Raw genomic sequence first — 72,089 nt, 5'->3', positions numbered from 1 at the left:
CTGCCTATATTTTGGCAATAAGGATAGTGAGAAATAGGAGTAAAAGGCTAATAAAACTTAGTCAGAATACTTAGTTGGACAAGGTGGTTAAGCGTTTTAGAATAGAGAATTCCATGAAAGGGGAGTTACTGTCACAACCCCAAACCAGAACGGCGGAAACGTTCGGGGGATGAGGACGTCATATTCAGTATCATAACAGTTTATAGAAAGGAAAGTACACACCACCATATATAAAGGTTTTAAAAATGTTTACATCGTTGTATTCATTACATGTTCAAAAGATAAATGCATAAACATCTTTCAAAAGAAGTAAATAATGCCAGCGCGTTATTCTTCAAAAGTTGATTTCCAAACCTGCTTAACGATTCCCTGAGAATACAAGTTATTTCAAATAAAAAGTGTCAACAATTAAGTTGGTGAGTTCATAAGAGATTTAGAAACATTGAATGCCATTCCAAAAACGAGTGTATATTTTCCAAGAAAATCCCATATTTCCTTATAAAAGTGTGAAATGCATGAGAATATTGGTATTGAAAAACGTAGATAATTGAAACAAGAAAATCCCTTATTTTCCTAATAGTTGTTTGTTTAATGTTCAAGGCTAACATTTTGAAGCAATCCACATGCTTTAGAGAAGTTTTAAACATAGATTTATATAATAAACCTATTAGAAGTTTTCAGTTTGATAGATAATGAATAACCGTAGTAACTACTTATTCATTATTCAAAAGTACTATAGTAGTTGTATATCCGATGAGTTTTATAACCATACTGAACATAATATGCCTGTAGCGACGTTCTTCAGGCGTCGTAGCGTTATGACAAACTGTCACCCCAAAAGACGGACTGTAGCTAATAGCCAGGGTGCGGGATCATGACTTCCCGTATAGATCTATACACATTTGACACGTTCTCCGAACGGGAGACTCTGGTTATAGACAGGACTTGTAGCGATACCTTTTATCTAAAAGGCAGTGTTTGAAGATATACACGTCTCATGGATTCTCAACTAAGTCTGTATTAAAGCGATAGTTTTGTATGCAAAGTTTATCCTTTTTCACAATGTTTGACCAACATAAATCACAAGTTTGTAGAATATATGAAACGGTTTAACAACGAAAGATACTTTGGTGTTACTAAATACTTTGTATAAATCTATTGCATGCAAAGTATAACAAGAGTTTTCGCATAATAGAACTAAATCACAAGTGATTCATTTGATAGAAACGAGTAAATGAGATTTTTACGAAATACACGATAATAACGGTATGTTTACTTGTATTCCTCCCCTAAAAGAGTATAAAAGCATTTAAAATGTATTTAAAGAGTGTTCGAAGGGGATATGAACTCACTTGATAGTTTGAAGATAGCGAGATTGAAAACCGGACAAAGTTTCGCCTCGGGAAACGGACTTTTCTCGGGATTCTCGAGAATCTCGGGAGTAAAATCGACCCTCGGGACTTGAGCAAAAAGACCAGAGCTTCGGGTTTGAACGGGCATGGAAAACGAGGCAAGATTGTGAGAGAAAGGAGAGAAATGAGCATTTTTCTCGGAAGCCCTCGCATTCTATTTATAGGAAGGCTGAACCGCCTCGCTACGTGGGGCGTACGCTCGTATGCAGCGCGTACATGTACATCATGCATGACCGAAGCCTCGTCTGCCTCGGCTTCGGATGGGACGGATCGGATGGGGCAGTGGGTCGGATGGGACGGCGGGTCGGATGGGACTGCGGGTCGGACGGGTCGGTTGGACGGGCGTGTCGGACGGGTCGGAAGCCTCGGATAGGGTGACATGGACGATCAGAGGCCAAGTCTCTCGGGTACGCAGGGCGTACAGGGGTACGCAGCGCGTACCTCGGATGAGGACGCTGACTCCTCTTCGGACAAGGTCCGAATTTTGAATTAAATAAATATATAATTTATTTAATAAACTTCAAAAATTCATATCTTCTTCATACGAACTCCGTTTTCGATGGTCTTTATATCCACGCATAGGTGAGACTACGCTCTACAACTTTCATTTAGACTCCGTCGGCAAATTCCGAAATTATTTTTATTATTTATTTTATAACTCATCGTGATTAAGGAATTTCTTTAAAAATTCATAACTTCTTTATCTGGTGTCGGTTTTTGCCAGACTTTTCATCGCTGAAATACCATTGTAGAGACCTTCGATTCTCGTTTAGGTCATTCTGGCCAAAAGTCACTTGATCTCCGATTCGAGTTTTTAGCTGACTATTGCTAAGCTGAACTTGGAAAAATCATAACTTCAATATACGAAGTCGGATTTGAGCATTCTCTTTAAGTATGATCCCGGTTTAATGATATTACACATAATAGGAATTTAAATAGATACTTTTTGGGGCATTTTATTCCCAAAGTAAATTTTATTACCCCAAGATGGTTACAATACTTGACTTTTTAGGTCAATGCAAAGAGTTGAAATATCGGGTTGTTACAGTTACCGATACAAAGTAATGCCAAGTTGAGTAAGACTCAAAGTCCGAGTACCTAAGTCGAGATAGCAGAGATGAGTCGAGTACCATACAGTTTCGCAGTTTACTCGATCATGTATGCTATGACTTATACTTGCCCTGATGTGGCTTTCGCTTTTAGCATGGTCAGCAGATATCAAGGGAACCCTTGCAAAACACATTGGATAGCAGTCAAGAATATTCTTAAGTACCTTCGGAGGACCAATGAATGGTTTCTAGTCCTTGGTGGGAGTGATAACTTAAGGGTGCAAGGGAATAGTGACGCAAGTTTCCAGACCGACCGAGACAACTACCGTTCCCAGTCAGGCTGGGTCTTTACCCAAAATGGAGGAGTAGTGGCTTGGAAAAGTTCCAAGCAGGAAACCGCAGCTGATTCAACATGAGAATCAGAGTATATAGCGGCAAGCGAAGCGTCAAAGGAGGCGATATGGTTGAAGAACTTCATCGGAAACTTTGGAGTTGTGCCAGCCATAAAGGAGCCCATGAAAATTTTTTGTGATAATGAAGGAGCGGTTGCCTTGTCCAAGGAACCGAGGGATCATGGTAGATCTCAACATATCGACAAGAAATACCATTTTATTCAACATCGGGTGGAAAAGGGAATCCTCGCAGTGAAGAGGGTAATGTCGGAGGATAATCCAACAGATCCCCTTACGAAGGGACTGAGTGGGGTTAAGCACTTGCAGCATGTTAGGAGCATTGGGCTGAAGGACGATATTACTTTAGATTAGATAGCTTCGAAATGTGTAATAGATAAATGTAATTGAAATTTGATGATTAAATAAATGAGTATTATTTATAAGTAAAGTTACTGTCTGATGTTGATTATTTACCTACTATTTCGCTTTACATGTTTTGACTTCCTGAATAATAAGATTATTCGAACGTTCCACAGTCCCTCATACTTTTGGAGTAGGTATGAAAGAAGATTATCATGAATTGGTTTGTAGATTGTCGAAAGTGTATTAGACATAGCAAAGGTTTTAAACAATGTTCATGAGTGGTTATGAATATGATTTGGGCATTGGATTAAACCCGCGTTTGCTGGTATCACTTCATGGAATTTATCTCGAGTTATCGCAAGACGATAATATCATATGGTCTTAAAACCTAGATATAAGATTTATTATTTGCAAGTTGGTTGTGCATTGATAATGCGTAAACGCATCAGTAACTTGATGTTATAAAACACATTATTTTGTATGATTTGATGAGTGAATGGTAAATACATATAAGTAGAAGTTTATATGTTCCTTTTATCCTAAGAGGGTGAAAGCGATATTTGGGCCCCTGGATGATTTGGTTTGACTTATATGTCGGGCCTGTTCAGGACTGAATTGATGTGTTCAATTAAGTTCTATGTCAGACGAATCAGAGATCGAGAAAAAAACAGCTGCATAATAAGTGTGACTATGTTCCATGTAGTTGTCTGCATGATATCTAGAATAGAGGACTATATGACCTCTTATCTAAAGGACAGGTTATTGATAACATCAAGAGTTTTCTAAACTACGATTGCTAATCGGATCCTAAAGTCACATTTACATTTGTAGTTATTAGACTTATCCAAGTGGGAGATTGTTGGATTACTGTCTAAGTCCATAACAATATTTGATATATACTTGACCCAGTTGCGCATGGTCCTTTTGGGTTGCCTTCACCAAAGCAACTTAACTAGATGAATAATGGAGCAAGAGGTTATTTTGGTTTATTAATATATTATAATAATAATAATATATTAAAAGAGAAATCATATTTGTTTAATTAACATTGGTCAAGAATTAATTAAAAAATAATTTTATGGTTAAAAGATGTTAATTGAACTGAGGGCACTGAATTGTGATTATGTTATAGTTACAAAGTTGGGCAAGGAAACCCTAAAGGATAGGGTGGATAAATTCTAAGGATAAGGCCTTATGAATTCATCTGAATGAGGGATTCTAGAGTTATCTTATTGGCTGCTTGGTTGCTAATTAACCAGATAAGGATAATGACTGAAACTCTAAATTCCCACACCTTTATAAAGACCCCTTGGGGATGAGAATTCGGCAACACCTAACCCTATAAGTCTTGAAGCTGAATTTTCCCTCTCTCTTCTCTCTCTCTCTCTCACTCACTCTCTCTCTCTCTCTCTCTCTCTCTTGTTTCATCTAATCGCTTTTGGTGTTTCTGGTTCATTAGAGGCACAAAATTTGAGGTGCTAAGGTTCTCAAAAGCTTCAAGATATACAATCAACAATCAACATATTCATCTAACTTTTTTATTTGATATTCAAGTAGTTTTGTTGTATGCTAGATTAGGGTTTTGTAAGTCTTTGACAATATGCAAGTATCATTAGAAAAACTAGATCCGAGCATTAGGGTTTGCATGATCACCATAGGAATATTGTTATGTTCATGACCTATCATATCTATCTCTTGGACTTCATACTGTATACGGTGCTCGATCTTGCAACCGCTCTTCATAATATGTTGTAACCTTCGAGTTACAAAGTCAATACTTATTAGAGACTCCTGCTCCTTTTTAAACAAATTTTACTTAAGAGAAGTTCTTTATTTTGATTATCATGACTGACCGGTGGGTCATGTTCTAATGACCTATCATCTTATGATGCAACACTTAGACTCATATATGTTAGAGTCAAATTCTAGAATGGAATATACCTTCCCTCATGTTCTAATGTGATATAATCACCTTTTAGCATGTAGCATTTCTAGCTACATGTTTCTTACTTTAACAACGATGACAATCATTTGATTATCTTTCTCTTCAATCTTCTAGCTTAAGTCGGATGCTACATAAAACTTGGTTCTCTGAACCACGTAAAATACTCATCTTTGTCGGACTCGATATGATATGACCACTAGGGTAGAAATAAAAACAATCTAATTAGTCATTTCCGAAACTATGGTAATGACAAAAATGAAAAAAATAGAATCAATTACAACCTTCTTGGTAACCTTCTTAGTCATTACCGAAGCGAGTCATGTGCTTCCGATAGTATAGGCCTCTACTACCATTCACACCTACTTATACTCATCTCAAGTACTGTCCAAACAATCACTAAATTTTCCCTAGACTCTACTAGGACTTATTCCATCTGTATCTTCAATCATCAATTATGCTACATCACAGCTGGTGGTGGAAACGTCATACGATGGGACAACTTCAGGAATTACACCAATCCTTCCATCATCCTGAGAATCGAAGGTGTACTTCAGACGTATTACTCCACTAAAGGCACAATTATTTTAGCTGACATGTTCTAAAGGAAAGATACCACTCTTACGGCATCTTCCAATAGTTTTTATTCACTATCATAAGCCTTTTCACTTCCTCCATTTACTCAATTCTAAACAAGTCTTTACCATGGTTTTATGTTCACGGAAACATGCGTTCTCTACAATTATTTCCTAAAATTCCTAGTTTGCTTAAGCTAATGCTCTGATACCAACTGTGACATCCCCGTTTTCGCGGCCAAAACAGACCAATTTGATTATGCTTTATTTTGAAAATCAGAGTATCTTTTAAAGAAATATGTTGTGGAATTTGTTCCCAGAAAAACATGATAAATATATTATCAAAGCATTTCCAAAGAAATGTATTTTATTCCTTTTTAAAACATTGGTATGTCGTCTTTAATACATACACATAAGCATAAACAGACATTACATTCATATACACTAGTGATCTACATCTCCTGTGTCTCTAAGTGTAATGTAACTTCGTATCGACACCTGTGATATAAATAAACTGAGTGGTTCAGGTTGGTAAACCTGGTGAATACATAGAGTTTATAACCCACAATAATATAGTTATTATGTTTAAACTGTTGGATTAATGTCTAAGTCCATAACTATATTTGGATGTACTTGACCCGACCCGTCATGGTCCATTTGGGTTGCACTTCACCAGCTCAATTTATATGGACAGTCTTTTGAGAATAGTATATTTATGATTAATACTAATATATTATAAATTATAATATATTAATATGTAATTATCTTATTTAATTAGTATTGATCAAGAATTAATTTAGAATTAATTAAGTGATCAAAAGTAACTAATTAAATATGGACTCTTATATATATGGAATGGGCCATGTTCATTTAGGTTGGGCTAAGCTTTTACGGATAGTCCATGGACCTTTTAACCCATGGATACTATGTAAATGAAAGGTCATGGGTATTATGATTTACATGGATATAACCTTAATCCTCCCTAATATATAAAGGGGTCTTTGGCACACCAAATTGGCACAAGTGTGTGAAGATAAGAATGGGCAGATTTTAGTGTGCATACATATTCTCTCAAGTTCTCCCAAGGTGTTTTGGTGATTTGTGATTCTATTTGAGGCTTCCACACTATTGGGGCTAAGCTCTTAAAGCTTGAAGACATCAAGCTACATCAAAAGGTATGTCATCTAACTAGAACTTTGAAGTATAGGTGCTTCATAATATGCTAGTTAGGATGACACCTTGGAGTAGTTAATATTTGCATGTATAATAGCGAAAACATTGATCTAAGGTTTATAGGGTTGCATGTACACCATAGGAGTGTTAGAATGCTCAAAACCCAACAGTAGTATCAGAGCCATTGGTTGTTTTCTGTTATATTGATGCAAATGTTTTATTTTCAAAGTTGAAAAAAAGGAAAAAAAAAACATGACGTTTGTCAAATTTTAATCTAATTACTTGTTTTTGCGAAAAACTAATTATTAGTAAAATTTGAATCATTTACTATATGAGTTGAATTAGGCCAAATTTAGTAAAAGATAAAATGATATTATTATTTTATTAGTTTTAAAAGTTTGATCCAAAGAGTTCTTTGAAACCTCCATAAGTTATGGATATTAAAAGGTTTTTAAAAAAATTGATTTAAAGTTTTTTTATGGAGTTACAAAACTTGGTCTTAATGTTTTAAATAATTCCATAACTTGTTCTTATGTTATGGAACATGAAAATTTTCATCATAAAACAAACATTAAAATCCATAAGTTATGGAATCCAAAAGTTTTCAAGAGTTACCAAAGTTACCCTCAAGTTTTGGAATTTGGAAAAAGTGTTTATGAAAAAAAAATAATTGAATTCTAAAACTCTAGGGTTCATAACTTAACCAATCAATTGAATACATTTAATTTTGAATTTAATAATTGGAATTATGATATTTTTATTGAATATTTCAATTAACTCTTATAGACTTTATTAATAGATAATTAATGTGTTTAATTCGAAGAGAATTAATAATTCCATAATGACATGGTTTAAGTTTAATTAAATTAAGTGTATAGTTTAATTAATAGATTAAACCATCAAGTATTTTAAATGTCTAAAATACACCCTTATGCTATTATAATATTAAAAGTTTAATATATTATATGTATAAGAGCAAGTCATCTTACAATTAGTAGGTCACATTCACGAAGCCGCTCTATAAGGGGGGTATAAGGTTACTGCCTATAAAATGGCAGTTTAATGGGCGTCCACTCTCACCCACCGCTTCCTTGACTGGTGGAGGGTCGTTAGCCGAACAGGTAGAACAAGGACTATAAATCTCCCTTCATGATAAGTATAATGATAAATACTAATGTGACAACTGCCAATTCAGGTCATTCTTGGACTCATGCATCTTTATAATAACCATTCATGCACAACATGTCATGACCTAGTAGTATAAATTAGGTCAAAAATCTTGCATAAACTAGGATCCAACTAAGGTCTAGGACTAATATACTTGATACTTACAATTCTAGTAAGTTGCTTAGCTACAATAGGAAATGCCAATACTATAATTAGAATAAAGCTTCAAGCTTTGTTATAATTGAAATAGGGTATAAAACTCTAAAAATAAATTAAAACATTCTAATTATACTTCAACATGTTGTTGAATATCAATCAATGTTCCAAAAACTCTAAACAGCCAAAAATCCAAATTTATAAATCTTAAAGCTTAAAAACTTTATAAAATTTGGCTATAAACTTTCTAATATCAAATTTTATTAATCAAATTATGGATTATACCAATGAAATAGAAATATAAATTACAAGTATTAATCATAATTTATTAGTTAAAAACAAGATTTTTAAATAAATCAAAAATTGCTTAAAGAATCACTTTTATAAAAATTAGATTTTTATAAAAATTAAGGAGGGATTTTTTTATAAAAATTTGAATTTAGGAGAGAGGAGGCTTTAATGCCTCAAAAATCTGGCCATCTCCCCTCTCCCCATGCACTCTCTTCCCAAAACTCATGATTAAACTCAAACCCACACTCCACCTCTTCTCTCTTCACTCTTCTCACTTCACTCTCTTCACACACTTCACCCTCTTCCTCTCTCTCTCTAAACTCACGAAATTTCTCTCATTTCTCTGCCAAATTTCAAGACTTTGAAGACCTTGAAGTGTTCTTACTTCTCTCAAGATCATAACCAAGGTAAACAACATCATCTTCTTCCATAGTTTGATGATTCTACTTCTTTTCCTTCTTAGTTTTCTCTTCTTTTAGGATTCTATGCCTTTCCATGGCTAGAAATCTTTATTCTCCCCTTGTGGTTTGTAGATTCTCACCATAACACAATGCATGTGTTTGAAATGGTGAAAATCCGGGATCAAACCCATGCAAGGAGTGAAAAAGATGCACATATGATCATGTGACATCAAAATCTAATATTTCATGTTCTTCTCCATCTCTTTTATGTTCATGCATGACCAAAAGCATTTAAACCATTTCTAGTACATATTGAATCCTCATTCATTCCATGCATGTGTTAGAAATCGGATCTTACCAAAGACATGCATGATGTTCTTGTTGAAATACCCTAATAATGCACACAAGCAAACATGCAATCTGCCAGATTACTTTGTTCGACTTTGAACAGTCATAACTCAGTCATTTCTTAACCAAATCATGATATTCTTTTTGTATTGGTTAGTTCCACGAGTTAACTTTCTAACCCAACTGGTCTTACTGTAAAATATTAAATATCCGATTTTTGGCAGATTTTACAAAAAGGTTGCGCATACAGCTCTTTTTCTGTGATCACTATTTTTATCTTGCTTAAACAATGGTCTTAAACCCAACCATAAATCTTAGGAAAAATACCTTAGAAACTTAACATATCTAGTGAGTTATGGTTGAAATTTCGTGGCTTAAAACCTCACTGAATGGGCTACAAAAATTCATGAACCTCAGCCACATCTACACTTCATGCATTATTGCATGCAACTTTTCTTAAATTGTTTGGAATCATTACCCTCATTTCTCTTCTGAATACATTCTTAACATTTTTACTTTTGAAAGCCCTTGCATGCATGAGATAATCTGGAAAATTTCAAGAGCTTTTGTTATTTATTTGATTTATTAGAATTATTGCTAAAACCAAGGGCATAAATCATATAAAATACTTCCAGAGGTCAATAAATCCTAAATAAATTCATGGATGATACTTATGGGGAATAATGACCCCTCACCAAATTTCAGCAATTTTTGTTACTGTTTCATATGATTTCTAATTTTCTTTTATTTAGGACATGATAAATTACAAAACCACTTTTTAGGATGTGAAAATTGTATCTAACAATTTTCGCATACCTTACTTGTGATGGGTGACTCAAGAAAATAATTTCAAGATTTTTCATCATGTCTAGCTTTTTTTCCCAATTTTTGGTAATTATAATGGCTTAAAAATGGGAAAAATAGTTCTGATTATCCAAAATTCATGAAAATTTGCCAGGATATCATATTATATAGTAGGAGGTTACATAAAAATTTTGAATATTTTTCTCCACTGTAAACTATTTTTCCCTTATTTTCTAAAGTTAATTGCACTAAAATTCACTTAAATATACATAAATACCCAAAACCAGTTTATACATTATGAAAACCACTTTTGATATTTTTCCCAAGATATTTATACTGTAAATGATGTTACAAAAATTTATGGTAATTTATTTTAACTGTTTAATAATATTTCTTTAATTAATGACTATTTAAAGGAATAAAACAAGGAAAAATACAAATAACCACTGAAAAATATATTTTATATTTTTCCCAGCCTATTTATGTATAATAACAATTAAATAAAAAGTTTGGGTAATTTTGGAAACTGTTTACTATTTATTTCAATTTTTATTGAAATAAATGCTCAAAAATTATAAAATATAATTAAACAGCTTGGAAATCCATTTTTATAATTTTCCCAGCTTAGTATTGTGTATTAACAGTTAAATAAAAAGTTTGAGAATTTTTATCCCTCGAATGCTATTTTTCGTGAATTTATGTTGTTATTGAGACTTAAAATTTGGAAAATTAACCTTCCAAGGTTGTAATTAATCGCACGACTTGTAAAATTTCAATACATCAGAAAAAGTGTAACAAAATGATATAAATCCAATACTAAAACGTAAATTGGCATTTCCCTATATGTAGAGTTTAGTATATTAGCATTAGATATCGACATGGAAACTCACTAGTGCGTGTGTTTGGTGTCGTAGGATCCCGGTAGTAAGACGTTGGTGCATCCCGAAGTACCGCTTGTGTCTACACAAAACATCGTGAGTATTCACGTACTCCCCTATTTTCAGTTTTTATGTTTTGGGTTGGAAAAGCATGTCCTAAACTATTTATATCCGTTGTATTTATTTAACTCGTATAAGCTTGGTTGCTATATTTAGCATATTGTGAGTATTCACGTACTCCCCTATTTTCAGTTTTTATGTTTTGGGTTGGAAAAGCATGTCCTAAACTATTTATATCCGTTGTATTTATTTAACTCGTATAAGCTTGGTTGCTATATTTAGCATATTGTGAGTATTCACGCACTCCCCTATTTTCAGTTTTATGTTTTGGGGTGGAAAAGCATGTCCAGAAAAACTATTGTTTGCATGTTGTACTTAAATTGAATTGTATCAAACATGATTGCTATTGTATTGCTATGTTTCTTTATGTATGTCTATGCAACACGGAACATGAGAACTTATCGTACAAAGGCCCTTCCCTTATCTCTAACCATTAACTCTTTGAGCCAATGGTCGTTATGGATAGCGCTATTAGGAATTGACAACTCCTCACTCGCCCGAATCGCTGGAGTGCATGATACCATATTCATCTATGGAACGATAAGCATAGATCTCGATAGGGCTTCAGTCATAGGTTTGGTTGAGACTCATTGTTTGCTCATACACATACAAACGCGTTTCTCGTTATAGCAATAAACTTGTATTCATTAATAGCAATCAACTTGTTTATCATTGAAGCAATGTACTTGTATTTACGAAAAGCCTTATTGTACGCTCGATTTTATAAACTTGTGATACTCACCAACTATTTTCATAGTTGACGCTCGTTTTACATGCTTTTTCAGGAAATAATTAGTAAGTGGATGTAAAGATTCATCATCATAGAGCATGCTGCATCGTGTTGAAGCTATTATGAAGCTATATTTTGAACAATGTTATTTTGAAAAACTTGTATTTTGTTCTTTTGAAGCTATGGGTTGTAAACTTTTAAATACTGCTATGGTGATGTATCTTTATCTTTTGCAATGAAACCGTTATCGCTGTCATACCTTGCGTTTCCGCTTTAGCGGGGTGTGACAGAAGTGGTATCAGAGCTAAAGTTATAGAGAACATCGGTTTTTCTTTAAGAAAACACAACCTATAACTAAAACTTACAAAGAAATTCCTTTTACATCAAACATATTACAAGTATAATTAGGTTGGGAGTTGTATTATTGGACCTTGATTAAACATAGCCTGATCACCTATGTTTAATTAAGAAAAGATTTATACAAAGCTTGAGCTAATTATAATGGGAATATGTTCAACAAAAATATTTGAGAAAACTTTATTTCAAAATTTCAAAAGGTTAATTTTGGTGTGTGTAAGCATTGCATATTATAGGCATGCATTGTCATTTATTTCATATCTCATTGAAACTATGTCACAGTCCACTATGTCAACATCGTCATCTTCCCGCGCTACCGCCTCAGCCGATGAATCCGGCTACGTCATTGTTATCCCTCGACGTAATCCCCCCGCCTCGGTAGAAGAAGACCCATCAGAGGATACGGAAGATACTGGGAACTCGGTGGAGATCAGCAATGACAACGCCCCGAGTCAACGACGCGAGGCATCACCGACATCGGTGTTGCCACAGCCACCGCTCTATGGACTTCGCATTCGGAGGACAGCGAGGAAGAGTGTCCCCATTCCAGGAAGGATACCCGCCAGCACAGCAGGACATGGCACGGCAGGACCTAGCGGGGTAGGACCCAGCGATGCAGGACCAAGAGCATCCTCACCTCAGCAAGTCATAGGGATACCTGTCCGACAGCCAGGTATGACCCCGGAGGAGTCCCGGAGATTGCAGTCGATAGCAGCAGGCCTACGTCACAGTCTCGCTGTGATAGCTGGGCATCGAGAAGTTTTGGATGAAGTCTTGGCAGGAATGGAAATCCTGTATCAGCATTCGATGGAGACTGCTGACACTGCTAGTGCTGCTAGACGAGAGGCAGGTCATGCGATGACAGCATATTATATGTTTGGTTGGCTATTATTGATTGTGATGTGATAAGGATGGGAGCATCGACAATGGAAAGCTCTAGTAGCAAGAGGAAGCCAGCAGATCAGGGAGAGAAGAAGTATGGAGGCAAGTCAGGGAGGAAGCAGAAAGTCTCAAGAAACTTTATGGTAAGAGCCCAGGAGCAAGAACCAGTGAAAACTCAAGGACAAGAAGTGCAGGAGCGAAAGCAGTACTCAGGGTCGCTTCCGAAGTGCAATAAGTGTAACTTCCATCACAAGGGAGCTTGCCCGGTGTGCCAAAACTGTAAGCAAACAGGCCATTACTCGAAGTATTGTAAGGTGAATAAGGAGGGAAAAAGGACATGTTACGAGTGCGGGAGTATTGATCATCTCCGTAGAGCATGTCCTAAACTGAACAATGGACCTGGTAACCATGGACAAGGCCAAGCCAGGCAAAACTTTCAAGGAAATCAAGTTAGACAACCAAGAGGTGTAGCCTTTGTGATTGGTGCAGAAGAAGCTCGTCAGAACCCTGAAGTGATAACAGGTACGTTCCTCCTGAACAACCATTTTGCATCAGTAATATTCGATGCGGGAGCAGATAGGAGTTTTGTTTCTTTAGCATTTAGACCGTTAATTGGCTTGAAATCGGTAAAGATGAGGATTGCATATGCTATTGAACTTGCTGATGGGTATGAAATTAGGGCTAGTGATATAATTCCTGGTTGTACTCTGAATTTAGCTGATAAACTCTTTAGCATTGACCTAATTCCTATAGAGCTAGGTAGTTTTGATGTGATAGTAGGGATGGATTGGTTATCCAAAAATAGAGCAGACATTGGTTGTTATGAGAAAGTCATCAGAGTGCCTCTCCCTAATGGAGAAACCCTTATCATACACGGTGAGAAGCCAGGAAGAAGTTTAAACATAGTATCAAGCGTGAAGGTTCACAAGTACCTGAAGAAGAATTGTATTGCATTCATGGCCCACGTGCTAGAAAGAGAACTAGAAGCTAAGCAACTCAAGGAGATTCCAGTGGTTCAAAACTATCCCGAAGTATTTCCGGAGGAATTGCCCGGTCTACCCCCTTATAGACAGGTCGAATTTCGGATAGACTTAGTTCCCGGAGCGGCACCGGTAGCAAAAGCACCATATCGCCTTGCACCATCCGAGATGCAAGAACTATCCGGACAACTTCAAGAACTTCTAGACAAAGGGTTTATTCGACCAAGTTCTTCACCTTGGGGAGCCCCAGTGTTATTCGTCAAAAAGAAAGATGGTTCGTTCCGAATGTGCATTGATTACAGAGAATTGAACAAGTTGACAATCAAGAATCGATATCCCCTCCCTAGAATAGATGACTTGTTCGATCAGTTGCAGGGCGCTTCCTACTTCTCAAAAATCGACCTTCGGTCAGGGTATCATCAGCTAAGAATTCACGAAGAGGACATTCACAAGACAGCGTTTAGAACCCGTTATGGACATTATGAATTCTTAGTCATGCCTTTTGGACTAACGAACGCACCCGCTGTATTCATGGATTTGATGAATAGGGTCTGTAGACCATACCTAGACAGGTTTATAATTGTCTTTATCGATGACATACTTGTTTACTCGCGGACCAAAGAAGATCACAATAGACATCTAAAGCTAGTGTTGGAGCTGTTGAAGGAACAAAAATTGTATGCCAAGTTCAATAAGTGTGAATTTTGGATTCGGGAAGTACATTTTCTTGGTCATGTGATCGGTGAAAGAGGAATCCATGTAGATCCAGCTAAGATAGAGGCAATCAAGAAATGGGAGGCCCCCAAAACCCCGACAGAAATACGACAATTCCTAGGATTAGCTGGGTACTACAGACGCTTCATTGAGAATTTCTCTAGGATTGCTCAACCATTAACATCTTTGACCCAAAAGGATAGAAAATTTCTCTGGGAAGAGAAACACGAAGAGGCGTTTCAAATCCTGAAAAACAAGCTGTGCAATGCACCAATTCTTGCTTTACCAGAAGGATCAGAGAACTTTGTGGTGTATTGTGATGCGTCTCATCAAGGATTAGGATGTGTGCTAATGCAAAAAGATAGGGTCATTGCATATGCTTCCAGACAACTCAAACCGCACGAGAAGAATTATACCACCCATGATCTAGAACTAGGAGCAATAGTTTTCGCCCTTAAGATATGGAGGCATTATTTGTACGGAACCAAATGCACCATTTATACCGATCACAAAAGCCTTCAGCATATCCTGGATCAGAAAATGTTAAACATGCGGCAGAGAAGATGGGTAGAGTTGTTTAGTGATTATGATTGTGAGATACGATACCACCCAGGAAAGGCTAACGTAGTAGCCGACGCTCTTAGTAGGAAAGTAAGAGTGAAACCTTCCCGTGTGAGAGCTTTGGGAATGGTAATTCAGACAAGCTTGAAATCTCAAATCATTAATGCCCAGGAGAAAGCGTTATGCAAGGAAAATCTTCCAGGCGAAACTTTACATGGTTTGGAAGAAAGATTTGAAACCAAACCTGATGGAGTTCGTTATTTTAAAGACAGGGTCTGGATTCCAAGGGTTAACAACCTGAGAGACATGGTATTAGAAGAGTCTCATCGATCTAAATACTCCATCCACCCTGGAGCAGATAAGATGTACAAGGATCTTAAAGAGTACTATTGGTGGCCTGGAATGAAAAAAAGGATATTGCCTTGTACGTCGGGAAGTGTTTGACATGCTCAATAGTCAAAGCTGAACATCAGAAACCTTCCGGGTTGTTGCAACAACCTGAAATTCCCCAATGGAAATGGGAGCAAATATCTATGGATTTCGTTACCAAACTCCCTAGAACTGCTAGAGGTCACGACTCAATTTGGGTCATAGTGGATCGACTGACGAAATCCGCTCACTTTCTCCCTATTCGAGAAGATTTCAAGATGGAAAAATTGGCCCAAATCTACATCGACAAAATTGTTTCTCTGCATGGTGTACCCCTATCTATCATTTCTGATAGAGATAGTCGTTTTACATCTCGATTTTGGTGGATGTTACAGAGGGCACTAGGAACCAAGATAGATTTGAGCACAGCTTACCACCCTCAGACAGATGGGCAAACAGAGAGAACAATACAAACATTGGAAGACATGCTACGAGCGTGTGTCATTGAGTTCAAAGGAAATTGGGATACTCATTTGCCCCTAATTGAGTTTTCCTACAATAACAGTTACCACACGAGTATCCAATGTGCTCCATATGAAGCATTGTATGGACGCAAGTGTCGTTCGCCCTTATGCTGGACAGAAATCAGAGACAGACAGTTGACTAGAGTCGAACTTATCCAGGAAACATCTGACAAGATTACTATCATCAAAGATAAGCTTAAAGCTGCTAGAGATCGTCAGAAAAGTTATGCGGATAATCGTCGAAAACCATTAGAATTCCAAGTAGGAGACAAGGTACTTTTAAAAGTGTCGCCTTGGAAAGGGCTTGTGCGTTTTGGTAAGAAAGGAAAACTAAGCCCGAGATATGTTGGACCCTTTGAAATCCTTGAAAGGATTGGTCCAGTAGCGTATAAACTCCAATTGCCCCAAGAGTTAAGCGCCATTCACGACACATTCCACGTCTCCAACCTTAAGAAATGTCTAGCCGACGAAACATTGATAGTACCCCTGGAGGAAATTAAGATCAATGATAAGCTGAGCTTCGTTGAGGAGCCGATAGAAATCCTTGACAGGGAGGTAAAACAACTTAAGCGGAGTAAGATCCCGATTGTGAAAGTTCGATGGAACTCAAAACGCGGGCCGGAGTACACCTGGGAGCGCGAGGACTTCATAAAGGAAAAGTATCCGCAACTTTTCCCTTGCGATGACAAGCGATGACATAGAATGAATTTCGGGACGAAATTCTTTTTAAGTGGGGGATACTGTGACAACTGCCAATTCAGGTCATTCTTGGACTCATGCATCTTTATAATAACCATTCATGCACAACATGTCATGACCTAGTAGTATAAATTAGGTCAAAAATCTTGCATAAACTAGGATCCAACTAAGGTCTAGGACTAATATACTTGATACTTACAATTCTAGTAAGTTGCTTAGCTACAATAGGAAATGCCAATACTATAATTAGAATAAAGCTTCAAGCTTTGTTATAATTGAAATAGGGTATAAAACTCTAAAAATAAATTAAAACATTCTAATTATACTTCAACATGTTGTTGAATATCAATCAATGTTCCAAAAACTCTAAACAGCCAAAAATCCAAATTTATAAATCTTAAAGCTTAAAAACTTTATAAAATTTGGCTATAAACTTTCTAATATCAAATTTTATTAATCAAATTATGGATTATACCAATGAAATAGAAATATAAATTACAAGTATTAATCATAATTTATTAGTTAAAAACAAGATTTTTAAATAAATCAAAAATTGCTTAAAGAATCACTTTTATAAAAATTAGATTTTTATAAAAATTAAGGAGGGATTTTTTTATAAAAATTTGAATTTAGGAGAGAGGAGGCTTTAATGCCTCAAAAATCTGGCCATCTCCCCTCTCCCCATGCACTCTCTTCCCAAAACTCATGATTAAACTCAAACCCACACTCCACCTCTTCTCTCTTCACTCTTCTCACTTCACTCTCTTCACACACTTCACCCTCTTCCTCTCTCTCTCTAAACTCACGAAATTTCTCTCATTTCTCTGCCAAATTTCAAGACTTTGAAGACCTTGAAGTGTTCTTACTTCTCTCAAGATCATAACCAAGGTAAACAACATCATCTTCTTCCATAGTTTGATGATTCTACTTCTTTTCCTTCTTAGTTTTCTCTTCTTTTAGGATTCTATGCCTTTCCATGGCTAGAAATCTTTATTCTCCCCTTGTGGTTTGTAGATTCTCACCATAACACAATGCATGTGTTTGAAATGGTGAAAATCCGGGATCAAACCCATGCAAGGAGTGAAAAAGATGCACATATGATCATGTGACATCAAAATCTAATATTTCATGTTCTTCTCCATCTCTTTTATGTTCATGCATGACCAAAAGCATTTAAACCATTTCTAGTACATATTGAATCCTCATTCATTCCATGCATGTGTTAGAAATCGGATCTTACCAAAGACATGCATGATGTTCTTGTTGAAATACCCTAATAATGCACACAAGCAAACATGCAATCTGCCAGATTACTTTGTTCGACTTTGAACAGTCATAACTCAGTCATTTCTTAACCAAATCATGATATTCTTTTTGTATTGGTTAGTTCCACGAGTTAACTTTCTAACCCAACTGGTCTTACTGTAAAATATTAAATATCCGATTTTTGGCAGATTTTACAAAAAGGTTGCGCATACAGCTCTTTTTCTGTGATCACTATTTTTATCTTGCTTAAACAATGGTCTTAAACCCAACCATAAATCTTAGGAAAAATACCTTAGAAACTTAACATATCTAGTGAGTTATGGTTGAAATTTCGTGGCTTAAAACCTCACTGAATGGGCTACAAAAATTCATGAACCTCAGCCACATCTACACTTCATGCATTATTGCATGCAACTTTTCTTAAATTGTTTGGAATCATTACCCTCATTTCTCTTCTGAATACATTCTTAACATTTTTACTTTTGAAAGCCCTTGCATGCATGAGATAATTTGGAAAATTTCAAGAGCTTTTGTTATTTATTTGATTTATTAGAATTATTGCTAAAACCAAGGGCATAAATCATATAAAATACTTCCAGAGGTCAATAAATCCTAAATAAATTCATGGATGATACTTATGGGGAATAATGACCCCTCACCAAATTTCAGCAATTTTTGTTACTGTTTCATATGATTTCTAATTTTCTTTTATTTAGGACATGATAAATTACAAAACCACTTTTTAGGATGTGAAAATTGTATCTAACAATTTTCGCATACCTTACTTGTGATGGGTGACTCAAGAAAATAATTTCAAGATTTTTCATCATGTCTAGCTTTTTTTCCCAATTTTTGGTAATTATAATGGCTTAAAAATGGGAAAAATAGTTCTGATTATCCAAAATTCATGAAAATTTGCCAGGATATCATATTATATAGTAGGAGGTTACATAAAAATTTTGAATATTTTTCTCCACTGTAAACTATTTTTCCCTTATTTTCTAAAGTTAATTGCACTAAAATTCACTTAAATATACATAAATACCCAAAACCAGTTTATACATTATGAAAACCACTTTTGATATTTTTCCCAAGATATTTATACTGTAAATGATGTTACAAAAATTTATGGTAATTTATTTTAACTGTTTAATAATATTTCTTTAATTAATGACTATTTAAAGGAATAAAACAAGGAAAAATACAAATAACCACTGAAAAATATATTTTATATTTTTCCCAGCCTATTTATGTATAATAACAATTAAATAAAAAGTTTGGGTAATTTTGGAAACTGTTTACTATTTATTTCAATTTTTATTGAAATAAATGCTCAAAAATTATAAAATATAATTAAACAGCTTGGAAATCCATTTTTATAATTTTCCCAGCTTAGTATTGTGTATTAACAGTTAAATAAAAAGTTTGAGAATTTTTATCCCTCGAATGCTATTTTTCGTGAATTTATGTTGTTATTGAGACTTAAAATTTGGAAAATTAACCTTCCAAGGTTGTAATTAATCGCACGACTTGTAAAATTTCAATACATCAGAAAAAGTGTAACAAAATGATATAAATCCAATACTAAAACGTAAATTGGCATTTCCCTATATGTAGAGTTTAGTATATTAGCATTAGATATCGACATGGAAACTCACTAGTGCGTGTGTTTGGTGTCGTAGGATCCCGGTAGTAAGACGTTGGTGCATCCCGAAGTACCGCTTGTGTCTACACAAAACATCGTGAGTATTCACGTACTCCCCTATTTTCAGTTTTTATGTTTTGGGTTGGAAAAGCATGTCCTAAACTATTTATATCCGTTGTATTTATTTAACTCGTATAAGCTTGGTTGCTATATTTAGCATATTGTGAGTATTCACGTACTCCCCTATTTTCAGTTTTTATGTTTTGGGTTGGAAAAGCATGTCCTAAACTATTTATATCCGTTGTATTTATTTAACTCGTATAAGCTTGGTTGCTATATTTAGCATATTGTGAGTATTCACGCACTCCCCTATTTTCAGTTTTATGTTTTGGGGTGGAAAAGCATGTCCAGAAAAACTATTGTTTGCATGTTGTACTTAAATTGAATTGTATCAAACATGATTGCTATTGTATTGCTATGTTTCTTTATGTATGTCTATGCAACACGGAACATGAGAACTTATCGTACAAAGGCCCTTCCCTTATCTCTAACCATTAACTCTTTGAGCCAATGGTCGTTATGGATAGCGCTATTAGGAATTGACAACTCCTCACTCGCCCGAATCGCTGGAGTGCATGATACCATATTCATCTATGGAACGATAAGCATAGATCTCGATAGGGCTTCAGTCATAGGTTTGGTTGAGACTCATTGTTTGCTCATACACATACAAACGCGTTTCTCGTTATAGCAATAAACTTGTATTCATTAATAGCAATCAACTTGTTTATCATTGAAGCAATGTACTTGTATTTACGAAAAGCCTTATTGTACGCTCGATTTTATAAACTTGTGATACTCACCAACTATTTTCATAGTTGACGCTCGTTTTACATGCTTTTTCAGGAAATAACTAGTAAGTGGATGTAAAGATTCATCATCATAGAGCATGCTGCATCGTGTTGAAGCTATTATGAAGCTATATTTTGAACAATGTTATTTTGAAAAACTTGTATTTTGTTCTTTTGAAGCTATGGGTTGTAAACTTTTAAATACTGCTATGGTGATGTATCTTTATCTTTTGCAATGAAACCGTTATCGCTGTCATACCTTGCGTTTCCGCTTTAGCGGGGTGTGACAACTAAGTACCTAAACACTTATAAATTCCCAATCTTAGTTACTCAGGAAAATGTGAATAAGGTGCTAATCCATGAAATTACACTTTGGACTTTCTTTAAGCGGTTAGTGGAGCGTGTGTGGTTAACCGACACACTAATCTGGACTTAATAGGGTAGGCAAAGGTAACTTAATGTTTATCATAGTATCGTTGGAGCGTATGTGGTTAACCAACACATCGATTGAGGGTAAATATTAAGGGTACCAAGTATATTTGCAGAGTAACCACACCTTGTTTTGTGATCCTCGACATCCCAGTCACAAAACCTGAAGGGCATACTAGAGATTGAAACAAGCCATTGAAAGGTTTAATGAATCTCAAAAGAATCTAAGAGATTCAAAACCAATTAAAACATAATAATACATTTCGTTTATCTTGGTGGAAATTGGTGAATCGTTATTCACCTACCTTCAAATATTTTATAGCTTGGATTACGGCATCCCTCTTCCATGTTATAAAGAAGTTTGTTGAATCCTAGCCTTAATATTTCATATTGGGTGTTATATTAAGGACTTAAATCAACATTACTTGAATTTCTCCCATTGTTGCTGTCTGGTTTAGACAACAATGATCTTCCCAAACCAAGCATTCCTAATGAATATGACTTCCTGAGTTTGGATCATGGAAATCATACTTCTCTTCCTCCACCTCCTCTAATTATTCTCCCTGGTCTACAAGCTCAAATACTTGAATATATCAAGATCACTCAATCGCTATCCACAATGAAAGATAAAGGTGGAAGTCCTATGTGCACTCATGTCTTAGGACTTAAGTCACACATTGATAGGTTGAGAATGTTGGATGTCGTTGTCCTAAGGAAGTTGGCTATTGACTAGGTCTTTTAGTCACTTCCTGAGTCATATAGAAAGACTACTATGTGACAGGTCACAACATGACCCTAATGGATCTTTCTTATTTGCTTATTGCTGCTGACTCAGAAATGATTTGGTGCAATAGTCAAGCAAATATGGATGGAAGGTCTATTTCTCAAACTTCCATGGACATGGACAATGGTAACATTGGAAGTCTAAAAAACCTTTCTCTTCCCAATGGAAAGGGATCGGCCTTGGTTAACATGGTTGACTGGAAGGTAAAGAGAAAGTCTAAGTCTGGAATAGCTTTTTGTACCATTCCCGAAGAGTCTATATGTTTTCATTGTGAAGAAAAGGGGAATTGGAAGCGAAGCTGCCCAAGCTACCTGAAAGAAAGAAGAATCAAAAAGTTTGACTGTGCTTTAGGTAAGTCTACTATCTAACTCTGTTAAGTTCCCAGTTGATGATTCTTAATACAAAATGTGACTCGGTTGCATTTTTATATTTAGCAGGATCAAGCAAAGAGAAGGAAACTTAAAGAAAAGAGTACAAGATACGAATGGCTTCTAGGCGAGCGACCGGAGCATAAACTTCCGTATAATAAAGACCCTCAAGTTGTCGAAACCCTCGAACCACCAATCTCTCCTTGTTGCGCACAATTACACCTGAGTCACCTTGTTTATTCCGAAGGACCCATTGGGTGTCAAGAGACTTATTTCCTTTTGGCAGCTCCACCAACTTCCAAACCTCAAGCTTCTCGAATTGATTAAGTTCATCATGCATGACGTCAACCTAGCTGGGCACATTCAGAGCCATTTCGACATTTTTGGGATCAATCTAAGAAATAAAGCAAGAATAGAGACACGTATTGACATCTCCACTCTGACTTCTAGTTTGAACATCATCGCCCAGCTGGCCAATAATGTTCTCTATTGGATGGTCGTGTTGAATGCGTGCAGGGATCTCGTAGCTGATATCATTGACAAAGAATGGAAGAGTATGATTGTTGAGCGCTCCATCATTTGTTGTATGATCCACAGTAGATGAACAAGGTTCGTTTGGAGAATCTGCTACAATCTCGTCAGCAATACTTTCTGGAAAGAGAAGTTCCAGCAGATATGAAGTTACAGCGGAAGTCTCGTGATTCTTGAACTGCCTTTCCAACAGAGTTAAAGGAGTAGCAATAGCATCAACAGTAGTTTGTTGATGAGAAGACTCAGAAGATTCAGTGTGAACAGAGGGAACCATTGGAGGTGATGGGTTTTAGTCATAAGACATCCTATGTGCTCATACAAACCCTAATGCTTGGATCTAGGTTTCTCTATTGTACATGGAAGTTATCCAAGACTATAAACCCTAATTCTAGCATTCAAGTAATCATATTAACATGAGAATAGGTTTAAGATGTTACCTTGATTGTTATGTAGCAATAACAATCTCAAATCTCCTTGTATTGACTTTAGATAGCTTAAAGTCATAATTGTCACTCCTCTAATGGTTCACAAACACCATAAGCAAGAGGATGAAGAGGAGAGAGGATTGAGCTACCCAAAAACGTCTACAAACCCTAGAGAAGTCTTAGCCACGTTTTTGGGTCATAAGGGTCTTATATATAGTCAGGCAATTAGGGTTATCTAACAAGGAAACCCTAATTTGGATGCTTAAGCCCTAAGCAACCCATGGACTCCTTTAATTAGGGCCTTGGACGATTTCCTTATGGGTTTCCCCATAGAATTCGTCCACTCCATAATTTAAGACATTCTGTGGCCCAAATTGCAACTGTCTTATAATTACAATTCCAGTCCCTTAAGTTTAATTAATCTCTTTTAGTCACAAAACTAACTACCAATTAATTATTGACTAATATTAATTAAACAATATGATTTCACATTAAATATATTATTGTCATAATATATTAATAAATCATATTTAATCCTTTCTCTCCATAATTCATCATATCAAGTTGCTTTGGTGAAGGCAACTCAAAAGGACCATGCACCATCGGGTCAAGTACATATCAAAATAGTTATGGACTTAGACACTAATCCAACAGTCCCCCACTTGAATAAGTCTAATAAGTATTATGCGTATGACTTCAGATCCTGATCTGCAATCGTAGCTTTCCAAAGCCGCTATCAGTTGTGTTCCTATCAGATACGCGTGTCCTTAAGATAAGGGATCATATATTCCTCCATTCTAGATATCATATGAGACATGATTTCAAATCATTCTCTATGTACTATTTCTCGAATTCCGATTTATGACGACTGACTAATTGAACAAATCAAATTAGCCCTAGCCCGGCCAAGCATTTACGTTTGTCATCACTAAATCATCGAGGGGCCCAAAGATATCGCTTTTATCCTACCTTGGATAAAAGGAACGGATAAACTTTGATACAATGCTTGCTTGCACTTACTCACCGAATCAGACACAACAATATGTTTTATAACACGAAGTTACTAGTGCGTTTAGATATTATCAATGTGCAACCGATTTGCAAGATACAACTCACACATCTCGGTTTCAAGAATATAAGATGTTATCGTCTCACCAATCACTCATGATACAATTCATGGAGTGATCCAAGTGAGCGTGGGTTTAACCCAATGCTCAAATCATATTCATAAGCACTCATGAACGTTGCAGCAAACATTTGCTTATGTCTAATACTCTTTTAGACACACCAATTCATGATAGTCTTTATTCATATCTACTTCCAACATATGAACGACTGTGGCCTGTTCGAATAATTTGATTATTCCTAATAAATTCAATTATTCTGGAAGTTAAAACATGAAAATGTGAAACACAAGAATAATACTAATCCCATATGGCCTCAAACCTTTGAGTATAAATAAAACTTCGTTTATTTATCACCATATCGATTACCCATTATTTTTCGTTTCGGGTAATCAACTTCTTACTTGAATTATTACACTTGTCCCATGCTCTTAGCATGCACACAATGTTTACCTATGGTTCTTACTTTTGTGAAATAGATCAAATTGAACACATTTCCAATCATTCTCATTTCACAACTCCAAATCCTTTTTCATAAGTGTGAGAATATCAAATTCTTGTTACTTATAAAATATGCTAGATTCTATCATTCTATGCAATGATCCTTTTGTAATGTCACTGCACCAAAGTCACAAAGACTATTGCCAATGATATTACAAAGTCCTCTATCGGACATTGTTACAAGACAATTCCTTAAAGTACATTCCTTTGAACATCCTTTTGCATAAAAGTTTCTAATCTAGACATAGATTTTCAATATCCAATTCTCAATATGGACACGTTTCCATATTTTCCATATGACAACTCATTCTTAATAGAATCTTATCTATTCGTAATAAAGTTGATATGGTTCATCCAATATGGAAACATTTCCATAATTTCCATATGACAACTCATTCTTAATAGAATCTTTTCTATTCATAATAATATCTATATGGTCCATCCAATACCATGCTTCCAACTACTCACAAGCGATAAATCCTTGTCAAACTTTGGATTGTCCTTTGATAGTTGTTTAATTATTTTAGTCAAAATCAATTCTAGTCCCTTTTCCCTCTAAATGCGCTCAACATTTGGAAAATATTAGAATGGTCAAACATTAAAGCATTTGCAATTGATCCTATACCCGAAGCGTATGGGACACGACGCATAATGTTTTATTTGCTATGTTCTCAAAATTTGAATTGTGAAGAGGAATGCCGTAATCATAATCGAAATCTTAAGAACACACTATGTACCCTTGACTAAATTTATTAACATTTCTCAACCTAATCCTTTAGATTTGAAATGAAGTATAATATTCTCTCTCTTAATTATAGCAAAACAACTTTACAACCCTTACGACTTTGCAAGGTATAACTCTTGTTTTCTATAATTAATATTGCCAACTTGCAATACATGCCTTAATAATCATACAATCATAACATTTATGTTCCCACTATCATGATTATTATAAAACATAAAACTTATGCTCCCACTAGCTTTGACATGTATTGAAAAGCAGCTTGACTTTCAGAAAAACAATGCTTATTGAATTTCTTAAGTTCATGTTTCTAATACTTAGTGCTTTGATAATCTTTTATCAAGGCTTCTTGAACTTATACACCTTTGCCTTAGATAGTTCATATGTGTGTGTAATCAATTGTCAAACCTCACAATTCAAATTATGGAAAGGGATACCGTAACCATAATCGAATTTGAGAATGCAATTTTACAATCACTATCTTCTTAAAATCTTTCTTAGTGAAAGCACTTCCTCACAATCATTTTCATGAAGGAGGAAATCTTATGACACTTAGATTTAAACGGTGTATTTGTTCCTATCCATGTGAATATGTCAAAACCAAAGTTTACGACAAATTGAAACTCATATGGATCGAACTTTCTTGATCTCGATTTCTTGCCTTTATGATAGCACTGCTGCCCACCATGTCTTCCAAGTAGTTAAGCAGCTCTCCCTTTCCTATCAATGTACCTTTCATTGATTAAGGTGCCTTGCCTTTTATGCGTTCAAAATGAGAACTCATAGAACTCACATGCATAATTAACTCAATTGGAACAACACAGAAACAAAATAATGTCAACACGATAGATTGTAAACCACAACTTGTGTGCTAGTGATTATCGAAAAGGTTTATTTGATTTGTTCTTGAAACCTTTTAAGACCATTAAGGCTCCCACTGACTCCTTGACATATAAGATTTTTTTTTGTCAACAACCATTTCTTGACAAACAAATATTCAAGAGTTAGTGTAGCTTTTATCAAAACACTTCATAAATTGGTCCTAGTTGGTCTTTGTCTTATTCAAGACATCACAACTTTTCACATTTGATTAATGTTATAAACCTTCTTAATACTTATCACTCAATTTCACAATCTTAACTCTAAGACTTGTTTTTGGAACGAAGTATGATTGACTTCTTGATTTAACCATTTCTTCAATTCTTGATTCCTCTTCTTAGACATACAATTGTACTAAGACTCACTTAGACGATCAATTGAGACATGGTCTTTGTCTTATTCAAGACATCACAACTTTCCACATTTGATCAATTAAAAAACTTTTATCTTTCTGCCTACTTGATTCTTCTTATTCGTTTGCTATTGATTTAAACCTTTTTAATCAATTCCGAATTACACTTAATCTTATAAGTATAATCATATTTACTAAACTTTTAGTAAAACATGATGAATATCTTTGTTACTATTATGGTGGACTTGATCAACACGCAACTTTGTGTGCTAGATCTCCTAGTCCTTCATTTGACACTTTGTCAATGAATTAGTCTAATTTCTAAAATATGAAATTTCTCATTCATCGTGCAACCAAGTTGCATGATTCCAAGTTTCTGTCCAATTGAAACTTGGGCGATGAGAAACTCTCCCTATTTGGTAAATTGTTGACTTTCCATAAATAACATAATAAGAACCCAATCCGTTATTGCTAATAATAGAAACATTCAAACATCAACTTTTCATATACGCCATTGCAAAGATAAATAATATAAAATCAAAATTTATTTTATTGCGGAAAAAATGTGTCCTTACAATGCAATTCATTGAAAAACTATGCTAATACATCTTTCTTAGCAATGTAATTCTAACTCTAAGTAGTAGCTCAACAATCTAATCTTCGAGAAATGCGATCGAAATCCATTCCTTCACGGTTGGATTCTGCTCACTTCTTCCCTTAAGCTTCCTTTCTTTTCTTCGATCCTACAAAACATCAATTGTAATCTTATCAATTTATGTATTAAGAATCTAGAATAGAAGCTTAAAAGAGTTAGTCAATGGATTTTACCTAAAGTAGAGCCATACGTTTTGACTCTCCCATCTCTTAGATCTCTTAGGTAAATAGGGCAGCTTCGTCTCCAATGCCTTTTTCTCTTGGCAATAAAATCAAATTGACTCTTTTGGAACATGACATGGAACTACATCATACATTGCTTTTCTCTTATGATCAAACTTTTCGATCATAGCATGTCTTTCGTTGCCATTGTCTAAATCCATAGAGGTCTTGAAGGCAGATTCACCAATCAAGTTTGCTTTTCTATTGCGCCAAACCATTGCTGATTCAGCAGCAATAAGCATATAGATGAGATCTATAAGGGTCACGTCGCGGTTCATCATACAGTACTCTCTTACGAACTCACTATATGAGTTATGAAGTGACTGAAGAACCCAATCAACAGCCATTTCCTCACAGACAACGGATCCCAACATTTTTAACCTATCAATGTGTGACTTTATCCCCAGGACGTGTGCACACACCGACTTTCCTTCTTTATGTTTACTTGCCAAAAGGGCAGAGTGATCTTGGACTTTTCAAGCCTTTGAACTTATGGGTTAGGGAGAATAATTGGAGGAGGTGGAGGAAGTGAAGCATGAGTTCTTGTTCCTCGATCGAATCGTGGAATATCATCTTCATGTGGAAAGCTTGTTCCAAGGGATTTGGTAAGACCATAGTTGTCAAACTTTTACATCTACAAAACGGGAGAAAACGAATTCAAGTTAGTTGATTGATTGAGTCCTTAGTAAATCACCCAAATGAGATACTAAGGCTAGGACCCAATAGAACATTCTACAACTCGGGAGAGGGATGCCATAACCCAAATTGTAGAACATTTGAAGGTAAGTGAATGACGATTCACTAATTTCCACCATGAAAAACGAAAAAGAAATGTAGGTTTTAAATCTATGAAAACTCCCAGATCCTATGAGATTCATTGAACATTTCAATGGCATGTTTAAATCTCGATATGCCCCTCTTGTTTGTGACAGGGATGTCGAGGATCACAATGCGGATGTGAATAACCATGCAAACTTTGTAACGACCAAAATTTCAAAACAATTAAAACTTTTCAAAACCACCCATTTTAATAACGTTGTTACAAAAAGGTTTTCAAAACATAATTTAACAGAGTATTTTTCCCAGGTTCAAATCATAAAACAACGCGGGGAACGGTACGATCACGCCTTTTCCTTGCCACAGACTCCTGAGAACCTGAAAACATAAAACCACAACTGTAAGCCCGAAAGCTTAGTGAGATACCCCCAAAATACCAACCACATATACGCCCTTCCAGGCCACGACCTTCCGGCCCATAACACATCGCCTTCCAGCCCATAACATAAAATGCCCACATAACATAACAGATCATAGAACAGCCATACATATCGGGTCAAACCCCAGACCAAGCAACTGTGCACAAAACATATAATCATCAACAGATCACATAACATACCATTACCCTAACCAAGATACCGGCCTACCGGTCACTAGCATAACATCGCCCTACGAATCAGTCAACATACCAATTACACACATACGCCTTTCCAGGCCATGACCTTCCGGTCCACATCACAATGCCTTCCGGCCCACAACATGCAATGCCTTCCGGCCCACAACATATAATGCCTTCTGGCCCATAACGTAATGCCTTCCGGCCCATATTCTGGAATATCATAACAACAAACACTACCCGGATTTCCATCCGATAAAGGGTCGGCCTTGGTGCCGTAGACCCTGTCGATATAGTGAGGATAACTCACCTCGAAACTGCCGACTGAATAGATAACTCAAGCTGCTCCGATCACTGATACGATCTCCACCTCTGGACAGCCACCAATGCACTTAACTCAAACAATAATCAACAATTACCAAAATACCCCTGGAAACCACTGGTCAACCCTTGGTCAAAGACAAGGTCAAAGTCAACCCCTGACTGACCCTACTCGCCGAGTCAACCCGATGACTCACCGAGTTCCTATACTCAGAACTTCACTCAATTCGCGACCTAACTCGCCGAGTCACCCCGAGACTCGCCGAGTCCCACAACTTCTGAGTCCTCTCGCACACAACTCACCGAGTCATCCCTTGATTCACCGATTCTTGACTCAACCAGAGAATATCGGAACTCTTCGACAAGACTCGCCGAGTCCAAGAACAGACTCGCCGAGTCTATGGCTATCTCCAACCTACTTGCCGAGTTGTTCATACAACTCGCCGAGTTCCATGCCATCTTCATCCAACTCGCCGAGTTGTTCTTCCAACTCGCCGAGTCCCAGCTCATCTTCAAACAGCTCGTCGAGTACACCCATGTGACTCGCTGAGTACTACCGGTCTGAATCCATACAGAAGCAATCCAAGCCATGCAATTGATCCAAAACATAGATCTAGCCTCCTATAGCCCATTCATCACGTAAAGTGGCAAACTTTACGTGAATCCATAGAGATCTAGGCCATTTGCACTTTGGTTTAGGGTTTGGGACATGAAAGCTTCACTAAACACTCCAGCACAGGGACTTTTATGCTCTCTGATTCTTCTCCATTCCAGATCTGAGGTAGCAACCTCAGATCTAACCTCTAGACTTCCAATTACATCCATAGGCAAGTTCCCACAAACCCCAAAATGAAGAAATGACATAACAATAGACCAAGAACGAGATATTACCTCCAATGGACGCCCCAACTGCAATGTAATTCGAGTCCAAGCAAAGACCCTTGCTCCAAGCCTTCAATCTCTCAAAACTAATTTAATAATCATCTCCTTCAAGCTCCTAATTGAGATATGATCACTCACACACGAAGGCTAAGGGTTTCTGGACTTGGAGATGAATAAAGAGGCTGAGAGTGGGCTGTTATGTTCTTTATATAGGGCTCAACCCCGGGAATTAGGGTTTTCTCCACTCAGCGCCTACTCGCTGAGTCCTCCTTACCGACTCGCCGAGTCGGCTACTTAACACGCGACCCAGTCGTGACTCTACTCGCCAAGTCCATCCATGGACTTGCCGAGTCACTCTTCCACAACTTACTCTTTTAGCCCTTCAACTATACTCTTGATATTTTGGGATGTTACAATTCTCGCCCACTTATATTAGGCTTCGCCCTCGAAGCCTACAACAACTCAATTCCAAAGATACTCCCACAACGCTCCACCTGGCCTTAACCGGACCAGGTCCCTCAAGGCATACTTATCGAAACTCGAACCCTCTTTCCCCTCCTTCATGGTGTCCTGACCACGGTCTCGAACCGGGCAACGACTGTACCCCTGATTATCATTCTCAATAACCGAGAATTACCCAAGATGCAACTCTGCTCTAAATCTCAACAATCGCTCGACCCATAAGGGTTAGAAAACCATGAACCATCGGATCTCCGATCCGAATCCCACTCTATCCATTCCGGGACAACTGAGAGACCCATTCTCAATCTCAGAGCTACTCTCACGAGTTCTCCCCTTGCAACCGCATACACATGCTGAACTAGCTCTAACACCCTCAGGTTGGGAAAACCTGATACACTGATAATACCCTCAAACATCCCCCAGGATGAACCACTAATATACACCCCATACCCTGATCAGAATCACACTAAGAGTTCAAGACTCTCTCTCTCCCTGCATCCTTTCCGAGCCTCTTGGCTCTACACTTGCGGATTTCCCTCTGCGACCTCGGCAGACATTCCAAACCGGATGAGCTTCTAATCCACTGCCGCAAACACGCTGCTCAATAACGATACTCGAATTGCTCTAATCATAACTCTGCTCTGCCGCTTTCACTTTCGTGAACTTGCACTCCCTCTCGGAGTTACACACCTCTTACCTCTCTCTCTTCCTTTACCAAGGAATCCACCCGGCCCCAATGTCACTCCGACAAATGCCACGGTGCTCGCCCGACGCTACACCACCCTTAGCGTGTCCGCTAACCATCCAACACACTTACTCTGACTCTCCTCGCAGGGACTCTCAAGCCCATGCACTACCTCAACTTAACAAGATCACTACCCGGGGCCAGACCTTCCAATGCAATCACACTGCAACATACACAATCTGTAATCTCAAACTGATCCAACAATACCAGCAGAGTCTCTAGCATGACTGGACCGACTCACATAACACATATTAGCCACTCGAGGCTAGATCTCTATGGGTCCGTACACCCAAACTCTGTGAACCCTCAGGTTCTAACTCTGGGAACCTTCCGGTTCCAACTCTATAAACATGCACAACATAAATCCCATAGAATTAATGCAGTACAACACATCACGTACATAAAGCATACAAATACTCTGATCACATAACCCCGGTTACCTACTCAAACTTGATCCCGGCCCGCTTCCAGGCCTCCACAATCAAATGCCCTAGGTCTGTATCCCGCCCCGTATGCCCGACACTTGCTCCTATCAGCCTATACTTTGGGCTGACAGAACACTGCGGAATCCCAACAGCTAAGCACCCTCAAATACTCCTCGATCTCCCGGATAATTCTCCAGTTCTCCCCCACTTAAAGCACTGACTAACAACCACTGGTCGCCATTAACGACCTTCCAGAACAACCCCGCACAAAGAGAAAACTTACACACCAACTGCTTCCCACAAGCATTAGCAACTCTCAGCAAAACACATCTCCTCACTGATCAATCCGCTCAAAAGGAATCCGATCTCCAAATTTCCCTTCCACGAATGTGGATGCTACCCGACATTCAACCCAATGTCGCATCTCCACTAATAACCCTCACGAACGATAACCAACGATAGCACTAAACACCAAACTATAATCATACCAAACCCTCAGGGAACAACGGATACCAAGACGAAAACCCGAAACACGAATCCATAACCATGCCATACCCGCAAAACGACGAATACCGCATCGAATCCACACAAAGATACCAGCACAAACAATACAACACAATAATCACAAGATAAAAAAACATCAAGAAAGAAACATATCCGCAGCTGCATCCGGCACTACTCTGACCTCCTCTGCCGCAAGCTGATAAGCACGACCCTGAGCCCCTAGGGGCTCCGCTCCACCCTGACCTCCACCTGAGATCCTCAAGGTGGCCGGTGCTGGAGCCTGCACCGGTCCTGTACAAAGCTGTGGACAGTTGACCCTCAAATGTCCAACTTGACGACAATGATAACAAATCCTCAAATCCCGAATCGGCACTGACTGCCGACAATCCCGCGCATAGTGCCCCTCCTTTCCGCACTTGCGGCATGCACCACCGGACCAACAAACTCCAGTGTGACCCCTCCCACACTTCCCACAAGTGTGGCCACTCTGATCCCCCACACTAACATCAACGATCCTGGACCGTTTCGGCGCCGCCTGCGACTGCATCAGAGCCTGCCTCAACTCACGCAACTGCAACTCATCCTCAAACTCACGCCGCCTGGCGGCCTCCAGCAACTCCAACAAGGTCTCGCACCTCTGCGCAGACACGAACTGTCTGATATCCCCCTTGAGCACACTCAGATATCGGGACATCTGAGCCTGCTCCGAAGCGAACTCAGGGCAAAACATCGCCCTCTCAGTGAGCATCCTGGTGATCTCAGTCACCGACTCCGAATCTTGCTTCAGCTCAAGGAAATCCTGAGCCAATCTCTCCGTCTCATCCTGCGGAACATAGCGAGTGCTGAACATCTCTCTGAACTGATCCCATGAAATCGCAGGCTTCTACGCATCCGAGTATGACCCCGTGGTTAATCTCCACCAATCCTTCGCCCAGAGCCTCAACAGGTTCAGAGCACACCTAACCCTCAGATCAGCAGGGCATGAACACGTGAAGAAACTGTTGGATAAGGTGTCTAAGTCCATAACTATTTCGGGCTTGTACTTGACCCGACCTGGCATGGTCCATTTGGGTTGCATGGCACCATGCAATTGGATAGACTAAATGAGAGAAATAACACTTGGAGATTATTAATATATTATAAGTTCTAATATATTAATAATATTATATGATTAGTTGATCAAAGAATTAATTTGGAATTAATTAAGTGATCAAAGGATAACTAATTAAATATATGAGTTGATTATGTAAATCATCCATATCTTGTATAGTGGGCTAAGAGGCTCCATGGATTATCAAGTTGGGTTCTACCCATAGGATGCTCCATGGATGCTCCATAGGAGTTACAAACCCATGGTTCATGGAAATGAAGAGTCATGACACATTAGGGTTTACATGGTGTAACCCTAGATGTGTCAACACTATATAAGAAGCATATTCTCCACCAAAATCGGCTACACTAAGAAACTAGAGGGCTTGGCCGATTTTGAGAAGTGTGTTATCTCAAGAGTCTTTCCAAGAGCATTTGGTGTTGTGTGAAGCATTTGAGGCATCACACTTGGGGTGCTAGGCTCACAAGGTTTCAAGGAACATAAGCAACAACAAGGTAAGTTATTCTATCTTTCATTCAAGTTAAAATTGTTCCCATGTATGCTAGATAGGAATATAACCTTGGAAATTCAACTTTGCATGATAATTAGACAAACATAGATCCAAGGTTATTAGGGTTGCATGTACACTTAGGAAGTGTTAGAATGCTCAAAACCCATCAGTGGTATCAGAGCCTGGTTTTGTTTGTTTGTTATTTGTGCTTAAAAGTTGAAGAAAGTCGAAAAGTCTGCTGTCTGACTGATGGACTCGGCGAGTCCATGGGGAGGACTCATCGAGTTCATGTGTATCTTCAACCTACTCGGCGAGTAGGTTTATACACTCGGCGAGTAGGGTCAACAGAGTGCAGAATTTCGACTTGAGTTGCTGGAAATGGATTAGAATCATTACCCTAAAATGTTTTGGTACTTGAAAACTTATTTTAGAAGGTGTAATGTCTTTTCTAACTCATTTACAACAACTAGTTATCAAAATTACAAAGATTAAATGTGATTTTGATGCTTGAAAGTGTTCATATTCATATTCTTGTTCTTATGATGTTTAGATGATCATAGGAATTATTTGTAACCTATGTGGTAGATTAATTCATGATCATAATGTGTTTTAATGGAGTCCATAACTTGTCCTCAAGTTATGGAAAACCAAAAGTCTCTTGGATTAAAAACCATTAAAAGAACACAAGAGTTAGAAAAATGAAAAGTCCTCATTTTATTACTCTATTAAACTCATAAGTTACAAGAAATGAAAAGTTTTGAAAGTTTACAAAACTTGCCCTCAAGTTTTGGAACAAGTAAAATTAAGTTAAAACTTTAGTTCGAACCCCTAGAATTTTAAAAGTTAAAAATTCAACCCTTATACTTATATTATTATGATTTAATAATTATATATATATGTATAAGAACAAAGTCGTCTTACCGCTAGTACGCCTCATTCACGAAGCCGGTCTATAAGGTGGGTATAAGGTTGTTGCCTATAAAATGGTGACTTAATGGGTGTCCACTCTCACCCACCGCTTGCTTGATCGGTGGAGGGTCGTTAGCCGAACGGGTAAGACAAGGACTTATTAATTCTCATTCAAAGTATGATGAATATTATAAAGTAACTAAATGTTTTATTAAATTCCCAATCTTAGTTACTTTAGGAAAAATGTGAATAAGGTGCTATTCCATGAAATTACACTTTACAGTTTGATTAAGTCGTTGGTGGAGCGTGTGTGGTTAACCGACACACTAACTTGGACTTAACAAGGTAGGTAAAGGGTGACTTAGGGTTTATTATAGTATCGATGGAGCGTGTGTGGTTAACCGGCACATCGATTGAGTGATAAACTTTAAGGGTACCAAGTGATTTGCATGGTTACTTCACACCTCGTTTTGTGATCCTCGGTATCCCAGTCACAAAACTTGGAGGGCACACTCGAGATTGAAACATGCCTTTGAAAAGTTCATTGAATCTCAAAGAATCTAGGAATTTCTAAGAACCATTCAAAAACCTAATACTAAAATATTGCGGTTTTCGTGGTGGAAATTGGTGAATCGTAATTAACCTACCTTTCAAATATGATATAGCTTAGATTACGGCATACCTCTTCTAAGTTATATTATATTGTGATTGGATCCTAGCCTTAATATTACATTTGGGTGTTTTATTAAGGACTCTCTTATATCTAAACTAATCTTGTTCTCTTTCCTTCAGATGTCTTTCAACAATGCTTCTGGCTCTAATCCTAATGGCTCCTTTACCCTTATGAACTTGTGTGGGAAAGTCACCTTTGATGGATCCAACTTCAATGAGTGGATCAGAAACATTAGGATGATTACCCGCTACGAGGACAAAGAATATGTCCTTGACAAGGAGTTTAAGGAGATTGATGAGTCCACTGCAACTCCTCAGGAGATCGCTGAATTTCGGGCACATGAAAGGGATGCTACGAAAGTGGCTTGCATCATGATGGCCACGATGACAGCGGAACTCCAAAAGTCTTATGAGGATTTCTACCCTTATGAAATGCACCAAGATTTGATGGAAAGATACCATCAAAGTGCAAGACAAGAAAGGTATGAAATCATCTGCTCCATGATAACAACCATGATGAAGGACGGAGAATCCGTCACAAGCCACATGCAGAAAATGCAAAGGTATGTGGATCGTTTGCTGAAGCTTAATGTGAACTTCCCGGAGGATCTTGCAATAGATATTATTTTCCATTCCTTACCATCGTGCTATGATCAATTCCGCATGACATATCACATGAACAAGGAAGAAGTCACCCTCAACAAACTTCAGGGACTTCTCAAGACCGCAGAATCAGGTCTTAAGGGGAAGTCGGTTGCTATCACTCCTACTCAAAACTCTACTCCGATTTTGGCAATCGGGAAAAGTCCAGGGAGGAAGAGAAAGAGCTCTTCTAAGGGTACCAAGGTTCGGACCCTTGATGGCTTTTCTTCAAGTGGAACCAAGAAAGGTTTCATTACTCCTTCTTCTGACCCAAAAGAGGTTGAATGCTTCTATTGCCATGAAAAAGCTCATTGGAAGCGGAACTGCCCAAAATACCAGCAAGATGTGAAGGATGGGAAAGTTAAACCCAACCATACAGGTATTTACACTATCATTTCTAATAACTCACCCCATTCTAATTCTTGGGTCCTTGATACCGGGTGTGGTATTCATATTTGTTGTGACTTGCAGGGACTAAGAAGAAGTGAGGATGTGGAGCAAGGAAGGATAAACTTGATCATGGGGAATAGGAAAGCTATACCTGTTACCAAGATTGGAGTTTATACTTTATCGCTAAGTAGTGGGTTTAGTTTAGATTTGAATAAATGTTGTTACTCGCTAGGAATGGCAAGAAATATTATTTCCTTTCATGCTTTGTACAAACAAGGGTTTACCTTTTCATTTAATAATGAAGTTGGTTCTATTGATGCTTTCTTTAATAATGTTCTTTATTTTAAAGCATTACCTTGTGATGGTGTGTATGAAGCTGTATCTGTTGTAGGTAACTTAGGAAATAATGTTTTGTGTATTGATTCTACCAATAATAACTTGGATAAATCATCTTTATGGCATTGTCGTCTTGGACATATAAGCAAGAAACGCATAGGCCAACTCCAAAAGGATGGAGTCTTGGAGTCATTTGACCTAAAGTCAGATGATAGTTGCGAATCATGCTTACTTGGAAAAATGACAAAGTCACCCTTCACAGGTTCGTGTGAGAGGGGTGAAAGTTTGTTGGACCTTATACACACGGATGTGTGTGGACCATTCAAACATGCCACAAGGGATGCTAATCGTTATTATTTGACTTTTACTGATGATTATAATAGATATGGATATGTCTACTTGATCAAGCATAAGTCAGAGACTTTCGAGAGGTTTAAGGAATTTAAACAGGAAGTCGAGAATCAATTGGGCAGGAACATTAAGATGCTTCGATCCGATCGTGGTGGTGAGTATCTTAGTTCAGAGTTCCTCGACTATCTAAGGGAATGTGGGATAGTCTCACAATTGACACCTCCCAGGACACCACAGTTGAATGGTGTGGCTGAGAGGCGTAATCAAACCTTGTTAGATATGGTTCGTTCCATGATGAGTCGAGCTACGCTACCAATCTCATTCTGGGGGTATGCCTTAGAGACTGCCGCCCATATTCTTAATCTAGTCCCTACAAAGAAAGTTGCCAAAACTCCTCACGAGATGTGGACTGGTAAAGTACCTAAACTAGAACACATCAAGATTTGGGGTTGCGAGGCTTTCGTGAGACGCGAGACTCATGATAAGCTCGAACCTCGAAGCGAGAGGTGTATTTTCATCGGTTACCCACATCGATCCTTTGGTTACCTCTTCTACAGACCTAGTGACAATGTGGTCTTTGTAGCAAGAAGAGGAGTCTTTCGAGAAAGAGAATTTATAAGCCAAGGAGACAGTGGGAGGCAAATTGATCTTGAAGAAATTCAAGAATCAAGCGGTGAAGGAACTTCAAACTCTAGCCCTCAACTTGAGGAGGAAACTCCTGTTGAGCCAATTGAGAAATTTGTACCTCTGAGACGTTCCACGAGAGTTAGGAGTGCACCTGAGCATTACTATGGATTCCATATTACTGCAGAAGGTGAGACACTTATTAGTGATGAAACACTAGTAAGTCAAGATGACCCTAATAGCTACGAGGAAGCCATGGCAGGCCCCGAGTCTGCAAAATGGAAAGAGGCTATGGATAGCGAGATACAATCCATGTATGACAATCAAGTTTGGAACTTGGTTGAAAATGTACCAGGTCGTAAGACAGTAGGGTGCAAATGGGTCTTCAAGAAGAAAACCGACATGGATGGTAAAGTACACACTTATAAGGATAGACTGGTTGCAAAGGGCTTCTCTCAAATTCCTGGAGTGGACTATGATGAGACCTTTTCTCCGGTAGCCAAGATTAAGTCTATTCGGGTTCTGTTAGCCATAGCTGCATTTCATGATTATGAAATATGGCAGATGGATGTCAAAACCGCCTTCCTTAATGGAAAGTTGGCTGAAGATGTTTACATGAGTCAGCCAGAGGGTTTTGTCAGCAACGAGTACCCTAATAGAGTGTGTAAGCTTGAGAAATCCATTTATGGATTGAAGCAAGCACCTCGCAGATGGAATCTTTGCTTTGATGAAAAGGTCAAGGAATTTGGCTTTTCTAGGATTGAAGATGAATCTTGTGTGTATGTCAAGGCTAGTGGGAGTATAGTTAGCTTTTTGGTATTGTATGTGGATGACATACTACTCATAGGAAACGACATTCCAACTCTGCAGGAAGTAAAGTCCTGGCTTGGGAAGTGTTTCGCTATGAAGGACCTCGGTGAAGCTGCCTATATTCTAGGGATAAGAATCTTGAGAGATCGGAGTAAAAGACTAATTGGACTTAGTCAGAGTACCTACTTGGATAAGGTGCTGAAGAGATTTAGCATGCAGGATTCCAAGAAAGGAGAGTTACCCATCCAGAGTAACACCAGATTGAGTAAGACACAAAGCCCTAGCACTGAGGCTGAGATAGCAGAAATGAGTCGAACACCTTACGCTTCGGCTGTAGGATCGATCATGTATGCTATGACGTGTACTCGACCCGATGTAGCTTTTGCCTTGAGCGTGGTTAGCAGGTATCAGGCGAACCCTGGCAAGGCACACTGGACTGCGGTAAAGAATATCCTCAAGTACCTACGGAGGACTAAGGACTGGGTTCTTACCCTCGGTGGGAGTGATGACTTGAGAGTTGTAGGGTATAGGGATGCTAGCTTCCAAACTGATAGGGATAATTTCCGCTCTCAGTCGGGCTGGGTCTTTACCCTAAACGGAGGAGCAATTTCTTGGAAGAGTTCCAAGCAAGAGACAGTGGCAGATTCTACTTGTGAATCAGAGTATATTGCAGCTAGCGAGGCAGCAAAGGAGGCAATATGGCTGAAGAACTTCATTGGAGACCTTGGAGTTGTACCAGCTATTAAAGAGCCAATGGAAATTTTCTGTGATAGTGAAAGTGTTGTTGCCTTAGCCAAGGAACCAAGGGATCATGGGAGATCCAGACACATCGACAGAAAATACCATTTCATTAGACATTGGATCGAAGAAGGACACCTCGTGGCAAAGAGGGTATCATCAGTTGAGAATCCGGCAGATCCCCTCACAAAGGGACTGACTCGGGTTAAGCATCTTCAGCATGCTCGGAGCATAGGGCTGAAGGATGATATTAGATTCAGTAGTTAGATAATCTCGAAATTTGTAAAGTGTAATTGACATTTGATGATGAATAAAAGTGTTTTATTTATGAGTAAAGTGTTGCTATCTCTTGTCGATCGTTTACTATATTTCTTTTGCATGTTTTGACTTCCAGAATAATTTTGTTTGGTATAACATATTATTCAAACCTCCACAGTCGGTCATATGTTGGAAGTAGATATGAATCAAGACTGTCATGTTTGGTTGTAGAGGTCTTGGACAAGGCTACAACAATCATGAGTGCTCATAAGTTCTGAGCATTGGACTCAACCCACGCTCACTGGAATCACTTCATGGAATTTTATCTCGAGTGATTGTGAGACGGTAATATCATATAAGTCTTCAAACCTAGAGATATGATTTGTTACTTACAAGTTGGTTATGCATTGACTGTACGAAACCGCATTGGTAACTCGATGTTATAAAACGTACCTTTGTGTGTAATTCAATGAGTGGTAGAACAAACATATGAGTCGAAGTTTATCTGTTCCTTCTTGGATTAGAAGCTGATATCTGGGCCCCTCGATGATTTTGTTTTGACCCATGTACCGGGCCCGGTCAGAACTAAGTTGATGTGTTTAATTAAGTTCTATGTCAAACAAATCGGAAATCGGGAAACAAATGCTGGACAATAAGCAAGACAATGTTCCATGTATTTGTCCGGCTGATATCTAGAATAGAGGATTATATGATCACTTATCTTAAATGGCGTACCATCATCTTCTCAGTTCCGAGAGACCTTGAAAGAGCTACGATTGCCGGTCGGTTCTTGAAGTACTAGAGATATAGTTATTAGACGTATCCAAGTGGGAGACTGTTGGATAAGGTGTCTAAGTCCATAACTATTTCGGGCTTGTACTTGACCCGACCTGGCATGGTCCATTTGGGTTGCATGGCACCATGCAATTGGATAGACTAAATGAGAGAAATAACACTTGGAGATTATTAATATATTATAAGTTCTAATATATTAATAATATTATTTGATTAGTTGATCAAAGAATTAATTTGGAATTAATTAAGTGATCAAAGGATAACTAATTAAATATATGAGTTGATTATGTAAATCATCCATATCTTGTATAGTGGGCTAAGAGGCTCCATGGATTATCAAGTTGGGTTCTACCCATAGGATGCTCCATGGATGCTCCATGGGAGTTACAAACCCATGGGTCATGGAAATGAAGAGTCATGACACATTAGGGTTTACATGGTGTAACCCTAGATGTGTCATCACTATATAAGAAGCATATTCTCCACCAAAATCGGCTACACTAAGAAACTAGAGGGCCTGGCCGATTTTGAGAAGTGCGTTATCTCAAGAGTCTTTCCAAGAGCATTTGGTGTTGTGTGAAGCATTTGAGGCATCACACTTGGGGTGCTAGGCTCACAAGGTTTCAAGGAACATAAGCAACAACAAGGTAAGTTATTCTATCTTTCATTCAAGTTAAAATTGTTCCCATGTATGCTAGATAGGAATATAACCTTGGAAATTCAACTTTGCATGATAATTAGACAAACATAGATCCAAGGTTATTAGGGTTGCGTGTACACTTAGGAAGTGTTAGAATGCTCAAAACCCATCAGAAACACCCCTGCACGTCCGATTACCACCTGATAGCAACAATCGAGTCCTGAACTCCATCAAAGGTGGGAGGCTCCGTATTATCGAAGTCCCGATACTAAAAATCCCTACCAGCTCCTCCCCCTGCCGCTGCTACAGCCGCTGTAGCCGCCGCAGCAGCCATTTCCGCGAGAGCCGCATAGCGCTCATCAAAATACTCAACCATGGCGGTCTTGATCGACCCAAACAGTTCCGGCAACTCAGCCCGGAACAATGCAGCAACCTCATCATGCAGGACCTCGCGAATCCTCGCATCCAACTCGCTCGTGCTCATCTGATCGATAACCTCAGACGGCATCGATCCACCCGAAACTCTCTCTCCAGCTCCCGATCCTGATCCGGATCCACTCTCATCATGCCTCGGAATCTCCATACTGAAAAACACCATACCAAATCTCAGACTCATCCCACAAACCTGGGATCCAACTCTCTCAACCCAACCCTAGAGATCATGGTTTCCCTGATACACGTATGGGTCCTGTGCTTTCAGTAGTACGGGCCCATACTACCTTCCACACCTACCCATATTTGTATGAAGTACTACCACAATACTCTAGAGAACATGCATAACAACTATCAACCCTCACCACCAGCGGAACACTGAGAATCTCCCATAAGAGACCCTAGGCTACAGGCATCACAAATCAGGCAACATTATCATGAAATCCTGAAGATTACTAGCCTAACTCTCGCATGCTGTTCTATCAAAGCTCAATAAAGCAAGTGTCATGAATGGTAAATTTGGGGTTACCTACTGGCTCCGGCTGATCGTACCTCCGCGTCCCCCTTTTACTTAATTTGAAAACCATTTTAATTTCTCTTTTAAAACCTTCCTCGATTTGAGACTGGAGTTACACGAGTGTTCCTCCAATTCACTCAAACCAAGGCTCTGATACCAACTTGTAACGACCAAAATTTCAAAACAATTAAAACTTTTCAAAACCACCCATTTTAATAATGTTGTTACAAAAAGGTTTTCAATACATAATTTAACAAAGTATTTTTCCCAAGTTCAAATCATAAAACACCAACGCGGGGAACGGTACGATCACACCTTTTTCTTGCCACAAACTCCAGAGAACCTAAAAACATAAAACCACAACTGTATGCCCGAAAGCTTAGTGAGATACCCCCAAAATACCAACCACATATACGCCCTTCCAGGCCACGACCTTCCGGTCCAAAACATATCGCCTTCCGGCCCATAACATATTGCCTTCCGGCCCATAACACATCGTCTTCCGGCCCATAACATAAAATGCCCACATAACATAACAGATCATAGAACAGCCATATATATCGGGTCAAACCCCAGACCAAGCAACTGTGCACATAACATATAATCATCAACAGATCACATAACATACCATTACCCTAACCAAGATACCGGCCTACCGGTCACTAGCATAACATTACCCTACGAATCAGTCAACATACCAATTACACACATACGCATTTCCAGGCCATGACCTTCTGGTCCACATCGCAATGCCCTCCGGCCACAACATGTAATGCCTTCCGGCCCACAACATATAATGCCTTCCGGCCCATAACGTAATGCCTTGCGGCCCATATTCCGCAATATCATAACAACAAACACTACCCGGATTTCCATCCGATAAAGGGTCGGCCTTGGTGCCGTAGACCCTGTCGATATAGTGAGGATAACTCACCTCGAAACTGCCGACTGAACAGATAACTCAAGCTGCTCCGATCACTGATACGATCTCCACCTCTGGACAGCCACCAATGCACTGAACTCAAACAATAATCAACAATTACCAAAATACCCCTGGAAACCACTGGTCAACCCTTGGTCAAAGATAAGGTCAAAGTCAACCCCTGACTGACCCTACTCGCCGAGTCAACCCGATGACTCGCCGAGTTCCCATACTCAGAACTTCACTCAATCCGCGACCTAACTCGCCGAGTCACCCCGAAACTCGCCGAGTCCCACAACTTTTGAGTCCTCTCGCACACAACTCACCGAGTCATCCCTTGACTCACCGATTCTCGACTCAACCAGAGAATATCGGAACTCTTCGAAAAGACTCGCTGATTCCAAGAACAGACTCACCGAGTCTATGGCTATCTTCAACCTACTCGCCGAGTTGTTCATACAACTCGCCGAGTTCCAGGCCATCTTCATCCAACTCGCCGAGTTGTTTTTCCAACTCGCCGAGTCCCAGCTCATCTTCAAACAACTCGTCGAGTACACCCATTTGACTCGCCGAGTACCACCGGTTTGAATCCATACAGAAGCAATCCAAGCCATGCAATTGATCCAAAACATAGATCTAGCCTCCTATAGCCCATTCATCACGTAAAGTGGCAAACTTTACATGAATCCATAGAGATCTAGGCCATTTTCACTTTGGTTTAGGGTTTGGGACATGAAAGCTTCACTAAACACTCCAACACAGGGACTTTCATGCTCTCTGATTCTTCTCCATTCCAGATCTGAGGTAGCAACCTCAGATCTAACCTCTAGACTTCCAATTACATCCATAGGCAAGTTCCCACAAACCCCAAAATGAAGAAACGACATAACAATAGACCAAGAACGAGATATTACCTCCAATGGATGCCCCAACTGCAATGTAATTCGAATCCAAGCAAAGCCCCTTGCTCCAATCCTTCAATCTCTCAAAACTCCTTTAATAATCATCTTCTTCAAGCTCCCAATTGAGATATGATCACTCACACACGAAGGCTAAGGGTTTCTGGACTTGGAGATGAATAAAGAGGCTGAGAGTGGGCTGTTATGTTCTTTATATAGGGCTCAACCCCGGGAATTAGGGTTTTCTCCACTCAGAGCCTACTCACCGAGTCCTCCTTACTGACTCACCGAGTCAGCTAATTAACAGGTGACCCAGTCGCGACTCTACTCGCCGAGTCCATCCATGGACTTGCTGAGTCACTCTTTAACAACTTACTCTTTTAGCCCTTCAACTCTACTCTTGATATTTCGGGATGTTACAAACTTACATGGTGCCCTCACATGTTACAGTCACCTATTCGATGTGCAGGTGAACCACACACGCTCCATCGAACTATGACAAACATTGAGTCACCCTTTGCTACCTTTGCTTAGAACCATTTAGTGTGCCGGTAAACCACACAAGCTCCACTAACGTCTTCGCAAGGGCACAAAGTGTAATTTCATGGAATTGCATCAATTCACTTTTGCCTCAGTAACTAAGATTGGGAATTTGTAAAACATTTAGTTACTTTTGTATATCATTATACTTATAATGGAAGGTTTTCGTCCTATCCTACCCGTTCGGCTAACGACCCTCCACTAGTCAAGAGTGCGGTGGGTAAGAGTGGATACCCATTCAATCGCCATTTTATAGGCAATTTCCTTAAACACCCCTTATAGACCAGCTTCGTGAATGAGGCCTACTAACGGTAAGACTGACTTTTACTCATTCATATAAATAATGTTAGACTTTTAATATTATATATAGTATAGGGTGTATTTTACACTTTTAAAATACTAGGTGGTTAAAGTTAACAATTATAGTTTTAATTCAATTAAATTGTAAACCTAAACTTTTACGGATTTATTAAACCTCTTTTAATTATACTCCTTAATTAATTAATAAAACCATAAGGGTATGATTTGAACTTTTCAAAACAATAATAGGGTTTTAGAATTTAACATTCCTAATTAAACTTTTAATCAACTTTTAAATTCCAAAACTTGAGGGCAAATTTTGAAACATTTCAAAACATTAGGGTTTAGAATTTAAATATACATTAAACTATTAATCCAAAATTTTAAATTCCAAAACTTGAGGGCAAGTTTTGAAACCTTTTTCAAAACATTAGGTTTTCAACTATTTAAATTTCAAAACAACAAAACTTTTTGGGTTCAAATTTAAACTACAAAAACTAAAGGGGAAAATATGAAACTTTTCAAAGCACAAGGATCAAATAACAAATAATCTAAATTAACATTTAATCACATAATTATCCATATTTGATTTATTTAATGATTTATTGCAAAACAATTTACCAATTTAATCAAAATAATTAATCAATTATCACATAAGGAAACAAATATTTTATTAATTGTTAAATATCTTCAATTGGATCAAGAATATAGTCAAATATATCATAAAATCGGATTTATATTGATCTAATATGATAAGGCAACTATCCTTAAGCAAAAACAGCAAGAAATCCTGGTTTTCCCTCCATCTGACGAGCTGACTTGCCGAGTCAGGCATGGACTCGTCGAGTCAGCATGGACGCGGCGAGTTCATGTATGGACTCAGCGAGTCCAGCATGCAGAAACATAAAAATCGAATTTTTCAATCATACAATGCATCAATACAATAGAAACCAGTCTAGGCTCTGATACCACTGATGGGTTTTGGTCATAAGACATCCTATGTGCTCATACAAACCCTAATGCTTGGATCTAGGTTTCTCTATTGTACATGCAAGTTATCCAAGATTATAAAGCCTAATTCTAGCATTCAAGTAATCATATTAACATGAAAATAGGTTTAAGATGTTACCTTGATTCTTATGTAGCAATAACAATCCCAAATCTCCTTGTATTGACTTTAGAAAGCTTAGAGTCACAATTGTCACTCCTCTAATGGTTCACAAACACCATAAGCAAGAGGATGAAGAGGAGAGAGGATGGAGGCTGCCCAAAAACGTCTACAAAGCCTAGTGAAGTCTTAGCCACATTTTTGGGTCATAAGGGTCTTACATATAGTTAGGCAATTAGGGTTATCTAACAAGGAAACCCTAATTTGGATGCTTAAGCCCTAAGCAACCCATGGACTCCTTTAATTAGGGCCTTGGACGATTTCCTTATGGGTTTCCCCATAGAATTCGTCCACTCCTTAATTTAAGACATTCCATGGCCCAAATTGCAACTATCTTATAATTACAATTCCAGTCCCTTAAGTTTAATTAATCTCTTTTAGTCACAAAACTAATTACCAATTGATTATTGACTAATATTAATTAAACAATATGATTTCACCTTTAATATATTATTGTCATAATATATTAATAAACCATATTTAATCCTTTCTCTCCATAATTCATCCTATCAAGTTGCTTTGGTGAAGGCAACCCAAAAGGACCATGCACCATCGGGTCAAGTACATACCAAAACAGTTATGGACTTAGACACTAATCCAATAGGAGGATCAGAAGAAACCAATGGTGGTGGGTGGACAACTTCGTCTTCTTCATCTTCAATAATAATCTTCGAATTAGATGTAGATCCTTCTTGATTATTTGAAGACACATTAAATGATTTGAAAAGAGATGTGTAGTCAAATAACCAGTCGGGACCCACTCTTGCATCTATCTCATTTTCCTCAAGCCAATGAACATCAAAAGATTCTACAATCTGTTTTGTCCTATTATTGTACACCCTGTACGCAGTTCGAGCAGCATGCCCAACAAAGTAATGGTCATCGGCTTTTGAGAATTGTCCATTTCTTGTTTGAATTTGTGTTCAATTCACCATTACGAGAACTAGTTCTGGGGGTTTTTCTAGTTAAAGATCGTCCCCAAAATTCTTTCTCCCCTCTATTTGTTGTATGAGAAACAAACATCCGGTTCATACAATTCCTTGCAATGTGTCTAGCAGTGCCACTGTTAAAACATATTTGTTTATTATCAAAAGTTTTGGCACTACTATCGAAAGATTTATTCTTTCGTTTTCATTTTTAACACTTCCAAACTTGCAAAATCCATCACAAGATGTTGAACCAGATGTGGAAGGTGCAGAGACATGCAAATCAGATTTAGCAGTTTGATCAGAAACAACACCATCAGTAATAGAATTATCAGACTGAAATAAAACACCACCCGACACCAAAACATTTGCGTTTTTTTTTACACAGACACATTACTGAAATTAACACCAGACTCAGACACAAGATTATTTGACTCAAAAGTTTCAGCTTCATGCTTCCCCTGATCTATTGATATATTTGCACTTAAGGTAGAAGCGTTAGTATGCAAGCTCTCATTATTAGACTGTATTGCCTACTAAGAAGCTTACTTTCCATATACCATGCGAGGTTCTCTGTCAATTTCTTCTTGAGACAAGGGAATAGTTGTCACACCCCCAAACCAGAACAGCAGAAACATTCGGGGGCGGAGGACGTCATATTCAGTATCATAACAGTTCATAGAAAGGAAAGTACACACCACCATACATCTTATGGTTTCCAAAATGTTTACATAATTGTATTCGTTACATGTTCAAAAGATAAATACATAAACATCTTTCAAAAGAAGTAATTAACGTCAGCACGTTAATCCTCAAAAGTTGATTTCCAAACCTGCTTAGCGGTTCCCTGAGAATACAAGTTATTTCAAAGAAAAAGTGTCAACAATTAAGTTGGTGAGTTCATACGTAGTGTTTTGAGAAAATGTACGCCATTCGAAAGTTCATGTATGTTTTCCAGAAAACGCGGTATTTTCAAATGAAAAGAGTTATGATTCGTTGGGTTGAAAATGAATGTATTAGATCTAGCAAATCCCATATTTTCCCTAATACTTGAGATATGATTTGTTGTGCTTTCCAAGAGAAACCCTTATTTTCTTATAAAAGTGTGAAATGCATATGAATGTTCGTGTTATAAGTTGTAAATAGTTGCACCAAGAAAATCCCTTATTTTCCTATTAGTTGTTTGTTTTAGATGCAGGAAAAAGCCTTATTTTCCTAACATAACTGGCAGTCTCTAAGACCGAAAATCGCAAGCAACCGACGTGCTTAAAAGTTGTGGCATAGTTTTATATAATAAAGTTATACGAAGATCGCACTTGTTAGATGAAGAATAGTTTTAATAGCTACTCGTTCATAAAAGCATAATACCATAATAACTGTATATCCGATGAGTTTTATAACCATACTAAACATAATATGCATGTTGCGACGTTCTTCAGGCGTCGTAGCGTTATGACAAACTGTCACCCCAAAGGACGGACTGTAGCTAACAGTCAGGGCGCGGGATCATGACTTCCCGTATAGATCTATACACATTTGACACGTTCTCCGAACGGGAGACTCTGGTTATAGACAGGACTTGTAGCGATACCTTTTAGAAAAAAGGCAGTGTTTGAAGATGTACTTGTCTCACGGATTCTCAACTAATTCTGTATTAAAGTAATAGTTTTGTATGCAAAGATCATCCTTTCTCACAAAGTTTTGACAATGCATAAATCATAAGTTTTTAAAATGTATTAAAACGGTTTAACAACGAAGGATACTTTGGAATTTCTAAATACTTTGTATAAATCTAGTGCATGCAAAGTATGACAAGAGTTTTCACATAGTAGTAATGAATCACAAGTGATTCATTTGATAAAAACGAGTAAAGTGAAATTTTTGATGTAGAAGACAAGTTTGTAAACAAAACATATATATGTATATGGTTATATATATGTATAAGTTTTAAAAGATGATTTGGTATGTTTCGTAATTGTTGTTCATATTCTTACGTTTTTATTAGAAACTTTGCATGAAATAATCCTTAAGTTTGATACTAAAGACCTTTTTGTACTTATCACTTTTGTAAAAATGGTAATTAAGCATATTTAAATGATTGTGTTTTAACTTCCTTAATGTATAAACATTTCTCAAAAATGTTAGAAGGTGTTAATAAATCTATAAACCACTTTTGACAGTTTTACCCTTTACTGTCCCTGTTTTTAGAAAACTCATAGAAAAATCATCCTAAGTCAAAAACTGAATCCGTCACCTCTGAGAGTTTATAAAATGAGTCTACTTTGTTCCCAATTTTTATTATGATTTTTAGTGGTCTCAAACTAGTGTGAAAATGAACATCTTCACAGACTGGTCCGAAATCACTTCTGAAATGACAAGCAGTTTTATAAAAATCACCATAAAATGTAGAAAAATTGTATGAATGCGTGCGAGGGGTCCTTAGAAAGGTATAAACTTGTACTATTTGCATATTGTACAGTTTTGAAAGATATTAAGTTTAAGATGGTCAAAACAGTCCGTGAACAGGACTCAACTTTTCTGTAAAAAGTTGTCATTTAACTTTAAGTTATGTTTGGTGTTCTAACTTGTATTCCCCCCCTTAAAAGTTGAAGAAAACATGAAAATGTAGGGGTATGAACTCACCTTATGTGAATATTTGAAGAATGGAAGGTTGAAGATGAACTTTTGGTTGTTGGTTTGATGCTCCAAAACAGCCACTCTTTTGGCTATGTTGCTGTCACGAAAATTTCACAGCACAAGAGCAAGAAAAAGGGTAGTTTACTCACTGTTTTGAATCAATAATTTTGAGTATCATAACAAGTAACTTCCAGGGTTATTTGGTGGTAAAAACATCAAGCAAAAGAAAGGTGTAGATGGGTGAAATGGTGGCTAAAACACAAAAGGGACAGCAGCCCTTTAGTTCATGGTTTTGATGGCTTTGGAAGGAAGTTCTTGTGATTGAAAATGAGATCAAGGTTGAGAGTAATTCCCTGGAGTATTGGCTGGTCAAATGAGGGTAAAATGAAGAGGAAATTTCGTGGATATGAAGGAGGAAAGAGTGGAAGAGGATAAGGGGACAAAACCTAGACTAGCTTGTGATGGGATGTGAGTTTAAGTGATGTGATCTTGTCTAGCCACTTGCTTGGGTGGTTTCTTAGAGATGGGGTTAGTTAACTAACTAACTAATAGCTATTTAGTTAGTTAGGAGTTCTAGGTAAGGAGAGGGAAGGTCTTAATCTTGAAAATTAGAAGAGGGATTAAGAAGCAATCTTAGTAAAATGTCTTAAGTGATTAAGCACTTATTAGTTAAGTTGGCACTTATCTCCACCAATTCTCTTATCTTAATTGATTTAGAAAGCATATTCCTTACATGAAATAACTTTAAGTAATGACCCATAACTAGTCATTCACTAGATAATAATACATATGTACAAATACATACATGTATACTTAGTATAAAATAACAATATAGTTTTTGTGTATTTGAACTTTAATGTTTATGTTTTATTCTTTTTATTCAAAAACACTTAAATACATTCTAATTATACCTTATAATAATTCATTTTATATTTTAATTTATTTAAATATAAAATTTGTTGACCAATGTATAATTTCGTGACATTTAACCGGTTAACCATATCGTTAAACATGTTTTGTCACTTTGGTTCGTATATTTGTCAAATTTAGATCCTCCACGTCTATTAAGAAAACGTTTTACATAGAACCTAACTTACTTATCAACTAGAGACATGTTGATACAAAAATTAAGTTTGTTTCGTTTAAATGATGTTATATGATAATTTCACAAACCGGCGATGGTTCGTAGTCATACATCATAACAAAATTTATCAATAGTTACTTGTTTTATATTTCACAATAACTTATTTAAATAAAAGAGGTTAAATTCCTTCAACCATTCTTGATAGAATACTCATATTGCTTAATAATCAAAACATAGCATCGTACGATCTTTCCTATTTTTACCAATTGTTACATTCTCCCACCGTTAAAAGAATTCCGCCCCGAAATTCAACTTGTAGACGGGATATCACTAAACAATTGGGGGTTTTTTTTATCCTCGCATTTCTTAGTGAATTTCGGTCCTCGCTTGCCGTTCCAACGAGCCTTCACTATGGGCATGCGACTTTGTTTTGTCCTTTTGACCTTCTGATCCATGATTTCCACCGGTTCTTAGATGAAGTTTAGACTCCCGTTGATTTCAATTTCATCCAGTGGAATAACAAGAGTCTCATCAGACAAGCTCTTCTTCTGATCCTGGGATGCATTTAATCGTTCACGGGTTTGAATAATCTTCTCTGTAGTTTCTCGTATGATCTGGGGGCTAGTGAGAGTGTTGTTAGGAACTTGCCTATTAGCTATTTGCGTGTCACCTGCCTCAGCCCTGCACAGAGGCGATCTACACTTGGTTCTGTAGAGAGCTTCAAATGACGCGACTTTGATATTAATGTAATAGTTGTTGTTGTATAAGGATTAGACGAATGGTTCTTCCGTTTTGTCTGTCAGTTTGAGGGTTATATTAAGGACTTCTTTAATGACTATTGAAAACACGAGGCGAATCGCCCGTCCCTTATCCAAAATGATAGATAGTGGTATACTATGCAGTCTCGCAATCTTCTTGTGATATGCTCCTATCAGCTTTTCTATTTTTCTTTGTAGCCTTGGTTGGTAGAAAGTGTGTGGGTTTGTTTGATTTTTCTACGGTCGCTCATGTGGTAGCGTGTCCATCCGCTGTCTTGGGTAACTTATCATGGAGTTCATGGTATGACTCATAACTGATTCATCTATCATCTCTTTGTGTTTATAAGTCGTACATAATTAATATTGAAAAGACAGTTGAATAAGTGATTATATTCTAAGCCCACATCCAAACAAGGAAAAGGATTTAAAGCGAAATTACCAACCCTAAGTCCGTAGAATTTTAATTATATAGGCCTCCAATATATACACCTAGTAATCATAGATTCACTAGTATGGGTCCATAGTCTCTACTTGAGTGGGGTGATTAACTTGGGTGAGATGGCATTTACAACAACCCTTTTCCACAACTACTGCACTTAGGTTGATTTTTGAACTCAGGTTGTCGTACGGATGATATTCCCAGGAGATCTTCTCGGAATATATCGAGAAGGTTACGGGCTTTTCCAACATCCATGATGTCTTTCTCTTCTTGTTTATTATCCACAGCACGGGCTAGGACGGCGTGGTACCTCCTGTGTAGGTACTTCTGAGTCTTGTTGTAAAAGGTGAGTCAGGGGTTTGTGTCCGGTTTGTCGCCATAGACAAATAGGGTTCTATTACTCGATGGGTTTAGGCGAATGGACTTTTCGTAATATATAATATTGGTATGGTGAGGAAACTAACTAATACGTTGTTAAAATGAAATGTCATAAATTTTTATTGTGACCGGTTTTAGGATGATTTGAACGAATTGCTTGATTTAGTGTTAGAGTGCACCCTATGTACACGCCTCTAGTGCTTTTGATTATTCCAATTCTACTATAAATATTTCGTTTAAGTTTTTAAGGTTTTTGGTTGAGAAATTGATTAAATCTACGACTCACAATACTCCTCTCCGCGTTGCTATTATATAGTATCCATGCATATGTGCTATCAGGAATGAACGTACCGAAATCTCAGTGGGGTCTATTACTTCTTTCCCACGCTCTGTTGCTAAAACAGTTCCGATGCTCCTGACATCTTTGTTTTTAGTCTTCGGGAACTCCTTTACGAAATGTCCTACTTCTCCACATCTGTAGCAAGTCCGACTCATCCCAGCTTTTGTGTTCTGCGCGGTCTATTGAGCCGGCACCCTACATAAATTTGTGGTATGCCCCTTTTCATTACAGTTCTTGCAGTGCATTTCCCTGCACTTCCCTTTGTGATGAAAGCTACACTTGGTGCATTTTGGCAGGTTTCCAACATATGGTCTTGTTGGCAGTGAGGTAGTAGGGATGGTGGTGGTGTGGAATTTCACTATTTGTTGTCTTTTGGTAGGTCTTTGATTTGGGGTGTCATTGCAGGAACATACTCGAGGTGTCCCTGGTTGTTATGACGATTGGAACTTTCGACGTTGTTCCCGCTTTTGTATGTGTTGTTAGTGCTGAGGTGTGCCATGACTGCTGTCACAGCGGTTGTTACTGCAATTTGAAATGTTGTAGGGTCTATTTATAGAACTAGTGTTGCACCAGTAAGTTAATTACCTTCATGTGTCGGCATGATTCAATTCCGCAAGTGGCCTCCTCTGTTCTCAGTTTTGTGATGACTATCCAGGTTGTATCTGTAAGGGTTCTTTGTCCTATAACGACTATCTCCTTTTCTAAGGAGTGTAGGTGATCCATATTGTTCTTTTGATCTGCTTGCCGGTCTATGGGTGCTATTGCCCGAAGTTCGGTGCAGTGAGTTTATGTCGGTTGTGGATCATCGGTTGTCCTCTCCAGTCTATATGTGTGGCTAGGTAGTTAATTGCGGGTTGCTTCCTGAAATGAGAGGTGGAGGTTCTCACACTCCTCTTGATAGGGTAAGGTTTGTTGATTGTATCTCCCGAACTTCTTTCTCCACGTGGTCCCTTCTCGGAAATCTTCTTCCTCGTATTTCATCTATTGGTACTCTTCGAAATCTTCTTCTGGATCCTTCTTGATCCATCTATTGGCTTCGGTGGCAGGTTAGTAGGGGTCTATGTGGAGATGAAGTCTAGCTGATATGCCTATGCGAGAATAGGGGTAAGAAGCATATGAAGAATCTAAGTGTGTGGTTCTATTGTAACGCAAAATACTGCTATAGTATTTTAAATTTGTATGTTAAAGTTTTCTTTGTATAGTTTGTTGGTATGTTTTAAATTTGTTGTCTACTGTAGACACTCCTCGGCACACGTTAGTCGGCTCTCGGACAAATATAGTTGATCAGGCTATACCTTCCCAGCTCCGATTACATGTCCCAAGGCGTACCTGCATTGCACAACTTATTTATAATACTTCTAAAATGGTCCGATGTGAAACTGTTATTAGTACGAAATGAATGCATGCTTACTTTACAAAAACTAAATAAATTTAATTTCAAAAGTGTCACACCCCAAAACCACGAACGGCGAAAACGTTCAGGGGTGTAGGACGTCATGTACAGTATCACAACAGTGTAATATAATAAACAAGCAACAACATCATCCATTGCATTATAAGTAAAGTTTTATACATGTGTGTTCTTTCATTGTAATAAGACACCAAAAATATACAATCAAAATAAAAGACGAGACTAGTCTGCTGCGTCTTCTCAAAACCTGTCCTCCGTACCTATCTATCGGCGACCTGAGAATACAAGTTATTTTGAAAGAGAGTATCAGCTTTAAAGCTGGTGAGTTCATAAGTATATAAGTGTCATTGCCTTGTTTGTGAAGACCTGCTATGAATGCCATGAAAAACCTTTAAGTGAAAATGTTGAGGTAAGTATGAAATCCCTAGAAAAACCCTTATTTTCTATAAGTATGAAGTGTAGTCTTCTACCAAGACCCAATGTTTTGTATGTATGAATTGCAGTCTTCTACCAAGACCCGAATGTTTTGTATGTATGAAGTGCAGTCTTCTACCAAGACCCGAATGTTTTGTATGAATGAAGTGTTTTTCCTTTGTGTAGACTAGTACTAAAAGTGCTTAGTCTAACTCATCGTTTATGTGAAAGATATCACAAAATAAAGTAAACAGGAAAAATATAATCAGGTAAGTGTTAGCCGGAGGTACTGGTGCTAACAAAACGAATGTAAATGTTGACCCGAGGTACTGGGGCTAACATATTACATATAACCTAATGGACATCCGAAGATAGTCCAATTCTTCCTCTGTAGCAGTAGCAGGTGGAAGGAATGGTTAGTCCCTGTAAAGGTACTCCTAGTATAAGTATTAACCGTAGGCATCCGTAGATGTTCATTACCCACTATTGCTGACAGATGGGTTACGGAATGGTTAGTCCCGTACGTATATCCCGAGGTACTGTGGGATATAGGCCCATCTAGGTATCCCGAGGTACTATGGGATAGGGTCCTGTCTTAAATATTCCGAGGTACTGTGGAATATGTAGGAAGATTTACACAGAAGGTACAGATAAATCATCCTCGTAATTTGAGATACAAGTAATCCTGTTAATGTATACAGATAAGTGTATCTATGGAAAGGTACTCATGTAATTCGTTCATGTAATCGTGTTCATGTATCGTGTAAGTATATGTAAAGGTACTCATGTATCAGGCAATGTGCTAGTATAGACTCATGAATGAACTGACTCTTGTTTGATATCTTCTGACTATCCCTATGATAGCTAACTGGAAAGTATGTTGTTGTTCAAGTATGTTTATGCAAGGTATCTAGGAGCTTTGATCAATAATATAAAGTGACCTGAAGTCATTATACAATTCAAAACTAATACTTCTGTTGTCCAAGTATTTTAAGATAGAAAACCATTTCACGTGACTTCTTTTGAAATATGTGAAATCTACTGAGTGAAAACATAGTTATAAAATACATGAAACTGATTTAATAACATGTTTGTTTCTACTAGTATTCCCCCCCCCCCCCATTAAAGCATCTAAAATCCTTTAAAACATTGATTACGGGGTATGAACTCACATGTAGTTGGTGATTGGAATGAACTGAACGGTATCGGATGGCTAGGTGTCAAGCGAGGACTTGTGCACACACTACGATCCTAATGAACATATAATCACACCTATATGCACTCAATTAGACACAAAAGACTAATTGATAATGTTTAAGACATCTTAGATATAGATAACACTTTATGTAAGTGTTTTAAGCCGTAAGGACTTCATCTAAGCTATTGTGGGACAGGGTATTTGAGTTTAGGGTTTCCAAAGGACCCCATATGAGTGTTTACTCTCCATATACCATCACACATGGAGTTTACGGTTGTAAACTCTTGAGTTTACGGCCGTAAACTCCCAAACATGTGTGTTTGGTGTGTTTTGAAGTCCAATATGCTTTCTAGAATTATTCTAACCTAGTGGCTATGTTCTTGGAAGGGTTTAAGGCCTAGAAGTACTCCAAATAGGAGTTTACGGCCTAAAGGACGTTTCCCCTTGGAGTTTACGGCCGTAAACTCCCTTGGGGTGATTCCTTGGTTGTTTTCAAGTCTCTTGTACTAGTGGGATGTGTTCTAGACTTTTAATCCTAGCATATGAAGGCATTAGGCACCACTTAATCCCCTTTATAGGAGTTTACGGCCCAAGAACTATGTCTTGGCCATAAACTCACTTGTTTAAGTGATTTTGGTGTGGTTTGGTCCTTCCATTTAGTGGGTACAATTTCTTGTAAAGGGCTAGGGCCTTAGCTGTCATGAAACCACCCTTTGTGACCATTTACATGGAGTTTACGGCCTAGGAGAGTTCTGGGCCGTAAACTCACTTTCTTTTGTGTCATTTGAAGTGTTTAAGACCTTAAGCTACTTGGGGAATTAATCTAGATGCAAGCCTTAAAGTCCTTTAGTCCAAAAACCCCCATTTAGCCCTTTGAAATGGAGTTTACGGCCTAAGAGAGTTCTGGGCCGTAAACTCCCAATCTTGGGTGGTTTTCTGTGTGATTTCATGTCCCTAATGTGTTCACCTAATGTCCTAAGGCCTTATTCTAGCATCAATGTTGGTTTTGGCCTTGTTTCGGGAGTTTACCGCCCAAGAACACCTTGGGGAGTAAACTCCTAGATCTCATGTTTTAGCCCACTAAATCATGTTATAAGCATCAAATATGTAATCTAACACTACTAGAAAGAGTTACTCATAATCTGGGATAAAAACCTGAAGATCTGTCAGAGAGAAAATGGCTTTTCTCTAGTTGGAATTGTGAATAATGAATTAAATAATTCAGAAAACTATTTATAGTTCTGAAATATTTTGACAGAAAATATTTTTATTCTTGAAATGTCCAAATTTCACAATCTCAGGAGCATCCACTCTCCTGATATCTCCTAAAGTGTAAACCCTAAGGTACACTAACTTGTTCGGAAAAGTCTGAAAATCACTGAAATTGGACTGACTTCTATTGAATAGATATTGTTCGTACACATGGAAATTTCGGGTTGTCACATCATCCCCCCGTTAGAAGGAATTTCGTCCCGAAATTAGAATGTAAGCATTTTGGAAATTACAAATAACTAAGCAAAACGGTGAGGGTATTTCAGTAAGCATTCTACTGGTTCCTCCACGAAGTTGAGGCTCTCGTTGATCTCGATCTCGTCGAGTGGAATGACAAGAGTCTCGTCAGATAGACATTTTTTCAAGTTTGACACGTGGAAGGTGGGATGTACGTTACTGAGTTCTTTCGGTAGATTGAGCTTGTAAGCCACAGGGCCGATTCTTGCGAGAATCTCGAAAGGCCCTATGTATCTTGGATTGAGCTTCCCACGCTTTCCAAATCGTATCAAGCCCTTCCAGGGTGAGACTTTCAGTAGGACTCGGTCGCCCACCTGGAACTCCAATGGTTTCCTACGCTGGTCGGCGTAGCTTTTCTGTTGGTCTCTAGAGGCTTTTAGTCGTTCACGAATTTGAACGATCTTCTCTGTCGTTTCCCGAATGATCTCCGGACCCGTGAGAGTGCTTTCGGGAACTCGTCCCTTAGCTAACTGGGTATCACCCACTTCAGCCCAGCACAAAGGGGATCTGCACTTTCGGCCATAGAGGGCCTCGAATGGAGCTGCCTTGATGCTCGTGTGATAACTATTGTTGTAGGAGAATTCAACAAGGGGTAATTGAGTGTCCCAAGCTTTTCCAAAGTCAATCACACAGGCATGCAACATATCTTCTAGGGTTTGGATAGTCCTATCACTTTGCCCGTCGGTCTGTGGATGGTAGGCTGTACTCATGTCCAGCCTAGTTCCTAGGGAACTTTGTAGTGACTGCCAGAACCTCGAAGTGAATCTACTATCTCGGTCTGAGATGATAGATAAAGGAACACCGTGCAGTCTTACAATCTACCTAATGTATGTTCTGGTAAGTTTCTCCATCTTGTCTGTTTCCTTGATCGGTAGGAAGTGTGCAGACTTGGTCAGTCTATCGACGATGACCCATATGGAATCAAGTCCACCCGTCGTCTTGGGCAACTTGGTTATGAAGTCCATAGTGATCCGCTCCCACTTCCATTCCGGTATCTCCGTTTGTTGTAGAAGACCGGAGGGTTTCTGGTATTCGACCTTGACCTTTGCGCAAGTAAGGCATTTACTTACGAAGGTAGCAATATCTGCTTTCATGTTAGGCCACCAGTATAGCTTTTTAAGATCCAGATACATCTTATCTGAACCCGGGTGGACGGAATAACGAGTGTTGTGAGCTTCAGTCATGACCAAGTCTCTGAAGCCACCGTGTTTCGGTGTCCAGATCCGATCCATGAGGTATAAGGCTCCGCCACCCTTGACTTCCAAGTTTTTATCCATTCCTCTGAGGGATTCACCCGCCACGTTTTCAGGTTTCAAAGCGTCGAGCTGAGCCTCCTTTATTTGCGTGGACAAGTGTGAATGGATAGTTAGAGTCAAAGATTTGACCCTACGACCAGTATATTCTTTCCGACTTAGGGCGTCGGCTACTACATTGGCTTTACCCGGATGATAACGAATTTCGCATTCATAATCATTAAGTAGCTCGACCCACCGTCGTTGTCTCATGTTGAGCTCTTTCTGGTCGAAAATGTGTTGTAGACTCTTATGGTCTATAAAGATCGTGCTTTTGGTACCGTATAGGTAATGTTGCCAGATCTTCAGAGTAAACACAACTGCTCCTAGCTCGAGATCGTGGGTGGTGTAGTTAACCTCATGTGTCTTCAGCTGTCTCGAGGCATAGGCAATGACTTTACCTCGCTGCATCAGAACACATCCGAGTCCTTGATTGGATGCATCACAATAGACAATGAAGTCTTCTATTCCTTCGGGAAGGGATAGTACCGGGGCGGTGCACAAGGCTCGTTTGAGCGTTTGGAATGCTCTCTCCTGTTTCTCCTCCCAGTCGAAGGCCACGCCTTTCTGGGTCAGGATTGTAAGAGGTTTTGCTATGCTGGAGAAGTTCTGAATGAACCTGCGATAGTAGCCAGCTAGACCTAGAAATTGACGAATTTCGGTAGGTGTCTTTGGTGCTGACCAGGTCTCGATGGCCTTAATTTTGGAAGGGTCCACGTGTATACCTTCTTCGCTAACCACATGTCCCAAAAATTCGACTAGCCGAATCCAAAATTCGCACTTCGAGAACTTTGCATATAGCTTCTCCGCACGCAATGTTTCTAAGATTTTACGGAGATGTTGACCATGCTCCTCCTTACTTCGAGAGTAGATTAGTATGTCATCAATGAAGACGATGACGAACTGATCTAAGTAAGGACGACACACCCTATTCATCAGATCCATGAATACTGCGGGCGCGTTAGTTAATCCGAATGGCATCACTACAAACTCGTAGTGCCCGTAACGAGTTCGGAAGGATGTCTTGGGAACATCTTCCTCTAACACTCGTAGTTGGTGGTATCCGGATCGCAGATCTATCTTCGAGAAGTAGTTGGCTCCTTGAAGTTGATCAAATAAATCGTCAATGCGGGGCAAGGGATAACGATTTTTAATGGTAAGTTTGTTGAGTTCTCTATACTCGATGCACATGCGAAACGATCCATCTTTCTTGTTGACGAACAAGACCGGTGCTCCCCATGGTGAGAAGCTTGGTCGAATGAATCCCTTCTTGAGAAGTTCGTTAAGTTGACTGGAAAGTTCCTGCATTTCAGCCGGTGCAAGACGATAACGTCGAAACATTTAATGGTAACCGGCATAAGATCTATCTTGAAAGTATGGCTATCTAAAGTTAAAGTACAACCTATGTATATGCAGTTTGTACTCTCTGTTTTCCCGTTAGCCATTTCTACTGTGAATGAACTATCTAATGCACATGGTTTTTGTTTAAGAAGGTGTGCAAATTTGTGACTTACAAAACTTTTCTCGGCTCCACTATCGAAAAGTATGCAAGCATAAGAGTTATCGAGGAGGAACGTACCAGTAACTATCGTTGGATCAGCTACTGCTTCCTCATGGCCTAGAGCCATAACTCTTCCCACTCCGCCAGCCATCCCTGCTTTAGGGCAGTTCCTCTTGTAATGGCCCACTTCGCCATATCCGTAGCAAGCTTGACCCATACCGGTGTTAGGAACTTGAGCAGCTTGAGCTGTTGGAGTTTTGCAGAAGCGGACGGTGTGTCCCTTCTTGTTGCAGTTAGAGCAATGCATCTCCCTGCAAGGTCCGTTGTGATGGAAGTTGCACTTGGTGCACTTCGGGAGGGTTCCAGCATATGCCCTTGCTGGTAAGAGATTGGCAGGGGCAACAGGAGTAACTGTGGCAGCATTGATTATCACATATTGTTGTTTCTTGGAGGACCCTTGTGGAGCCCCTCCTTTCCTCTTATTCCACCCCTTCTTGTGGTAGTCGGGGTTGGACTTTTGTGGTACATGGGTAGGGATTGTTATGTTCTGAGGTTTCCGGTGATCGATAAGAGACTGTGCCAGTTCCTTGGCACTATCGAAGGTAATAGGCCTCGAAGCGATCACACTTGAGTGGATCTGGGGCGACAGTCCCCAGATATACCTCTCGATCTTTTTGCTCTGGAGAGCAACCATGTCGGGGCATAAGTTTGCCAAATCACAAAACCTATTTGTGTAGGTAGCGATGTCGGATCCAACCATTTGAAGACCCCAGAATTCCTGCTCGAGTTTTTGTATCTCGCCTCGAGGACAGTATTCTTTCATGAGCATCTCTTTTAATTTCTCCCAGCTGATGGAATAAGCCACCACCAGAGTCAGATAGTTAACATGGCTGTTCCACCATGTTAGTGCTCGGTCAGAGAAGGTACAAGTTGCGAACTTGACCTTGCTGCCTTCTTGGCATGCGCAGATCTCGAAGACAGATTCCATCTTCTCGATCCATTGTCTCAACACCATTACACCCCCAGTTCCGTTGAAGCTGCGAGGTTTGGCGTTAGTAAAATCTTTGTAGGTGCATTCCTGAGGGTGTCCATGGCTTTCGCCGTGGTTTGAGGGTAGTGCACCTGTTCCTGATCCACTAGGGGCAGGAGCGTTGATTCCTAACACAGCAGCTGCAACTGTTGCTGTGAAAGCTGCCTGAAACATAGTGGCATCAAAAGGATTTGGTGTTTGAAGTGGTACAGGTGGTGGTGGAGGTGGTGGTATTGGTGCTTCGTTGTTTGGGCTCCTCCTAGGATTCATGCGCGGAGGCATCTTTAACTATACATTTAAAAGATGACGACATGGATAAGAATAAATGATAAATGAATGTGTCTCATGGACTAAATCACCATAGTCCAACAACAGAAGGAATAGTATGACTAAATGAAGAGGATAGCATTTGGATAATAATTTCCATAAGATTAGATATCTGTCAATAATACTGGAATTAAAGATGTAACGAGTTCGGGAAAAATGGCCTAAGAGTAGGCCTTACATCAACCAAGATGGAAAATTTTGACAGACTTAAGATCAGATAAAGACCTAACAGGTCTAAGATTTATATAGACAGGAAATTAGACCAAAGTTTTACATAAACTAGGTTATATCCAAAAGATGAGATAACGATATTCTATCGGTGACGAAAACTACTAGCATGAGTCCTTGATCCCGACAGTAGACATTCGATGTCCCTTATACGCCTGTCCGACCTTGCTTGTTGAGCTCGAAGTTCTGTAACTTCAACTCGGGTTTCAGCAAGTTCCCTTTGCAGATTTGCATTACGGACTAGAGTCCTTTCATGAGCAGACTCTAGCTGGCGAATGTGGACAGTGTTAACACCTGAGTTGGCGTCAACTTCCAAGACTTGATTGACAGCCGCCTGAGCTATTATCGAGTTCCTAGACATCCTACGCACCATGATTGGCAGGACTCTATCGGCAGAACCTCCTTCTGTGAGGTTGTAGAAACTTCGGTCTCCGTTGTAGGGAATGGGCTGACCCTGTTCATGACTCCATGTTATCAAGTTAGTGGCCCACAGAGGTGTGGGTCCTTGAAACACAAGGCGAGGGTTCAGGTTTGGGTTTTGTGCAGCTGGGGGTAGGTTGTTGACTTCTGGCTCCGAGTCGGAACTATCGGAAAAGCCCTCAGCATGGTGATCATCCAAAGGGATTGGGTGATCATCTTCTGGATCTGCCTCTAGCCAACCAGCATTGCCTTGGTTCGGAAAGTACAGATCGCCGTGGTGAAATCCAGCCATCTTAATCTACGCGAGAAAAGGGATATAAGAGATAGCCAAAATATACGAACTAACTAATATAATTACAGTAAGATCAAATACCCATATGGTATTTCTTTATGGTTGTGTTGGTAAGTTTTTAGACTTTTTGCCACATCACAACCATTCTTGGGCATATGCTAATCACTCCTTGGACCAGCATAGTTGATTAGGCTATGCCATTCCCAAGACTGACTATATATCCCTAGGCTTACTTGTGATATCCAACAATCGTAATACTTTTGTTCTTGTCGTTGTGACACTGATTTTAGTATGAATGCAGGCACGTATACTTTGTTAAATATTTTATTATTTAAAAGTATAACTCTTAGACAGAGTGTTTTAATCCCATGTATTTATAGTTAGTATATCTTTTATGGGTTGATATACTATATTCACTATAAACAATGCTCTGATACCAATCTGTCACACCCCAAAACCACGAACGGCGGAAACGTTCAGGGGTGGAGGACGTCATGTACAGTATCACAACAGTGTATATAATAAACAAGCAACAACATCATCCATTGCATTATAAGTAAAGTTTTATACATGTGTGTTCTTTATATGTAATAAGACACCAAAAATATCCAATCAAAATAAAAGACGAGACATGACTGCTCCGTCTTCTCAAAACCTGGCCTCCGTACCTGTCTACTGGCGACCTGAGAATACAAGTTATTTTGAAAGCGAGTATCAGCTTTAAAGCTGGTGAGTTCATAAGTATATAAGTGTCATTGCTTTGTTTGTGAAAACCTACTATGAATGCCATGAAAACCTTTAAGTGAAAATGTTGAGGTAAGTATGAAATCCCTAGAAAAACCCTTATTTTCTATAAGTATGAATTGTAGTCTTCTACCAAGACTCGAATGTTTTGTATAAATGAAGTGTAGTCTTCTACCAAGACTCGAATGTTTTGTATGTATGATGTGCAGTCTTCTACCAAGACTCGAATGTTTTGTATGAATGAAGTGTAGTCTTCTACCAAGACACGAATGTTTTATATGTATGAAGTGTAGTCTTCTACCAAGACTCGAATGTTTTGTATGTATGAAGTGTAGTCTTCTACCAAGACCCGACTGTTTTGTATGTATGAAGTGTAGTCTTCTACCAAGACCCGACTGTTTTGTATGTATGAAGTGTAGTCTTCTACCAAGACTCGACTGTTTTGTATGTATGAAGTGTAGTCTTCTACCAAGACTCGAATGTTCTGTTTGTAAAATGATAGTTTTTCCTTTATGTAGACTAGTACTAAAAGTGCTTAGTCTAACTCATCATTTATGTGAATGTGTCACAAAATAAAGTAAACAGGAAAAATATAATATTGTAAGTGTTGTCACTGGGTACTAGGACCAACACTACATCGCATGAAGCGAAAGTTAGACCCTAAGGAACATCCGAAGAGTGTCCCCTCATCCTCTGTAGCAGCAGCAGGATGGAAGGAGGGTTAGTCCCTGCATCGATCTCTTGACGTAGATCGTCAACTTAATGATCCTCCGAAGATTCACATCTCGTCCAGTGTTGCAACAGCGGGCGGAGGGATAGTTAGTCCCGTCACTGACCACAAATGAAGTGACTACCTTAGACATCCGTAGACGTCATCGATCACTGGTGCTAATCAGTGAGATTCGGAATGGTAAGTCCCGCCGAAACATCCCATTGAACGGGGATAGGAAAGACAATTTATACAGTATATACTAATAAATCATCCTCTTAGATCTAAGTTCAAGTATCCAAGGTAAGTAAGTACAGAATAGTGTACCTATGAAGAAGTGTCCCTGTATAGCATTCATGTAGGTGTGTTCATGTAACAAGTAAGTATATGTAAACATATTCATGTATCATACAATCCTAAGTACGTGTACTCATGTATCAGGTAAGGCATTAGTATAGACTCATGAATGAACTGACTCTTGTTTGTTATCTTCTAACTATCCCTATGATAGCTAACTGGAAAGTATGTGATTGATCAAGTAGGCTTTTGAAAGATATCTAAGAGCTTTGAACAATAATTTGAAGTGACTTGAAGTCATTATACAATTCAAAACTAATACGTTAGCAAGAGCCATATTTTCTTCTTTTTCACTTGCAGAAAAACTTTGAGAACCAATTCCGTTAGTTTGAACTGAAACAGTTGTGGAAGAATCAACACTAGAACCGACTTGAGATATGTTTTAAGATTTGGGAACATGAGATTGTTGCATTTGAGGTATTTTGTATGGGATGGTTTGATGGGCTGCATAAGTTTGAACTTGAGGAACGTCAGCTTGAGAATTTGGATGAGTGGTAAAGCTTGAAAAAGCAGTGTTGTTGTTTTGAATTCCAAGACTAGTTGCGGAGTACGAGTTGACATGGTTGATTTCTCTTTGTTAATCATCAAGATCGCAAGCTTTAATGATTGCCATTGTTTCGGCTAAGCTCAATCGGTTCAGGTCTTTTGTCTTTTTAATCACTGAGACATTCATGTCCCATGATTTTGGAAGACAATTTAGTAGCTTTTTGTTGATTTCAGACCTAGTAACCGTCACTCCTGCATAACTCATATCAGTTGTTAATGTAATAAATCTATGCAGTTGATTTTCTAATGTTTCTCCCAAGACGTGATTGAACATGTTGAATTTTTGTCGGACCATGTCTTGTCGGCTTTGCTTCATGTCCTCATTTCCTTCGTAGACTTTTAGGAGTGTTTCCCATAATGCTTTTGCTGACGTGTATTTACGAAATCCTTGTGCAATCTCAGTAGACAACGCCATGGTGAGTGTAGCGAGTGCCTTTTCTTGTTCTTCAACTCTTTCAATGTCATCATCAGTGTACTTTTCAATCTGTTTGTCAATTAATCTTCTACAGTGGATGTAATCCGAATCGGTCCTCTTAAAATAGTTCTCTAAATTTTGAAATCTTTCATCTTGATGTGTTTCTCAATTCGATATTTCCATTTAGGAAATCCTTCAGCTGACAACAATCTGGGAATACGAGTAGTAGTTCCCATAATTGCATCCAAATCCTGATGAGTAATCATGTTTTAAGATTCCATTTTGACAAGCTTTAAGTGATTGTTACCGCACACAAGGTATAACCGCACACAGTTTCTTACTTAACCACACACTTGAGTTTAACCGTACACATAACAGCGAAATAGTTGTAACCGCACACACTAACCACAAACAAGACTTAATCAGCAAACTCAACCGCACACGTTTAATAGCAAACTCAAACAGCAAACGCAACCGCACACCACTTAACAACAAACTCGGTTTAACAGCAAACTCAGCCGCACACTGTCAACAACAAACAATTTTATAATGTAACCGTACACACTTCAAACAATACACTCAACCGCACACTCTTGGCATCAAACCTTCAAACTGTGGACCGCACACCTTAAAATAGTGAGCCGCACACCTTCAACTGTGAGCCACACACCTTCAACAGTGAACATCACACCTTCAAACAGTTGACCGCACACTCGAAAACTATGAACAACACACAATTTTCTTAGATTTTTGATAAAACTTGATTTCAAACTATTGAAAACTATTAAAAACAGGAATCAAATAGCAGTTCTTCGATCAAAAACACTTCAAAAATAGTGAAATTTTGCACCCTCACACTTGAAAGTACTTCAATTGATACCAAATTGGCTCTGATACCAATTGTAAGTCCCCAAATTATGGATCCAATTCAGTAATCAATGAAGTTAATTGCAATCAAAATAAAGTGTAGATGGAGTAGAAAGAAGATAATATCAAGCATGCACACATTTATCATAAAACGTCAAGTACACCTTTTAAGTACACCCAATGTTTTGTTCAGCCAAAGAATACAATCTGACACAACTCCACTACTATAAATAGTATCTCCCACCAGCACACGAGTGTGCAGCCACACACGCGTGTGCATACAAATTCAAGTAACTACACTGCTAAACAAACATTGTCACCTAGATCAGATCTATACAAAAATGGTGCCTAGCTCAAACCACAATATTATGTACTTTCAGAACTAAAAACTAAAAGAAAAATATGTTTGGATTTTATGAAAAATAAAAAGAAAAAAAAAACATAAAACAAATTATGAGAGAAGAGTGTGTATATACTATACTACTGAAACCGTCACTTGAAAAATGAGAAGCGAACCGAGCCTAAAAAAACAAACCCAAAATGGACCGAGCATTCGGTTCATTTCAATTCCCAAAAGAACCGAAACTGAAATGGACCGAGCGTTCGCTCTATTTGGCTTCCAACTTTTATTAAGGCGAAAGTGATTTCGGTACAGACTCAGCTTCCATCATTCCGAAGCCTTATAGGATTTGATTAAAACTTGTTTCAGGAAAGCCCTTAGTAAACATGTCAGCCAATTGATTAGTGGTTCTTACAAAATGAATTTCTACATTACAATATTCCACATGATCCTTGATAAAGTGATACCTCAGTGCTATGTGTTTCCTCTTTGAGTGTTGCACTGGGTTATGACAAATCCTAATTGCGCTCTCTGAGTCACAATATAGTTGGATTTTCTCATGTTCAGGTCGTAGTCTCGACGTTGACTTTGTATGAAAATGACCTGAGATGTGCATAATATTGTAGCTAAGTATTCTGCTTTCAGTTCAGTCCACATCCTCCTAGATCGGTATCTTTGAATGCCTGGACAAAGAACCCTCACTTGGCTGGGTACCATAGACCGAGCAAAGAGGTTCACTTCACTTACCAAAAGATATTCTTTACACCTAGCAAGTAAGGTTCGAGTGGATTAGCTTGAAACCTAGCACAATAGCAAACAGAGAACATTATCTCTAGTCGACTTGCTGTTAGATATTCTAAAAATGTCAACGACCGGTTTTTCCAGAGAACGTGTTAACTTTGTGCCAAATGCCATAGGAACCTTTACTTTCGAATCTCCCAACATTCCAAACTTGGCAAACAAAGTCTTCGTATAAGCTTCTTGATTAATGAAAATGCCTTCGGGTCCCTGTCTAATACTCAAGCCAAGGAAATAGTTAATTCGACCCATTGAGCTCATTTCAAATTTAGTTTCAATCAACTTCCTAAATTCAGCTGTTAAGCCAGGATTTGTGGAGCCGAAGATGATACATCAACATAAATTTGAACAATCATAAGGTGGTCACCATCTCTTTTACGAAAGAAGGTTGGATCAACCGAACCTTGTTTAAACTTTGACATTTTTAGAAATCTAGTTAGCGTTTCATACCATGCCCTTGGTGCATGCTTGAGACCATAGACAACCTTGTCCAGAATATAGCAGTGATCTAGATAATTCTCGTTCACGAAACCCGGTGGTTGCTCTACATACACTGTCTCTTCCAGTTCTCCATTTAAGAAGGCGCAGTTCACATCCATTTGGTATACTTCAAAGTTCTTGTGTGCAACATAGGCGAGAAAAATATGAACTGATTCTAGCCTTGCTACTGGAGTGAAGGTCTCTTCGTAATCTATGCCTTCATCATGACAAAAACATTTCATAATCAATCTTGCCTTGTTGCGAATCACATTTCCTTACTTATCCATCCTGTTCCTGAAAACCCACTTTAGTCCTACCACAGAAGCATCCTTTGGTGATGGAATCAGTCTCCACACTTTGTTTCGCTCGAACTCATTGAGTTTCTCCTACATCGCCTGTACCCAATCAGAATGATCGAGTGCAGTGTTGATCGTCTTCGATTCAACCTTGGAGACGAACGGATTAAACATGCAAAATTCCACTTTAGAGAATACTGCAGTTTGTTTCTCTTTCAGTTGTGATCGTGTGAGAACTTTTTCTATTAGTTTACCAATAATTTGTGTTTGAGGATGATCTTTGGTCCAGTTCATGAGTGGAGGGTAATTAGGATCATATGTGGGATCCAGTTCAACATTTACTTCTTCTTTGAATTTTGACTGAATATCATCATCGTTTGAATACACATTCTGCCCCTCGAATGATGATACTTCCTCAGCTTCAGGCTCAGAATTCTCCCAATGGACTTGACTTTCGGGTGGTATTGATGAAGATGGACTCTCCCTCTGGAATGGTAAATCTTGGTTATTTGGAGAAGACGAACCCTCCCCCTGAACATAAGAACTAACTCTAGGAGGTTCGCTTCAGTCAGGTTGTTCGGTTGCTGGTGGTTGTTCATCTGCCATTTTCTTTGCAACTTCATCGATTATCTTTTTTAGGTTGTCTACCTTGTTAGCTACAACTTTGGATTCGGAGTGAATAGCCTTTTCTGGTTCATCAAACAGGAACATATATTTTTCAAAGAGGTTTGAGATTGGTACCGTAGGTTGACTAGATTTAGGAAATATTTCCTCCACAGAACCTACAGTTGTCTTCAGTCTCTTAACGTAGTTATCATCGAAGGTGACATAGTAAGTCTCTTCGAATCTCTTAATGCTTGTTCAATACTCGGTATGCTTTGGATTTTAACGAGTAACCCAAAAAGATTCCTTCATCTTCTTTGACGTCAAACTTGTTTCAGTGCTCTTTTGAATTAAAGATGAAGCATCTTGAACCGAACACATGAAAAAACTTTACATTAGGCTTTCGGTTATTCAAGATCTCATATGGAGTGATGGTAAAACGTTTTTTGAGACAAGATCTGTTCTGTGTGTAGTAAGCAGCAGCAATGGCATCCGCCTAGAAATATAGAGGTTGAGAAGCGAAGCCAAGCATGCTTCGGGCTGCTTCACATAGAGATTGGTTTCGCCTTTCTACAATTCCATTCTGTTGTGGAGTATATGGAGCCAAGAAGTTGTGAGTTGTCCCCTTTTCAACAAGAAGTCTTCAAAGTCTTTGTTCTTGAACTACAACCCGTTGTCGCTTCTGATATTTCGAACCACCTTTCGTAGTTGAACTTCTACCTTCTTGACAAAGAGTCTAAGCTTGGGAGGGGCCTCCGATTTCTGCCTCAAAACCCAGGTAAACCGAGAGAAGTCATCCACTATTACAAGTATATACCTGTTACCACCAATGCTCTCGATTGAAGATGGACCACATAGATCAATTAGAAGTCATTCTAGTGGTTGAATAATTTTTGTATTGACTCGAGAAGGATGACTCTATCGACTTTGTTTTCCCATTTCACACGCATCACACAAGTGTTCTTTATTGAAATTCAGAACAAGAAGACCTCGAACATGATCCCAAAGCACTAGCTTATTAATGTCTTTGAAATTGAGACAGGAGAGTCTTCGCTGCCAAAGCCAACTTTCGTTTGAATGAGCGTTCATTAGCAGGAAAACTGCTGATTTCCCTCGAATGAGATTGATATTCAAAGGGTACATCTCTCCTTTTTTCTTCAATTTCAGCAAGATATTGTTCGTCTTATTTTCAATAATCTATGAGCCATCTTCATTGAACGAAACTCGTAACCCGGTACCAACCACTAGTTGAGAAACACTGATAAGGTTGTGTTGTAAACCTTCAACATACACCACTTTTCGTATACAAAAATCACCATTGGTGATCATACCATAACCTTTGATCGTGCCAAAAGAATTATTACCATACTTGACACTTCCACCATCTTGAAAGGACAAAATTTCCCTCAGCTCTTCCTTTCTCCCTGTCATGTGACGTGAGCAGCCACTGTCTATGTACCATTCATCATCGAACTACTCGTCACGTATAACCTACAAAAAATTAAGCATATTTAGGAACCCAAAGTTTCTTGGGTCCTTGTGAGCCTTTTACGGAGCTGGGAATTGTAAGATAAACATCAACTAAAAAGGTTCTTTTTATAATGGTTGTTTCACCTTTTCTTTTTATGGTGAAAACTTTGATGTTATTAGATTTAAGCACTTTAGTTTCGGTTTTTTAACTGACGTTAGTAGTCTTTCGGTTCTTTATTTTGGGTTCAAACGATGTCTTCTTTTTATTTTCTGGAAAGAGCTTTCCTTTTCCCTTTCGATCATTCTGTGAGTGAGAGTGAGAATGAGAAAGATGAGACCTCAGAGCAGATTTAAGCTTTTGGTCATTACTCTTACTTGGTTAAGATTTGAAACTACATTCCTTTTGGTTCCTCTCATTGGTTGATGTAGGACCGAAACCATTCTTTCGTTTTCACACAACTTTAGGACCTAAACTTCCTTTTCGGTTGTCGTCCGTCTAATGACCAAAACTTCTCTTTTTGTTGCGATACCTTTGTGGATGTGTAACATTCCGAAATTCAGGTGCATCTCTTAAACCCTTCTTCTTTATCTAGTTTTGTGACAACCCAAAAATTTCTACTTCAATAGATGCCAAGTCTGTTTCTGCTAACTTTCAAACTTTTGGGACAAGTTTGAGCAACTCAAGATTTACACTTAAGGAGATATCAGGAGAGAGGTTGCACTTGGGTCTTGTGCAACTTTGTTATTCTAAAACTCTATGATATTAGATTTCTTTCCGGGAATAAAATATTTTCTGCCAAAAATCCCAGGACTATATATAGAATTCTGAACCAAATTATTCATTAGTTACAATTCCAACTAGAGAAAAGCCAAATTCTCTCTCAAGGATCTTCGGACTTTTGTTCCGGAAAGTGAGTACTTCTATCTAGTGTTGTTTTAAAGCTTTATGTATGCTTAATACACTAGAAATCATAGGAAAACTCCAAGATCTGTGAGTCTACCGCCCAAGAACACCTTGGGGAGTAAACTCCATTTCAAGGGCCAAAGTGTGCCCAATGACCCCTAGACCTTGGAAACCAAACATGGGACAAACCTTGACATGTTTAGGCATCAAAATAAATTAAAATCAAGGACCAAAAGTGAGTTAACTGCCAAGGAAGTTCTTGGGCCGTGAACTCCATTTTAGGGTGCCAAAATGCTCTAAATGCCTTCCATAACCCAAGAGACAAGCATAGAACTTTACCTAGATGTGTTTAGGACCCAAAACAACCAAAATATCATCTCCCATAAGTGTTTACAGCCGCAAACACATGACCAAATGGTCCATGGGCCGTAAACTCAAAATAGAGGTGTTTTGAGGCCACAAAGACTTCCAAGGGCTTAGGCATGAATTTAGAATGCTTCTTTATGACTTTTAGGACCCTCATAAACATATTTGGCCATGAGTTTATGGTAGTAAACTCATTTGGGCCGTGAACACCTCAAAAACTCCAAAGAATGTGGTATTTCTCACCCTAGGCTAGAGCTAATGTCCCTAAATAATTCCCCATACTTCAAACTAGCAATAACCCATGAGTAACCATGAGTTTATGGCCATAAACTCCCTTGGGTCGTGAAATCATGGTAGTAAACTCATATGTATGCCTTATACCTTCCTATGTTGAATCGCATGTGATTCCAACACTTGGTTAAGGTGTTTCCTAGTCCCGGAAGGTGTTTCCTAGTCCTAGAATGTGTTTCCTAGTCCCGGAAGGTGTTTCCAAGTCCCAGAAGGTGTTTCCTTTCATATAGTTGTTTATAAACACCATATTCATGTCATTATGTGTCCTTAAATATCATTTAGGACTTATTGTGTCTCGGAACTTCATTCTTGGAACATCTCATCCGTACGCGCATACCCGTTTGAATCACCCACATCAGGTGAGTTCATACCCAATAATGAATCTTTTAACTATTTTAATTGTTTTAAGGGGGAATACTAGTTGAACACAATGATAGTTGTGTAATTATTTGTTGTTAAACGTTCTTTCAAAATGTTACTTATGTTATTTATAAGTTGTTAAAACATTTCAAAACTCTTCTAAAGGTTATGTTACTTTGTAGTTATACAAAACTCCATTTTTAAAGTATAAGCATAACTTTGTAGATAAATGAGTCTTTTCATTAACAGTCCAGTTAGAGCCTTAGTAAACTATTATAGGTATAGTTTAGGAGAATGCTATTCATTACTTCTAGTACAATGAAGCATACAAAGAGTAAATATCAGAACAGAACAGAACAGAACAGAACAGAATAGAACAGAACAGAATAGAATAGAACAGAACAGAACATAACATAACATAAC

Source organism: Lactuca saligna, chromosome 1, assembly GCF_052625555.1.
Source record: "Lactuca saligna cultivar CGN05327 chromosome 1, ASM5262555v1, whole genome shotgun sequence".
In the NCBI taxonomy this organism is placed as follows: Eukaryota; Viridiplantae; Streptophyta; class Magnoliopsida; order Asterales; family Asteraceae; genus Lactuca; species Lactuca saligna.
Note: the sequence above shows the minus strand (reverse complement) of the source record.